The 64,823-nt window shown below is 49.3% G+C and overlaps 19 protein-coding genes across 19 annotated transcripts; 10 read left to right on the forward strand and 9 right to left on the reverse strand.

Moving 5' to 3' along the window:
* Positions 1-134: 134 nt before the first annotated feature.
* K444DRAFT_619901 (yeats-domain-containing protein) lies at positions 135-1,224 on the forward strand. The gene is made up of 2 exons (XM_024881603.1): positions 135-429; positions 481-1,224. The coding sequence occupies exons 1-2, from the start codon at positions 192-194 to the stop codon at positions 996-998; spliced, it is 756 nt and encodes a 251-aa protein (XP_024729430.1). The 5' UTR covers positions 135-191; the 3' UTR covers positions 999-1,224.
* Positions 1,225-1,284: 60 nt separating this feature from the next.
* K444DRAFT_668764 (HET-domain-containing protein) lies at positions 1,285-3,324 on the reverse strand. The gene has a single exon (XM_024887446.1). It carries the CDS (start codon positions 3,248-3,250, stop codon positions 1,424-1,426), a length of 1,827 nt encoding a protein of 608 aa, XP_024729431.1. The 5' UTR covers positions 3,251-3,324; the 3' UTR covers positions 1,285-1,423.
* A 1,315-nt stretch (positions 3,325-4,639) lies between these two features.
* Positions 4,640-5,304, forward strand: K444DRAFT_636124 (carbohydrate esterase family 1 protein; the record flags this gene model as incomplete). The annotated part of the gene is made up of 3 exons (XM_024883956.1): positions 4,640-4,642; positions 4,879-4,942; positions 4,997-5,304. 3 exons carry the CDS (start codon positions 4,640-4,642, stop codon positions 5,302-5,304), a joined length of 375 nt encoding a protein of 124 aa, XP_024729432.1.
* Positions 5,305-5,823: 519 nt separating this feature from the next.
* On the forward strand, positions 5,824-7,797 carry K444DRAFT_668765 (HET-domain-containing protein; the record flags this gene model as incomplete). The annotated part of the gene is made up of 2 exons (XM_024887447.1): positions 5,824-5,889; positions 6,094-7,797. The coding sequence occupies 2 exons, from the start codon at positions 5,824-5,826 to the stop codon at positions 7,795-7,797; spliced, it is 1,770 nt and encodes a 589-aa protein (XP_024729433.1).
* A 4,732-nt stretch (positions 7,798-12,529) lies between these two features.
* Positions 12,530-14,387, reverse strand: K444DRAFT_543249 (mitochondrial distribution and morphology protein 34; the record flags this gene model as incomplete). Its single annotated transcript, XM_024875953.1, has 2 exons — positions 12,530-13,960; positions 14,121-14,387. 2 exons carry the CDS (start codon positions 14,385-14,387, stop codon positions 12,530-12,532), a joined length of 1,698 nt encoding a protein of 565 aa, XP_024729434.1.
* Positions 14,388-15,019: 632 nt separating this feature from the next.
* Positions 15,020-16,583, forward strand: K444DRAFT_216639 (uncharacterized protein). The gene is made up of 4 exons (XM_024871125.1): positions 15,020-15,425; positions 15,534-15,655; positions 15,713-15,806; positions 15,861-16,583. Exons 1-4 carry the CDS (start codon positions 15,209-15,211, stop codon positions 16,478-16,480), a joined length of 1,053 nt encoding a protein of 350 aa, XP_024729435.1. The 5' UTR covers positions 15,020-15,208; the 3' UTR covers positions 16,481-16,583.
* Positions 16,584-19,148: 2,565 nt separating this feature from the next.
* Positions 19,149-19,568, reverse strand: K444DRAFT_619910 (uncharacterized protein). Its single transcript, XM_024881604.1, has one exon. The coding sequence runs from the start codon at positions 19,561-19,563 to the stop codon at positions 19,195-19,197; it is 369 nt and encodes a 122-aa protein (XP_024729436.1). The 5' UTR covers positions 19,564-19,568; the 3' UTR covers positions 19,149-19,194.
* A 2,249-nt stretch (positions 19,569-21,817) lies between these two features.
* Positions 21,818-23,859, reverse strand: K444DRAFT_647208 (nucleoside transporter-like protein family; the record flags this gene model as incomplete). The annotated part of the gene is made up of 3 exons (XM_024885301.1): positions 21,818-23,009; positions 23,061-23,297; positions 23,831-23,859. 3 exons carry the CDS (start codon positions 23,857-23,859, stop codon positions 21,818-21,820), a joined length of 1,458 nt encoding a protein of 485 aa, XP_024729437.1.
* Positions 23,860-24,025: 166 nt separating this feature from the next.
* Positions 24,026-25,833, forward strand: K444DRAFT_619913 (glycosyltransferase family 1 protein). Its single transcript, XM_024881605.1, has 2 exons — positions 24,026-24,050; positions 24,143-25,833. Exon 2 carries the CDS (start codon positions 24,314-24,316, stop codon positions 25,649-25,651), a length of 1,338 nt encoding a protein of 445 aa, XP_024729438.1. The 5' UTR covers positions 24,026-24,050; positions 24,143-24,313; the 3' UTR covers positions 25,652-25,833.
* Positions 25,834-26,832: 999 nt separating this feature from the next.
* Positions 26,833-28,986, forward strand: K444DRAFT_503125 (uncharacterized protein; the record flags this gene model as incomplete). The annotated part of the gene is made up of 1 exon (XM_024873366.1): positions 26,833-28,986. A coding segment is annotated over one exon (2,154 nt), but the record flags the coding sequence as incomplete, so codon positions are not given.
* A 419-nt stretch (positions 28,987-29,405) lies between these two features.
* On the reverse strand, positions 29,406-30,812 carry K444DRAFT_543262 (uncharacterized protein; the record flags this gene model as incomplete). The annotated part of the gene is made up of 2 exons (XM_024875954.1): positions 29,406-30,020; positions 30,081-30,812. 2 exons carry the CDS (start codon positions 30,810-30,812, stop codon positions 29,406-29,408), a joined length of 1,347 nt encoding a protein of 448 aa, XP_024729440.1.
* Positions 30,813-31,653: 841 nt separating this feature from the next.
* K444DRAFT_668773 (DUF1682-domain-containing protein) lies at positions 31,654-33,154 on the forward strand (the record flags this gene model as incomplete). Its single annotated transcript, XM_024887448.1, has 3 exons — positions 31,654-31,773; positions 31,820-32,732; positions 32,782-33,154. Exons 1-3 carry the CDS (start codon positions 31,701-31,703, stop codon positions 33,152-33,154), a joined length of 1,359 nt encoding a protein of 452 aa, XP_024729441.1. The 5' UTR covers positions 31,654-31,700.
* A 1,454-nt stretch (positions 33,155-34,608) lies between these two features.
* On the forward strand, positions 34,609-34,854 carry K444DRAFT_512334 (uncharacterized protein; the record flags this gene model as incomplete). Its single annotated transcript, XM_024873489.1, has 1 exon — positions 34,609-34,854. A coding segment is annotated over one exon (246 nt), but the record flags the coding sequence as incomplete, so codon positions are not given.
* A 3,400-nt stretch (positions 34,855-38,254) lies between these two features.
* On the forward strand, positions 38,255-39,130 carry K444DRAFT_572972 (HET-domain-containing protein; the record flags this gene model as incomplete). The annotated part of the gene is made up of 1 exon (XM_024877377.1): positions 38,255-39,130. A coding segment is annotated over one exon (876 nt), but the record flags the coding sequence as incomplete, so codon positions are not given.
* An 804-nt stretch (positions 39,131-39,934) lies between these two features.
* Positions 39,935-45,012, reverse strand: K444DRAFT_619918 (copper radical oxidase). Its single transcript, XM_024881606.1, has 10 exons — positions 44,663-45,012; positions 44,515-44,606; positions 44,342-44,469; positions 44,107-44,290; positions 43,908-44,047; positions 43,634-43,857; positions 43,099-43,405; positions 41,680-43,050; positions 41,078-41,628; positions 39,935-41,026 (listed from the first exon to the last, which is right to left on the reverse strand). Exons 1-10 carry the CDS (start codon positions 44,711-44,713, stop codon positions 40,319-40,321), a joined length of 3,756 nt encoding a protein of 1,251 aa, XP_024729444.1. The 5' UTR covers positions 44,714-45,012; the 3' UTR covers positions 39,935-40,318.
* Positions 45,013-48,097: 3,085 nt separating this feature from the next.
* K444DRAFT_636138 (uncharacterized protein) lies at positions 48,098-50,855 on the reverse strand (the record flags this gene model as incomplete). Its single annotated transcript, XM_024883957.1, has 8 exons — positions 48,098-48,780; positions 49,007-49,071; positions 49,144-49,294; positions 49,500-49,631; positions 49,690-50,122; positions 50,258-50,358; positions 50,677-50,738; positions 50,815-50,855. The coding sequence occupies 8 exons, from the start codon at positions 50,853-50,855 to the stop codon at positions 48,098-48,100; spliced, it is 1,668 nt and encodes a 555-aa protein (XP_024729445.1).
* Positions 50,856-52,866: 2,011 nt separating this feature from the next.
* On the reverse strand, positions 52,867-54,763 carry K444DRAFT_668778 (Serine/threonine-protein kinase Rio1). Its single transcript, XM_024887449.1, has 2 exons — positions 53,144-54,763; positions 52,867-53,097 (listed from the first exon to the last, which is right to left on the reverse strand). The coding sequence occupies exons 1-2, from the start codon at positions 54,719-54,721 to the stop codon at positions 52,990-52,992; spliced, it is 1,686 nt and encodes a 561-aa protein (XP_024729446.1). The 5' UTR covers positions 54,722-54,763; the 3' UTR covers positions 52,867-52,989.
* Positions 54,764-54,911: 148 nt separating this feature from the next.
* Positions 54,912-58,986, forward strand: K444DRAFT_572982 (putative chromosome segregation protein sudA). The gene is made up of 4 exons (XM_024877378.1): positions 54,912-55,113; positions 55,159-57,982; positions 58,031-58,466; positions 58,514-58,986. The coding sequence occupies exons 1-4, from the start codon at positions 55,076-55,078 to the stop codon at positions 58,843-58,845; spliced, it is 3,630 nt and encodes a 1,209-aa protein (XP_024729447.1). The 5' UTR covers positions 54,912-55,075; the 3' UTR covers positions 58,846-58,986.
* A 390-nt stretch (positions 58,987-59,376) lies between these two features.
* K444DRAFT_668780 (uncharacterized protein) lies at positions 59,377-62,911 on the reverse strand. The gene is made up of 3 exons (XM_024887450.1): positions 61,740-62,911; positions 61,004-61,682; positions 59,377-60,954 (listed from the first exon to the last, which is right to left on the reverse strand). Exons 1-3 carry the CDS (start codon positions 62,555-62,557, stop codon positions 59,656-59,658), a joined length of 2,796 nt encoding a protein of 931 aa, XP_024729448.1. The 5' UTR covers positions 62,558-62,911; the 3' UTR covers positions 59,377-59,655.
* Between the last annotated feature and the right edge of the window lie 1,912 nt (positions 62,912-64,823).

Genomic DNA, 64,823 nt, shown 5'->3' on the forward strand with positions numbered 1-64,823 from the left:
TTTTGAAGATGGTGGGATAATTTTTGGGAGGGTGTGCATTCAGTGTGGGTGTGCATTGACCTTGGATCTCGGTTAGCGGCCGCCACCAGCGAAACCTTAAATTCTGCCATCTTTTTGATGATCCGAACTTGATCAACAACATCTCTCCACGCCAGAGTTAGCTCCTCTACACGAGGCCGAACAGTGTCACCATGGCACCGCCGAATAACCAGAAGCGTGTAAAAGGCACGCAGGTGTACCGGCCATTCGTCTACGGCACAATAGCGAGGTTGTTCAACGATGAGACGAATCCCAAGCCACCTGGAACGCCCGCCGACCACACACACTCATGGACGGTATTCGTGAAGGGAGTCGACGATGCAGATATCACATACTGGTGCAAGAAAGTGCAATTCAAACTGCACGAGTCCATTCCCAACCCGCTTCGAAGTACGTTCCTTCTCCCATGCAGCCGTAGTCATGAGATCTAATAAACCTCAGTGATCGACGACGTCCCTCCCGGCGGAGCCTTCGAAGTCCACGAAACAGGCTGGGGCGAATTCGAAATAACAATCAAGCTCTACTATGTCCCCGAATCTCTCGAGAAACCACAAACCCTATACCATCACCTACGACTACATCCATACGGCGAGACGGAAGAAGAGAAGGAGAAGATGAAGCAGAGGGGCGAGGTCCCGGCTGTTGTGTACGAGGAGCAGTTGTTTAATGAGCCGTATGAGAATTTCTTCGAGATTTTGACGAGTCCCGCGCCGCCTGGGAAGGGTGGGAAGACGAAGGTCCTGAAGGGAGGGATGGTTTCGAGTGTGGGGGAGAGGACGGCGTTGATTCCGTTGACGAATAGGCCGGGATCGGAATTCAGCTTGGAGACGGAAAACTTGCTCCTTGTCGAAATCAGAAGGGCTGCCGCTGATGTTATGAAAATGATTGAGGAAACGAAGGAGGACGTGGTGAAGAAGGAAGCAGAGCTAGCCGCCCTCAGGGGCCCGATTCAAACTTGAAATCGCCGCTCTAAAGATTTGAGGACTGTGAGAACTTGTCATTGGCCATCGATTGCGACGTCGACTCTGTCGGCTACTGTAGTGGAAATTCATGTCACAACACGAAAACAGTCGTGGTTGATCACTGGGTGCCACATGAATTGATGGCCATCCAAAAGTTCTCGGTGGGAATGCAGGGCTCTATGGTGATAGTGTCTGTGAGGAAAGGGACTCGGGCTTGCCCCAAATAGAATGAACGTATCGTATAAGGGCTACCATACTTTGCCAAATCAAGTATAGAGTTACCCAAGCACTTTGTTACCTTTCGTTTCTATTGGCTTCTCTATGGAGTGTTTTTGATTCCGTTGCTTGTTTCAAATTGGGTTCACGGGCATTGTTGATGACTTAGTTTTTTGTCGTTTCTGTTCCATCCCCAGCCTTATGCTTCATCTCAAGCAAAATGTTTCCAACACATGACGCAGTTTCTTATCCCTCATCGCCTCTCCATCCATCAAGCCCCAAACAAAACACTCCCCGACTAGGAGGTAATGATCTCTCAGCTTCCTCAACACCAGCGGAACGTTACAACCTAAGATCACACATATCATATCCTCCTTCTCCATTGTCTCCGGGCCCATACCCATGTATCCCTTGCGCGAGATGAAGAAAGTTCTATTCACAGAGGCGGGTATTACTGCAGATTGAAAACGATATAAGTTTGCCACGAAAGATTTCTTCCATTCATCAATGTCATTTCCTTGAGCGCGCGCGATAAGAAGCTGGTCTTCCTCTGGGGACTCCCCGAATTGATGTACGAGTTCATATGCCTTTACTAATTCTGGAGATAGTCTGCGGGCATTAATATCGGCCCCATTCATATCAGCGGACACTGTTCTTATCCAGGCATGTAAAGGGTCACAGCCAGTTGGGTAATCTTTGAAATATTCCTTCCAAGCGTATAGGCCTTTAGCACCCGTCATGTGATGTGAGGAGTCAGCCAGTAGGTCATCACCGGGGACTTCGACGGTGGCGAGAACAGAATCCACATCTATGCCTCGAATTGCCAGCTCAGAATTTTCCTTAATCATTGTACCGAGTGGCCTAATCGAACAACAAGCCGAGTAGCTTCTGTAAGATAATGCGGATGGTTGTTTACTCTCTGGCTGACGCAAGTTCCAATCCTGGACCCAAGTGGGGCAGGAAGAAGATCCTCGACAAAGTCCAGCATCTACTAGTACTTCTAATGAACGGCTTGATTCAATGATGAGTTTCGTAAATTCTGTGTATACCTCTTCTACAGGCTTTTCATAATCGACGTGGACTCTGTCCCTGATTTTCGCGTCCAACAGCCCCAGAAGTGCGTAAACTCGATCCCGAGGCTCGGAGCAGTCGAAAAGTCTGCCCATGTTGACATGGTTGAGCACCGACCACCTCTTATGAGGTGGATAATGGCGGTTCTCACAAGCAAGGGTCCGGCTTCTTGCTCTGTTCAATCCACCATTGAAACCTTCGTCGTCTTTGAAAACTCCCGTGATGTAAGCTGGGGGATTTCTGAAAGTAAATTTGTCTGAAGCTCTGTGGATAGCCTGCGTGGCGAGTCGGAATTGATCGAAATGCAACGTATGAAAGTCCAGGACGAATGTGGCGCTTGTGGATAGAATTAATTCTTGGTGGGTCCAAAGTCGTTGGAACCAAGGATGTCCATAGATAATTTTCATTGCTTGCCAGCGAAGTTCGGGACAGTTCCCGCTCTTTGCGATGTCCAAGAACAGATCGATATGTATGTCTTCCACCAATAATTCCCCCAACAGTGAAACTGCCAATGATTCAGTCTCCCGTGAGTTGAGTTTCCTTTCCTCCTCGACATGACCGAGCCACACAATGACATCTTTCGCGGCGGGATAAATATAGTTCATCAGAGGAATCTGAGAGGATATCTCTTCCTTGTTTGACTGGTCGATACAGATAGCGTCTATCCAAACTGTTGTCTCCCCTAATTCTCGCAGACGCAAAAGAGCAGCATAGCAATTTCTCGTCACATCGTATCGTTTTGAGTCCAAAAGAATCGGGACCTTGATAGTTCCATCTCCCCAGACATATGAAAGTGCTTTGAATGGCGGCTTTTTCAGGAGATTCGCATGTTGAAGGGTGCATTCGATTCGAGAGGAGGGATCGCTGCAGGTTTGGATATCTAGCAGACGAAATGGCCGTGAATTTCGGGTGAATCTGTTTAGAGGCTTGTGGTAGAACTGTTCAACTTGTTCAATGGACATATTATACAGAGCGCAAGCAAACCAAAACAGAAATCCAAGGCCGGCGCTTCACCAAGAAATACTGACGGGAGAACGGGAAGGGACTCACATTTGAAAATCAGAGGAGGCGCGTTGCATATAAGTGACAGTCCGCAGGTTGCGCAGCAGGCTGCATGCGCCCCGGATATTGGTTCTCACGAGCCAACCGTTGCATCGCTGTTGACGCCTGCCACAGCCTGCGTGTCCGGGATCTCGTGCTCACTTTGCAGGGCGCGAGGCGCTGAATATATGTTGTGGAACCACAAGCAACAGGGGTTCGAGCAGGGGGGCAAGACAAAGATATCAACCCCGCGAACTCCCACGCTCTTCGCAGACTTCAAGATTTCAATAGAACCGGTTTCTCAAATTCTTGCTCATTCATGTACAGGGCAAAGTTGCGATGCTGTTTCATTGTTGGGAACAGAGGGTCACCATCGACCAAACTGTTGATTCACCCTGTGGGTCACCTGAATCCCCTCGCTAAAATTACAGCGCTTGGATCCCTGAAATGCCTGTAACCTTCTGCCCTGCCTGACTCATGTTGCAATGTTTTGGAGGTTGACGACTTGATTTCTCAGCTCACGCGGGGTAAGCACTCTATATATATATCTGGTATATAAACTACAGTGTACCAGCGTATACTCAGTTCCAATAATTCATAAGCGAGTTGCAAAGTGTGTGGCCGCCACCATCCTCCTACCTAAATCGGCACAAGAGCTTCCAAATGGAAAAGTACGAAAGCACCACGTGGCACCAGAATTAGCATTGAGGAGGCAGTTCCGAAATAGTAGCATTAAGCGGTTGATTCGCGTTTTCGGGCAGAACAAATTTTGAAAGCTCGATTAAGCGAGAATAGGGGTACAAGTGGATCTGAAATAGGAGGGCTTGGGATTCTATCACAGCGTATCCCGCATGCGGGACCCTCAAGCTTTCCCCGAGGTCAACGGAAGACATCCGAAATTTCATCTATAGGTTGGTCATTTCCTGGCAATCTTTTCAGATCCCTCATTTCAGGTGGAGCTAAACAATTGCAGAAGTGGACTTGGGTATAGGGTTCTGTTTGTCCACTTTGTGAACCGGCTAGAAACTTTTCGTCCACCCTTTCGGCCCTCCGAAATCCCGTTTTTGATTCCCGATCCCTAAACCAATCTGTAAGTTGAACAACTAAGACTTTGCTAAATAGGATCAATTCATGATTTGTCATGTTGCATATCACAACCGTGGAAAATATGGTTCACTAGCGGTTGTCCGGGCGCCAAATCTCCAGTTGGTATATTCCGGGCCTCAAGTCTTCTATTTGGTATATATACACAAGAGTCTCTCAAGGGCAGACCTGAAGGCTTTCACACATTCATTAATTTCTATACAACTATGGTATCCTCAGGCTTCTCTTGATGTATGTTTGCCATTTTAGCCCTCTTCAGTTCTGCAAATGGGAGACATTTGCCTCCAGCCGCTTTGATCTCTGTTTCCAACTTTGGAGCAAACCCAACAAATCTTCAAATAGAAATTTAAATTTCTACTAATCTAGCAACTAATCTTGCCATTATCTTAGCTGTAAGCAATGACTCTGATCTACTATGTTTGATGACTGACTATGTGTTTTTTAGTTGCACGGATGTATTGGCATTGGAGCAGGCTATTATCAATCAACGAATTACGCATCCCTCGCAGGTACCCATGGGTTTGTCGTCGTCTTCCCCTCAGCACATTATGACAACTGATCAGATGTGGGAACCAACAAGTCCCTAAAGCATGGAGGAGCTGGAGATAGCAATGGGCCTCCCAACATGGTCGAATACATGATTACAACCTACAGAGCGGATCCGAAGAAAATTTTCGTGACCGGATCTTCCTCCGGCGGGATAATGACCAACGTTTTATCCGCTGTCTGCCCCGACGTAACCGCCACTGTCTCCGCATACCCCCGCCTTGCTGCAGGCCGCTTGGCAGGATCACCAAGCTACAGCCCAGTTACAGCAAAGCCGGACTGTGCGAACAGCGAGAAATTACCAAAAGTCAAGAAGCTTGGGTGACACAAGTGAAGACTCTCTACCCTAACTATAATGGCACATATCCGCGAATTCAAGTGTGGCGTGACATTGCTAATGGCTTGGATTTCTACCCAAATCTTGGGGGAGAGATTAAAGAGTCGTCGAATTTGGAGGGGTTACCTAGACGGAAAATCTAGCTACACACCCTGCAGTCAAGATATATAAGACGACTCATGATAATGGAACGAAGTTCACTACTTATAGTGCGGTTGGAATTGGTCATACGGTACAGGCGCATAGGGATTTGGATTTAAAGTAGTTCGGTATTGTATGAGGCATATTTATAGGAGACTTATAGACGCGACTTGCCTCTTTGCAAGGTTGCGAAAGAGATTATTTCTCCCCAGTGCCATTGGCACGTTACTGTATAGTAGAATACGTAATTACAACCTGGCAGAAAAATTGAGAAAGAAAATATTGCAATGTGCACCAGGTCAGACATGGTATATTGCAGAGAAGTGTAGCATCAGAGATCGGACAGGACCAGGGAAGTTGACCGGCATGACCAAGAATTTAAGCCTGAAAGAGAGGCACATTTTCAATATCGTGGAAAGTGATGATCAGAGGGTAAGCTACGAGAACGTTGAAAGCCCGCTGACTAATCAGCAGACCAATTTTGCCTAAATGCAGAGAGAGATAGCCTGGAAGGCGACTTAAACAAGTTCAGCATAGGTACACAAGCAACAGCGTCGGTCTCTCCTTTGGGGCCTAGATCTGAAGTGTCTGTTGTACTCGAAATTTGAAATTCCACATTAAAAGATGTCCTCCCAGCCTCAAAAACGAGATCCAACACTTTACAACCCACTTTTAACCTCCTCTCGCCAGTTTCGGCTACTCATTCTCGAGCCTTGCATCAATCCTGGGGAGGTAATTAGATGCAATCTCATCAGTGAGTCCCTGGATTCAGATCTTCACTACGAAGCTGTCTCGTATACATGGGGTGAGCCAGTCAACGAGGCCGAAATAATCGTCAATTTCGTAGCACTTCCCGTGAGGAAGAATCTATGGGAAGCACTACGTCATCTGCGAGCAACTGAGCGACGAACACTATGGATCGATGCTGTCTGCATCAATCAACAAAATGTTCCAGAAAGAAACGCTCAAGTTAAAATGATGAGGCAGATATATGAAAGAGCTCAGAAAGTCGTGATCTGGCTCGGGATCCAAAGCGATGAGAGCAGTCTCGCATTCAATTTTATGAAGTTCATCAGTTCAGATCGCCGAAAGCGTTCTATGAAGTCTGAAAAACTTGACGGAACGACAAAATACGTAGGGCTTCAAGAAGAGCTTGAAGCTGTCAGAAAATTGTGTCAACGGCCATATTGGCAACGTCTTTGGATCGTTCAGGAGGTGGTCGTTTCTCAAGAAGCCGAACTATATTGCGGCAAGGACCACATGCCTTGGGATGACTTCAGCGTATTTCAGAAATGCTTGGAAGATGGTGACATTGAGCTGGATGGCGATGACAGGATACAAAAGAGCTCGGCTTTCAACCTGGATCAATACCGAGTGTATAATCGAACCGACTACTCCAATCTCATTGAACTCCTCGAGCCCTTCTCATCCTCGCTCTGTTTTGAAGTCCGCGACAAGATATACGGACTTGTTGGCTTGGCTAGGGATGCCACGGACTTTCGGATTGACTACTCCCGGTCGTTGTACGATATCTTTATAGATGTCATGGGGCTTCAAGACAAAGAAGATTGCGCATTACTTATGGCATGTAGTCAATTTATCCAGCGGTTGCTCAAAGAAGAAGTTGGGAAATCAGCCCACGAAAACAGTCATTCATTGGAAAGGCTTTTCGGTGCTTTGGGCTATGAAACGGGCATTGTCAAAATGATATCCGAGCTGGACTCGGAACCCACAATGTTCCAAACAATCTCTACGGAGGAAAAACTTTTCATGCCATTGTGCGAAGATTGGAGACGGGATATTGAATTGCTTTTGCAATGGGAAAGAAATGGACGGTTCGCCAAGAGAATGCACGTTGCTTCTGGCAAGCTATCCCATGCGGTAACAGGAGGGATGACATTCAAAGAGTACAAGCGACTCAGGATTTCAAAGTCACAAGGCAGGGATCGTACTCCAATGAAACCGGTTCCATGGGGACAGCTCAACCAACCCATATCTTCTCCCGATCTCGTATTTACGCCCTCGGAAGATAAGATATTGCAGTGCTTCATTGACAGCAGAGGATATGTCGGTGTCGCCTCATGTGGTATTCGTACTTCTGACACCATTTGTCAGTTCTCAGCTTCAGACGTCGTCGCAATCCTACGGTGGCAAGAGGTTCACTCTTGCTACTCACTTGTTGGGAGTGCTGTATTTCCAATAAGGCGGAACGAGGCTGATACACCGGTTTTGAAGGACCCCAATGAGACCTTTCAATTTAGCGTGCCAACAGCTGAGGAGTGTGTGAAGCCTATCAGTTTATGGCTCACTGCATACAATTTACAGAGGCTCACCCAATAAATGAAACTTAATGATTTATAATATATCGCTAAAGATATCGAAGGAAACTCTCGCGCATTAGCAAAAGGCTCCGTTAAGCCTATAATGACGTTGTCAGCTTGCACGCAATGAGGGATGCAGGTCGAGCTGTTCACCATGCCTACCTGTTTTAGTGCAAGGTAGCAAAAGGTTTGAAATTAAGTGAACTGAAATGCTCCTAAGTGTACTTTGTTGCGGAAATTCTGATATCTATCCGGCAGCAATTGTTGATTCCACACTTCGGAACGCCTTCTCGCATAGTGTGCTCGAATGGAAAGCTGCAAGAAATCAGACTGCGAAAGCCACCAAACTAGGAATTGACGTTGGAATCTTCCAATCCTTCTCGCGAAAGATCAAAAGGACCAATTCCCTTAGTAGATACTTATTTTTGCCCCTTCTGTATCTGTCAGTTGGTTTGTCGGGTACCTGGACAACGAGCCATCCCACTTTTACCCCTGATTTAGGCGAGATGGTCCCAAAATCCTACCATCCCTTTCTGAATCTTCTCCGACGAGAGAATCATCACCTCTCATCACGGCCGCCGCCAAGAGGCAGAATCGGCGGAATTTTTCGATACCACAACTGCAGGCAACAACACTATGATTGAATCATGGAGTTTAATTGTCTCCACCTAAAACATTCAAAGACATAGCGAAAAACTTGACATTGGATAGCTTCTACCCGTCTATTTAGCTCTAAAATTTACCAGATAGCATAATTTTGTGATACCTCTGATTATGAGGGCCTGCTTCAATAATGCCGGAACTAATTTTTAAGGCCGGACGTTTTGGTTGTATGGATGGAGGTTGATAGGCCTGAGCCTCTGGGTAACTCCAAATGATTCGAAACGAAACAGTAACGGAAATCGCGTTTTGATATCTCTCCAGTGAAAGTTGAAGCGAGGGAACAAAGGCAAAAGGTACGGCGCTCGTTGCCCAGAGTCAGTGTAGGTCATTCTGCTTTACCAAGTTTGGGGATCTTGAGGTTCTAATGGTGACATTCATGCTGTAAGCACTGGGGCACTCAGGAGTCTCGGCTCGGCCCCGATCTTTTGGCGAGCGAAGCCCCTATTCACGAGAACGGGAACGCCGATCGAAAACTCAAAAATAATCCACTGTACTGTACACTCCTGAACATGGAGGTTTCGATCTAGACTCAGTTAGAAGGCTGCTGACCACAAAACATGCAAGGCATAAATTTTGGAAGCGTTGCAGAAATGAAAGTTGTTGCAGCAGCGGAGTTGAGTGACTGGGTTGCAGTTACCAAACGAACAGCATAAACGGTTCACTATTCTATTGACTGGCTTATCCACATGCATCGCCGCAATATTATACAGTAATATTGCTCTGAAGTTCATTTCTAGCTGCCCTTCTCAGAACAACGCAGCAGTCATACCTAACACCACAACCAACATTCGCGGCTATGTAGCAGTATTGAAGTGACGTCACTATACGCCACTATACCAATATCTCAATTCCCACACGTCACGTAAACTGGAGCTTATTAGCGCTGCGCTACTATGTATATATATGCCCTCAAGTCCTTGACTTGAAGGGCGGGAGATGTTTGTGGAGGCGAGAAAGAAACAAGAGGAGCGAAAGGGAGGGGAAAAGATAATGTACGTATTGTACTGTGACTTTGAGAGCAAATCCCATAACCGAGACGATGTAGATTTATAAAGAGACCATTATGAGATAAGTTGATATCCGTATTGGATGAAGTGAAGAAAGTTTATCACCGGAGCGAGTTGGTTCCGTTGCTTCACTCGAGCGCTTCACAAGCCAGCGTAGTTAACTCAGAGTTCTCAAAGAAGAGAGAGATAAAAAGGAATATTTAAATCGTCTCCAAGATCCTTTCCAAAGTAGTATCAGCAATAATTAATCTTCCGGCGAACCCTGAAAATGACATGTGTCCGGGACAAATCCAGACAAACAACAACTTCCAGCTTCCGCTTCTTTCCCCAATTTCGGCCTTGTTCCCAGGACAGGGTCATCTCAAGCAAGCCATTGGGTATCGATAATATCGATGATAAGATCGTGGTCCCGCCTCCTTTCCCCATTCGGGACTGCCCCCTTTCGCTTCCTCGCCAATCCGGCACAGTGCAGCCACAGGGACCTCGACGAGTCACGCCGTCAGCAGCTATCAATGTATTTTTTTGACTTGATCTGGGATCTAACAATGCACTTTTGAGAGTTGGTAGAGGCAAAATTGAAACATGAAAGTAGAAACCTCGACTTCGAACTGGCACATGGCTAAGTTTCCGGAATGGCTTGGCAGACTTTCCGCCATCCTTCAGCTCGTTGTATGACTTCAGTAATCACCAGTGCTGGGCGCTGAGAGAAGCAGGAGTCGAGAGCTCATTGATTGCATTGCTTTGCCTTGCTAATTTTGCTCGCACTTTTTTTTGTTCTTTCTTCAACTTTCCCGTGACACTGACTCCCGGAAGTCAACTCACCTGCGGCTGACTTTCCCTACTCACGCCCCAGATAATGTCTCTTCCCAATCTGCACCCCCTGCGCACGGAGGATATCATACGCAGTCACATGATGGAAGAAGAAGTTTGGCAGCGCCCAATTAAGCGCGTAATCTGTTCTTCGTTAGCTGTTGTCCTCTTCTCCATCCCCACTCCCGCTCTATTCTCTCAAATCTGATGTTCAACATACTCTTAGCAGTGAACTTTATCTCTCCAGATCCAGTCTTGAGAATGGCTTCCGCGTCCTCGTCTTTGTTGACGTCTTCAGGCTGTTTCACGTTAACACGATTTCTCAGTACAAGGGGAGGGAGTCTCACCTTCACACTCTCCAACACCTTAATAGTCTTAGCAATCCGCTCAAGCAGCTCAGGGAAAGTCTTCTCGTTGTCCTCGAAAGGAACAGGCTCGATCTTGCCAACACGGACCGCGAACCCCTTGCTCGTATCCGAGACCCTCTGGACTATTCTCATGTCAGCTATACCCCCTCATTATCTATTCTCCCCCTCCTCGTTAATTGTCATATTTCACTTTCTCATACTTCCTCCATCATCTCTCACCACGACCTAAGCTAAGCAAAACAAAAAGAGAGGAAATGGAAAGAGGATATGTACTCTGGTACGCCAAAGGCTGCATATCCTCAATCAACCGCGCATCAACCAAGCTCTGCTCCGTCACCGCGTTGCTGGAATCAGCTGCGTGCGCGATGCCGTGTTCCAGGAGCTTGGACAGGATGTTGAGTTGGCGGATGAAGACGGGGACGGTTGTTTCGTAGAGGGTAGGCATTTTTGCTTTTGCTTTAGTGGAGGGGATGTTTGGGAGGGTGGTAGTGTGGGAGGGGGGTTGGGTTTAAGTGGAGTGAAGTGAAGGGAAGGGAAGTGAAGTTGAGGTGAGATGATGGTGAGATGGTGGGCGTGTTGACGAGGCTGTGAGGTTGGCGATGAAGGTTTGAGGTTGGGGAAAGCGAAGTCAGAAGTCGAAAGTGTAAGGTTGAAGTCAAGAACAGAAAAGAAAGTGCGAATGAAGCTCACTTTAAGCCCGACCTAGACTCACGAGAAGTTCCTCATTTATCCAAAACTTACCTCATGCACGCATGCCCCCCTCTCCCAAAGGGGAAAAACGAGGCTGTTAATTGTGAAACTCGAATTTGTAATCCGCCTCAAAAAATATCATGCTTGCTAAGCAGTTTGATCCTCACCGCCTCTTTCGAATTGCCAATTGCCCCGCTGCCCGGTCACGTTACTTGAAGGGAGGGGTTTGAGAAGGCAAGCATTGTTGAGGGAATCCCGAGTACGAACGACTTGCAATTAACCCATAGAGGTGTTTGAGTTGTGGCTTTGGAGGTGGGGTGATGATTGGATGGCAGCCTCTGTTGCAGGATGAGGAGAGAACCTAAAACCACGCACCGTAAGACGGGAGAAAGGTTTAGAGTTCCGAGCGGGAGTTTTTGGATGAGTTCCGTAATCAGATTTCAGGCGTGAGAGTTTGAAGCGAGGGGATTGGCGGACGAGTGTGCTTAAGGATTCTTGATTTGAGAGCAGCGTTACACCAGGGGAAGGCAACCTCGGCAGCCTTGAGATGGCAAAGCTTGACAAGGGAGGGATGGGACATTGAAAGAATATGATTTACAGTATGGTATGGAGAAGACAAATATAGCGCGGTAGTCATTGTGGTCTATGGACTTGAGAGCAGAGTTTGCTAGGTTTGGCTTGACATGGCTTCGTTGCAGCCTCGTTCGAGCTCGGTAATGGAGACACAGAATCTTGATGTGAAGTCAGGACAGTTGTGAAACTGAAGCGTGTCTTCATCTTGATTTGAGTGTGGTACAATACTATACAATGCTCTGGCCCCCACCCTTCTTTCCCCTGTCTATGCCCCTCCCTCTGACCCCTTCTCCCACCCAAAACATAAGAAATCTCGACAACAATGTGTCTTGTCTGTAGCCTCATCATCCCGAGGCACAATTCCCAATTATACAGGTATATCCAATCCCCATCCATTGCCCACACCACCGATGGCTAGACCAGCCAGCTCCCACCCATTCCCAGTTACAAATGGAGGACTTGTAAGGCAGTCGAAACACGCTAAACCGCAGCAAACGCAGTGCCATAAACGGCACAGAGGGGAGTCTTTCTTCTCAAAATTGCCCTTCGCCTGAACGCCATGCACCATCCCAACCCATTTTTTGAATAGAGAACAAAAGAAAGAAAGTTTGATCCGGAGAGATGTTGTGAAGGGTGTATTTTACATCGCAGCCTGATAAGCTGGAGGCGGAGAATCCTCCCTCTCGCCTTGAGATTGGCTCCAGAAGCCTTCTCTTGCACCCTTCACATTCATATCCTGTGCCTGACGCGCGATCTCGTTGGCCATTTTGAGGACCCAGGCTTGTGAGAGGATGCTACCTGCTGCGGTTGGGTCGGAGGAGAGGATAGGTGCTGGTGTGTATGTAGCTGGGACTTTCTCTGTTGGGTATGGAGAGGAATGGAAGGGGGGTCTATGTTCGCGGGAGAAGATCGGGACCGTGGGATCGGATTTCTCGATCGAGGGGGAGGGATCGAGGATCGATTGTTCGGGGAGGATATTTGAAAGTGCTGGTCGGGCTGCCAGACGTGCTTTCTGTGGCGAGGCAATATCGGCATTGCTTTCCCGGAAGCGAACTCTTTGCGGAGAGTGAGGAGGGTCGATGATGTTATCTTCTGGTTCCTCGGGAATGCGAGTTGGCATGATTGGTTCTGATGCTGGTGCATCAGAGGAGGTCTCGCTCTCGCCAGATTCGCTGACAAGATCGTCTGTTGTCTTTGGTTTGCGGAGATTGACAACTCTGGTCTTTTTCTTGCGCATATGTGATCTCGAATGCCTCCCTGCTCCAAGTCCAAGACCGCTAGTGGCAGAGTGCATGCTGACAAGTGAGGGCCGTGACGGCAGGTGACCATGTCCATCATCTGACCCTCTGCTGAATGTGTATGTTGTAGAAGTCCCCAGTGATGAATTGGATCTCAACAGGCTGGGTGTTGCTGGTGTAGAGCTCCCTGCTGAATCACTTCGTTCTGATGGCCCGGCCCATGCTCGGAAAACTGCGTCTCGGATGGAAGGTGTAAATAATGATAAAGTTCGGTGGGAATCTGTTAGAGCAGCTAGTCGAAGCAGGTTCTTCTGCGAAAATAATGAATGGATTTCCGATCCACCATCCAGTGATAACGAGGATATCTCGCTCGCATCCAAAACGTTCCCTCTCGAATCGACGGCATCTTGTGGTGGGCTAGAAAACGGATCCACTGCAACTTCCTCCTCTTCTTGTTTCACGGCTTGTGCCATCTCTTCTTCTTCCTTCGCTCTGTATTCTGGACACCATAACCGCAGTGAAAGTCTGTGTATAATCGCCGGTAACTCGTCCATCATCAACGTCCGTAATTGCATCTCAATCTCTTTTTGTAAATAATTGCGGACGAACGGTATCGAGTCAAAGGTCGATGAGACCTTGAGGGATTCGAGAGGATCATTTCGGAAAACCAGGGTCAACCCTTTTTGCCTCGAGAAGACCAATATTATAAAAGCAGACAGCTTGATCTCCGACAAGGTAATTTGTAATGGTATCGTCAAGCCAGAGGAGGCTGCTAGCGGCTGAGGTGAGGTAAAAGATGGCTTCGAAAATAAATATGTGTTCAAGGGGTTCGCCTATGTTTACATATATATTAGCCATCTGTTATAGCAAGTGGAGAAGTCGTTGCACGCGCATCCTTGCGCGACATAATTTGCAACTTCCAGCGCATTCCACATCAGGGGTGAAAACTTTGCAGAAGGGGATGTGTGGTGTTTGTGAGGCTGTGCGACATACTTGGACTCGAGTCTTCAGAGTCAAGAAGGCATCTCCAGAATAGCACATCTTAAAGATCCCCCTGAACCTATCCTCTGCCAAATCCCCAATCTCCAGTATCTCCAACTCGGGAGGCACACTCCCCAAGTTGAGCTCGTTGACTAGAATATCATCGACTATTATCGGAGGCTTCGGGGATTTATTGAGGGCGGTTGTGAGCAACTCCTGGGCCCGTTCGTAAAAGTCCGCATCTGCCGTTAACGGCGACCAGTTGAAATTGAATGCCATTAGATATTATTGTGAAATCGTGAGGGGGGGAGGATTGAAGGCGTGGAGGTCGTGATGTCGTGATGTCAATTGTATTCCTCGTCGCGTGAGGAATCTGCCGGCCGGGCCTGACCTGGTGATAAGGGCGCAGGATCAACTTTGCTGACGGCGACCGCAACGGCGTGCACTCGTATCAATGAAGATACAAGTCGTCGAGTATGGCGATGCGGGGAAGATGGGCTTATTATCGTGTCGCCCGGGCGATGATGGGTGCGGAGGAGAGGGTGCAGAGATGGAGTGATTGTTTAGGGCGAGCGGAAGGGCAGCGCAAAAGCTTCTTTCCAAGTTTGCGCGCAAACTCGTTTCCTTGTGATCCCGAGCGAGCAGCTTTTCCCTGCCGGGCCCGCTTAGCTCCGAACGCCGTCATCGCCTGAGGCGCGCATAAAATTTGTGCGTCGTGCATAATCTGCTCCGGTTCTTTCCTAAAATCAAAGTGAGTCGTGGGTCGTGAGTCGCTCGCTACGTCCACCACTCACAGACAGCGCAACCCAACCGCAACCGCAACCGCAACCACCCAGAGACATCGATATCGCCCTTCTCCTGTGGCGTCAGCCTTCTCCTCCCTCCCCTTTCTTTGCTCAGCCTCGCCGCCCCGTCTGACGTCTGACGTCTCACGTCAACACGTCAACACGTCAACACGTCAACACGTCAACACGTCAACACGTCAACACGTCAACACGTCAACACGTCAACACGTCAACACGTCAACACGTCAACACGCCAACACGTCAACACGTCAATACAACAACACTGCAGGTGGTAGACTTCAACCGCAGACAGCAATGGACGCTGAGCAGATTCCGCGCATCCCTCAGAGTGCTTGCTTACATTATCTAAATGAGGGAGCTGCGAACATCGTTTACACAATCGAAGTCACTGCCCCAACACCACCAGGGAGTATTCTTGAGGCATACGGCCCAGGCACACCGCCACCAGAAGTAATAGAGAGTTATCTCGATCAAGAATTTGACGATCCTAAGGATTTGGAGGCGGTTGAGAGTACGTATTGTTCCTGTCCTTTCGCTTCTCTGCAGCCCTCAGCATGCGACCCTTTTTCACCCTTGTCCGTGTCACACCCCCGTCAAATCACCGCTAATATCACTTCAGACAAATTGCTCCGTTTGAGGAAGGACCTCCCTACAACCCTTCCTGTTGCAAGATCTCAAGAAGCTTGGGTCCGAGTCATCGAGCCTTTGTTTTTGCCGGACCAAGTCGTCCGCCAATCCTTGGTATGCCTGGATCCGCATCTCATTGACCGCATGAAGGTGCGGCTCATACACTGGGAGAATCACCCAACAGAATATAAGAACCCCCGACCGTCCAGACGCAAAGGCGCCTATCTTGCAAACGATGAATTCGGACTTCTGATCACCGACATGAGCGCATGCACGTGACCATTTGTCAATCTGGATCTCTGCTAATTATCTCATGCAGGTTCTTCAGGGGAGATAGTGATTGAGTTCAAACCAAAATGGCTCGCTCAATCTCCGTCGGCCCCCAAAAATGCGGTCCGCTGCCGCCAATGTGCTCGATTCGCCCGTACCAACGCAGACCTCGCCCGCAAAGGCGACCCTTTGCAGAAATCCTGGTGTCCCCTCGATCTCAATATCCACGACGGTCTTCAACTTGCCAAAGCCATCTGGACACCAGAGACATTCGAGGAGATGTTTCCTCGCTTCTCATCATGGCTCTCGGGCAACACCCTCCTCCCTCGCCTTCGCCAGCTACAAATAGAGCTTGATCCGGTAGGTGTTCTGGAAAACGACAAGAATGATGAGCAATTCCGTGCAGCGATGACTCTCAGAGATTGCACTGTGTTTGTTCGGTTCCCTGAGAACGCCGAAGACGATCAATATGGAATTGAAGCGCGTATTGGTGATCTGGATTTGAAAAATCCGAATAAGGCGCAGTATTGGAAGGACACGGAGAATGCATTGATTGAAGAAGGGTGGTATACTGGGACGGAGAAGAAAGAGGATCGCCAACCATTGACTTGTCAGCTTTCGCCGAAACTTGAAGATGCCATGAGAGAAATGCTCTTGTCGAACAGCTGAGGAGCGAATTTCATCCTGGGATGTGCATCAGCGCGATGCATCATGTAATTTCGAGGTTGACTGACGTCCGCTCTCCTCCATTGGAGATACCCTATTATTGCTCAGCATTATTCGAACAGATATAAGCCTTCGTTTTCTTCTGCGAGGACGAGGCGAAAACGAGACTCCCAAGTGTACCGGGGAAAGTAACGGTTGTTTGGTCGATATGAAGTGTGTTGGAGTTCGAGCACATTGGTATAGAGGCAAGAAACCCTGTTCTGGCGAGCGTTCCATCATACTGATACGGTCCCAGAATGGCATCTTCTCAGACAAAATCTTTGGTCGGAGACTCATCTAAAATTGACTATCGAGGGGCTTTTCAGATTGCATTCATTCATACGCTACCGTATCATACCTCGGCTTTTCTTCTTTCTTATAGTTCTAGTGTTTGAGCAACTCGTAGCCCAGAAGATAGATCTTCCAAAATTGATGCCTTGAAGCCAAGCTGTCACTTTATTCGATCACTGTTCGAGAGCTCGGTGGTTCCGCCACCTATCAATTACTCTCAGTCGAGCGATCCATTCCCAACAAGACGGTTCTTGCATGTTCCACGATTCCAGAATGTTTATTTCCACGAACTGTGCCAGCAACCCGTTTGCACGACATTTCCCCACATGAAGTCTTCATGCGAAGCGCTCGCAGCTCGCGAGTTTCATATCCTCGCAACGCTTTCCACATCTCAGAATGCCATTCGAGCCTCGCCATCAACATGACGATCGAGAAACTTGAATGCGAGAATGCGACTAAACGGCTTCTCTTCACAAGTTCGTATTCAAGCTCGCAAGACCGAGTGCTCGTTGCTTACCGAAAAGGGGATGAAATCCTAGCCGAGATACTGAGCCGGGTCTGACATCTGCGGGCGTGAGAGTTTTTAGTGTACACTTCGTCCATTGTATTGCTCAAATGTTCAGATAGCAAGAATGGTGGTGCTGTCGCAAACATCGCAAAATTCCTTCATCGCGAAATGTTCGAACCGAGATGCAGTGCTCGGAAGCACAATTCTGTTGTACTGGAGGCCAAGCACAAGATATAAATCCTTCATCTTCCCTCCATTGAAGAAGCAGAATTATTCTACCTCACATCAAAACATCATTCGCAACCTCCATTTCCACCATCTTGTATTATCATCTTTATCCTCAACATTATCGGCCGTGCAATCCCAGGTCCAGCGGGCCGAGCGTCCGTGTTGTGGGGAAGGGGTTGAGTGGTGGGAATGCTGCTGGCGCTGGGACAGGAACTGCTGCTGCGGGAGCGGTGACGATGGGGAGTGCTAAGGCTGAGAAGGCGGGTGCCGCTGGTGGGGCGACGAAAGCGGCGGGGAAGAAGACTGATGTGAGGGTGTGAGGTGTTGATGAAAGTTTTGTTTAGCGGGTTAGGGTAGGAGGTGACGCCGAGGTCGAGAAATAGGAGTGGTAGGGAATTTGATGTTTCGTTGTATGCATAAATTTGAGGGTTTATCTACTTTTAATGTTTGTTTGAGTTTGCCTGCACGTATAGCGACCAGCTCGTGAGAACCCCAGGTCTCTCAATGTCCCAATAATATTGGGATATTCAACATACGGCTACTCTTTTGACTGTATGAGGTCTGAAATGGAAACTGGCTTTGATGGATACCCTGCTGTTGCGTTGAACACTTTATCATCAGTGTCCGTCAAGTCTGTAGCAATCTTTAGCAGCATTACCCCTTCCTCTTTACTACACGTGCCTTGATTCTTTATCCCTGACTGGAACACTAAAGTCCGGTTCTTAGCCTTGCACCAACTCCTTATTGTTCCACCTCAACTAGGATACTGACTTCTGCTTCATGCAATTCTTTCAATCTCAAGCTCCCAGCCCACTTGGTAGAATGGCCCCATCTCCTCCAAGATTCACTAACTCCCAATGTCCCCAACTCAGCACAAACGCTTAAACCTCACATTTACAAGACTAGAGAATCTCAATAATCCGGACCATTTGAGAAATCCCTTGATCCCCTCAATGCTCACAAGCTTCAAATGTGTATCGCTCTTATATAATGTAGCCATGTCAAATCTTATTGTCCCTCAAGATGTGGAAGAATGTTCTGATGTCAACTCCATAACGTCCATAGTAATTAACGGATAATGCATCCAAGCCAAATGTTATTGTTCTTTACATTATGAAACAATGATACGATGCTTTCAAGCCTCTCAACACTGTGATGTCTATGACACCTTTCGTACAATGAACCTGACTCACATCTCATTGTACCACACAACCTGGGACAATGCTCGTACTCCTGTACCCTCAATATCCAAGACCAGACTTATCTGGTACAATGAACCCAACCCAAATCGCATTGTACTACATACTCTGGGAGAACGAACCCGGACCAAACCTCATTATCCCAAACAGCTTGGACCAGTCGTCTAATGTCATCTGTTGCCTCTTTGAGGCCAAACGGCGCTAATACATCACCTTAGACAAAGATTAGACGAAAATCGACGAGTCTATTAGCTATGCATCGCTCTCTAAGAATTCGTCGTACCAGCCCGTCCTGGTCGAATATAATAAAGCCATGCAAATATTTCCACCCCCAGATATAATAAATCCCCTCCCCTCCCCTATAAACAATGCAAATCTGAAACGCATCGCAGGCAAATATATATCCCCCCACATCCAACCTCACTCCCTGCACGCCAATATCAGCCTCAACCTCACTCGTCTCTTCCCTTTCCCTTATCCACCTTCCCCTTCCCCTTCCCCTCACCCATCCGATCCTTCAACCCAGCCTTGTTCTTCTTACTGGGATCCTTCCAAGTATAAGCACGTTTGGGGACTCCTCTTGTCCGACGCGCTGCCCGTTTCGTCTGACCTCTCTCTCCGCTCCCACCCATTGTACCAAGTCCAGCCGTCGAATGTCCTACACCAGCACTTCCCATTGTACCAGGATCTCCCGTCGAATGAGAATCGTCCATTGTACCACCTTGATGCGTAGAATGAGATTCCATTGTACCAGCACTAGTGGAACTTCCCTCCCCTCCATTCCCAGCAGCTGCCGTTCCCCCACCAGGCCGCAAGCCCATCTCCTTGGCGCGCCTTAACCAGCTCATAAGTGGCGTATCCGTGGTGCCAGAGCAATTCATACCAGGCTCCTTGCGCTCTGCATTCTGCTTCCCTTTCCCCTTTCCGTTGCCCTGCTTGCGCTTCTTGCCTTGAGGTTGAGTAGGAGCAGGGCCAGAATGAGCAAAGTGCATCAGGGCATCGAAATCTGTGGTAGGTGTAACGAAGCCGCGGCGAAGAGGAGTGTATTTGGGGACGATATTGGGAACTTCATTGTCCGAAGCAGAGGCGGGAGAATGAGCCATTGTTGGTAAGGGGCGAATGTTCGTGGTTGGCTGGGACAATGAGGGGCGAACCGTCTGATATTGAGGCGAAGGGGAGGGTGAAAGACCGGACGACATTTGGGAATCGCTCTCGTCCACGTTAAAGAAGAGAGAGGGGGTGTTACTGCCTTTCGGCTCGGGTGTGCTGGATTCGGTCGATGTACCCTAGTTAAGGATTGTTAATGTCCAATGTTTAAAGGGGGTGTAAAGGAGGTAGGTGGAAAGTGAAAGAGATAGGCAGACAGGAAGAAGTTCGGTTTCCGCTGAACTTTCGATCAGTCTGATGTTTTGGGATGGGTGGAAGGTGCACATGGGACGGGGCCTTACCTCAGAATCAGAGCAAAAGACGAGATCAGACGGCAACGGTCGTCTGATAGGCTTCAAATCGTCTGAAGATTCGACAAGAGCCAATCTGGCGAAGGCTTGTGCACTAAGTGGCTTCTTTTTCATTGTTCCAGAAGCGCTGGTCGAATGAGTTGTGACATTGGGCTGAGAAGGATTCGTGCTGCGTGAAGAGCCGTTCATTGTGCTAGCTGGCTGCATACATTCGCGGCCGAACTTAGACGGAACCTGGAAAGGAGAGCATTAGCATGAAAGTGAAAAAGTAAAAGCGGCGTTGGATGTTAGAGAACCTCACCATCTTGCTGCTGTCTTCTGCAGCCATTGTCAATGTCCCAGGTAAGGCTAGTCGAATGAGCACTTTGTGCAGGATATCAATGTTCGTAAGAATGCTGCGACAATGAGGATACCTGAAGTCGATGTACCAGACGGATGACGAACAATGAGGATAGATGATACTGCTGAATTTCGTCTCGCCTTGCTGCCAATGTTCCAGCCTTGGTGGTACAATAAACGGGACTTGGGAAACTCACCTTTGTAAGGCCGGCATAAGCTGAAATTCAGCGGCTTCACTTTGCTCAATATACGAGGACTGTCTCGTACAATGAGGGGAACTTTATTAATTAAGAACGCTTCACCACGTGTTGACCTGTGCGCCTTGAATATCGGAACGAGGGACGAACAATGATGTTGAATGTTCGTGGAAGGTCACGAACAATGAGAATGAATAATAGAGGGGAATGTGGAGGTGAAGGGAATTTAAATGTTCGTGAAGAGTCACGAACAATGGGAATGAATGAGGGAGAGGGTGTAAGGGGTAAAGGGAATGAGGTGGTGGAGGCCAATGTCCCGCGTTGTTGTGGTGACATTGGAGGATTGTACGAGGGAGGAGAGGTACAATCTGGGATTGTATGGCCCATGCACCTGCCACTTTAATTGTCCCTAGTTAAGGTCGTACACTTAATGCACATGCGGCTTTGGCGGGGATGACCCTCGTATATTCAGCCATGTGACTCCCACATACAGACATACGGTGATATTCTTGCTATCTTGGGACAATCTATAGCAATGCGGCTTATCTCGCACATGTGGAATTGTACCAAGTTACGAAGTACAATAAAGAGGACGAACATGATATATTCATTGATCATGCCAACCACGGACATTGAAATAGCATCTGCACTTGTAGCATTGTCCTGAATGTACAACACCAGCTGGAACTTTGAAAGCATCATCGAGGTTGAATATCAAGCAACGCGAGGAACATTCAAAGGGGCACAGATTTGAATGTCAGCTTCAAGTTGAACATTGAAAGTAACACTTGACTGGATTACACCATGATGGTAAGTCCTCACATCATCAAAAAAGAACACAAGCATAAAGACAAAAAGCAGCAAGCAAAAGTCAAAGCAACCCATTAACTCCACGCCACAGCAAACGAGGCCCATCTTCCATAGCTACTCTAAATAGCCATGATCTCATCAATCGTCTCCAATGCATCCCATCATGTCCCAACAAATAAGTTCTATGGTCCGAAAAATCAAGAGCGCCAAGCAATGCAATGCAAAACGCCTAAAGAGATCCCAGACAACAGAACAATCTATCTTACATACACTCAAGCTACACCTGCAGCAGCAAAACTCAACAGAGAGCCAGCAGTCAATCCAGCTACAAGATTGACAGCCATGAATCCACCCGCTGCCTCGCGTTCTCCGTCTTCAATGTACTCGCCTGCGCCCATCATGCAGGAGCTGCTGAGCCAGCCGTTCGTGCCGCCGAAACCGAGCTGTACGACGAACAGGTAGAAGGCATCGCTGTTGATCTTCGCACCGCGGCCTTGGATGTTGCAGAGCAGATACAGGGGGAGGAAACCAATGCGGAGGATTGCCAGGATGAAGAGCACGACGGGTCGGTGGCGCATGGAGAAGGGAAGGAGGGTGACGAGTCGACCCATGAGATCACCCAGGTTCCAAACCAAGAAGCCAAGGGGGATGAAGGCCGCTGAGCGGAAGAGTCGAGGTGCGCGGTCCTCGGGGAGCACGGAGACGATCTTTTGCGTGAAGACGGGGAAGAACATTGTTACTGTGAAACAGAGGAAGACGGATGCTGCGAGCCAGTGGAGCTTCTTGTATAATGTCCACATGCTGACTACCTTTCGTTTCGCCTGCTCTGCCTCCTCAATGCTGGTGATTGAGGTCATCATCTGGCTCTCAAGAATGCGGTTATGCTTTCGAATGAGAGGAATGACGGCGAAGAGGCAAATGACGCTGATTGCAGTGGCGGTCAGGAAGTATATGAAAGCCGAGGTTGTATTCTCATGATTCATAACCGCATCTTCCTCCGTGGCATTCGCCCAACGATCTGGAGCCGGAACTGCTAAGACTGACAGAATCTGGGCAACAGACGGGAGTACACCAGCTACGGCTTGTCCTGTCATGATCGCCTGAATGTATTCCGGTCTGCCAAAGCTCGACGCGAAAGCAAAAGCACCATTCTGGCAGAGCCCAGTTGCGATAGACGTAGAGAACACCATGATCAAGGTGAATACCAAGTACCCAGTCGAAGATACCATTCGGAAGTATGAGGTCGAGACGGACAGAAGACTGAACACAATGATGTTTATGCCGAGGGAAGAGAGGATTCGCTTCGGGTAGGAAGCTTTCGATTGCAGCTGGGCGAGAATGAGCATCGAGCTGAGGTTTGTGACACAGCCGACTGAGATGATCGCGGACTGGAAGTGGGCGAGGATGTTCTCGTTGTCTCGGAATCGAGTTTGAAAGTAGGGCGCTGCTGCTAGGAACATGTTCCTGTGCGAAGGTCAGAGTTGGAATCTTTCCTCAAGGACTTCGGCCACCTACCAGGCCCAAAGCATAGCAATTCCCAACAGCAAGAAGATGCAGTACTCGAACCACGAGAATGGCTCCCCGTCGTCCTTCTTGTCCTGCTCAGTATCGCTGTCCTGACTCTCCCGATGATCCGGCATGAAGAGGACCGGTCGGTGGACATCCTCTTCGATCGTACTGGCATCGCTGAGAGGCTCGTAGTTCTGCTCGGCATCCTTGTTGAACATCGCGCGGACGCGGTCGAGGGTGGTTCTGGACTCCATGGTAGCGACAGGATGACCACGCATAGAAGTCGTGCTATCGTTGTTGCATTGATGGTAGAGAAAGGAAGAGTTACAGCAAGTAGAATAAGGGTTGAAGAGTTTTCATTAGAAGGCGTGGTGAATACAGCCTGCCTGATTCACCTGGATGACTTGACGTTGTTGATCCAAGCCGTGTCTCGGACGGATTAACTGCATTCCGTGACCACGTGATATTGCATTTGTTCCACTTCCGTCTGCCCTTGCAAATATCTTCAATGCATCGAATCGACTCCTCCTTGCCTCAAAACCCGCACCTGCAAGGATCATTATAGACTCACTAGCGGGCCGCTCTCTCTCATACAAATTGTGGTGGTGAAGAGTGACCGCGTAACATGACTGAAATTCGATGCGATGCAAGTATGTTATGCATTGTTCTACCCGCAACAAAAGTTCAGACACGATGAGTAGACATCAGAGAAAATTATTCCCTCTTTTTTGAGATACCCTTGATCAGAAAAGGGCAGGATGTGGTTGATATTCGACCTCCGCCATTGATTCGTCGCCCTGGCCATCGAGGCGCATAAAAATCGAGGGGTAAGAATCCTCGAAGGGAACAACCCTCGACAGGCCGAGCTGGCACCATCGAACCCGCATCTGGTTCTGTGAAGGGTCCATAATCGAGCGGATGCATCTCAGTGTTTGTTTACAGCGTGCGCAGAAATCTAGGGTCGATTCTACCAGCTTTAGGGACTGCGGAATCAGGGCAAGTCTTCCCTGGGGTTCGCCCAGAGCTTACGGAAGGCCTCCTTCGATACATGCCAAGAATAATCAGAAGGCTAACTCAGATGAGCATAGTTGTTCCAACCGAGTTCAGTGAGATTTTAGGATCGTCGGTAAGACGACGAACAACATCGACAGGAAACGCAAGACACAGGTCGCTCCAAGTACTCTCACGTACCCTTTTCGATCAGGTCAAATAAATAAGTCGCCCCGTTTTCAAGCTTGCTTTTGAACCACATTTCCGACATGGATTCGATGAAGGCTCATGTGGTAATGGGCGCTTTGCCTTTCGTCAGCCATTTTACTCCTATGAGAACCATTGCTCAACACCTCGTGGCTCTTGGATACCAAGTAACTTTTATCACTGCCGGACTTTTTCGACAAAGTATTGAAGGTATCGGAGCAACTTGCTTTGTACCAGCAGAGTGGGAAGATTTTGAGGAATCCTCAATGTCAAAGTCCGCTCAGAAAATACCATCGACCGGTCTAGTCCCAGGTGTGAATTTTATGGCCACAAGATGGTTTATGAATGCCATTCCACTTCAATTCAAGGCTGTGCAGGAGATACTCGCATCAAGCCTTGCCGAGAACCCAAGCAGGCCAGTGGTTCTGCTCCCAGAGTCGAGCTTTTTGGTCAGCCTTCCCATCCTTCTTGATGCCCCCGGATTCCGCCCAAAAGGGGTGATCAGTGTTGGAAATATCCCAATCTTGGATGTGAACCCTGACACACCTCCTCCCTCGTCTGGATTACGACCAGATTCATCTCCAGAAGGTCGGAAACGAAATGAAGACATGAACAGAGCCTACCTCGAAGCAACAGCCGTCCTACGCGCAGAACTTAACACGATCCTACGAGGGCTCGGGGCCAAAGAGACGGACCAATATCGACAAAATGCCGTGCTGAAACTTTCGACTCTCTTCCTGCAACTTTGCCCCCCGTCTCTTGAGTATCCTCGAAGGGACGCTCCAGAGACTCTTCGCTTCACTGGAGGACTTCCCAGACCCAGCAAGCAAAGTCATCCATCCGAACTTCCACACTGGTGGAGCAGCGTTGTCAACAAAGGAAAGACTCACATCGTGGCCGTCTCACAAGGAACCATAGCGACGAAGCCCGAGGCCCTTATCATCCCCACGCTTGAAGCACTAAAAGACGAGAACGACATCCTCGTCATCGCCGCCCTCGGAAAACGCGACGCAACTCTCCCAGCAGAATACACCGTCCCCAAGAACGCCCGTGTGGCAGACTGGATCCCGTTCGACTCCCTCCTTCCCCTCTGCGACGTCTTCATCACGAACGGCGGCTACGGAAGTTTCCAAAATGCAGTTGCAAACGGCATCCCACTGGTAATCGCACCCCCATTCTTTGCAGACAAGAGAGATATCGCAGCGCGTGTAGAATGGTCTGGCATTGGCATCAACCTTGGAACTGGAACGCCAACTCCTGAGGCGTTGAAGGATGCCGTGCTTGAGGTTTTTAGGGATGGGAAGTATAGGGAGAGGGTGGCGGAGGTTAAGAGGGAGATTGAGTGTTATGATCCTATGGCGATTATTGCGGGTGCTATTGATGAGGTTGCCAACTCATGAGATGGAGCGGATGGGACGCAAGAAATCGCAATCTTCTCTGTCTTTGATAATTACTCTACACGCCTTATTTACTTTGCGATCCGATCACGGCACACGCCCCTAATGTCGGCCGACTCGGGGAATTTTGGAAGCCACCGAATTGACTCGGGTCCGTATTCCAGGGGTTGTATCTCAAATCACTGCCCTCTTCACACTTGGTCTTTTTGGCCCCCCATCTCCTCAACTTCTTAACGTCCTTGCCATGAATACGAGTCGTGGGTTATTTTTGGAACAACTGATTTCCAAAACGATGCGGACCTTTTCTTCCACGCTTTTCATCTTGAATTTTTGAGAAAGGCTGCGTGTGCCAGTGCCACTGGTATCAGCCCTAAATTCCGAGATGCTGATCTTGCAAGTTCCGACGCAAACGCAACGCCTTTGCCCCTTCATCTCCACCTGCGGATGTCACCACAGGCTGCAGGAAAGGTGGGGCCCCCATGACTCCTTTGTGATGATTAATTTCATCTCTCGTCAGCCCCGAGTTACGGCCTATGACAGACCTTGCTTCCCTCTGGGACTTGACCGAGTTGCAAGGGCTTGTTTTGGGTGCAGGGGCGGCCCGCGGCCCGTTGTGGAAGCAATTGTGCGCCACAATAACTGGGACGAATCCGAAGAACCTATGAAAGGAGAGAGAAGTGATAACCCCGGACTATGCCACTGAAAACGGGTCGCGAAGCGGTGGGACAACACCTTGGCCCCCAATGTGATGGCAGGAGACTTCCAGATAAATACAAATCCGTGTCGCCCGTCTTTCTTCTCTGTTTCTTCGTGTTTTTTTTTTAACGTTTCTTCGAATACCCTGTTGCGCGTTCTTTGCTGTCTGAATAGCTTCACTTTTCGAAGCAACGATGGACAAATACGATATCCCCCGGAAGCCCGTTGCCACCGTTACAGACGGCACTGCCGTGCCTTCAAGCAGCGGCGGGGCGTCTGTGGTTCCCGGGGCCGAGTCCACCAAAGCAGGGAAGCAAGAATGGTGGAATAGGAAGATCGAGACTGCCCAAGATCGGATCAAGAAGGATCTAACAAAGGAGTTCAGTGGGAAGAAGGGCTTTGATGGGCACCGGTTCTACAGACCCCACAAGGAAGAACCAACTCCCTCGCCGTTCGACAGTGCTGCAATTCTGGAATCGGATGAGAAGGGAAGATATATCTACCGCAACCAGCTTGGCCAGACATATCATAAGTACGACGATGTCGCAACGTATCTCAGTCCAACAAACTTCATTCCAAGACGGCTATTGGTTCAAGCAACCACGGATGTCTTCCAGAACCAGATGAAAACAGGTGATTGGCGCCGGACCACGATCAAAGGATCAGTACCTTTCGTGCTGAAGGTAGCAGAATGGGCTCTACGGCCATCGAATCCGGATGAGAATGGGAAAACGCCAATCTTCGGAATCATCTTGACCTTCCTGAGGATTCTCCTCGTTGCGTTCCCGCTTCAGATCATGCTCGTGTTGCCGACTACTGCTTCCTGGGACAATGGAGAAATCAAGGACAACTATACGGATTTTCCGGGGTATCACTGGAAATGGCCGAAATACGCAATCAACCCACTCGACATGAAGCCTGATGAAGCCTCCTTGGAAATGCTTACCAAGAAGAGTATCTCATCCAGGAAACGACTTCTTCGCCCTCGACAGTTGATCATTTTGAAAGATGGCGAATGGGCACTTGATCCCAACCCCGCCAAAGACATCTCCTACCTCTTCATCAGCTACACAAATCTCCATTTCAACACCGACAACTCCGAAGAAGGACGACATATGGTCGAAAAGATGGCCGAATTCGCAACGCTCAAAGCTGGGAAGACGGCATACTGGCTCGACTACAGATGCCGCGCCCCAAAAGACCAACAAGAGCTCCTTGATGCCGATGTCTACCGCATGTGCGACGTGATCCGCGGTTCCTACCAAGTCGTCGTGATGCTCAAAGCCAACACGCCAGAACTGAAAATGGAATGGGGATCTCGTATGTGGACATTACCTGAAGCGCTCCTTGCCCCAGGCGACGGCGTCTACTTCTGCACTCCCACAAATCCTAGCTCAGACGACTACTCCGTTTACTCGATGCGCAAAGTCGAGATGACCGGCTCAGTCTGGGAAGACCCCGACACCGAAGGTGACGATGGTGGTCCTACCAGATTGCTCGCAGAGCACTTCACCGGCCTCCTCACCCTCTCCCGCCTCGAAATCCTCTCAAACAGCATCGCCGCTCTCGGAAACCGGTTCCCCGCAAAATACGTCCCCTACTCGAAATCCGACATCGCGTACGCACTCATGGGGCTTTTGAACTACCGAATTGAAAAGGCAGAGTCCGACACGCTGTTCCAATCCATCGCCCGCTTGTCACTCGCAAATGATTCAGACCATTTGATTGAGCGCATGATCTGTCTCTTCCCCGATCCACACAACACGTCCGCCTCAGCCTTCCAGAAACTCGCCGAGCCAGACCTCTTCCAAACGCATCTCTGGGATATCACACCAGAATGCCAAGTCGTCGGCGTCGCAGACGAAGACAACACCGTTATGATCGACAACTGTCGCGCCCTCTCCATCCGCTGGAAGAACTTCCCCCGCATGGCAGTAGTCCGACACTACGGCTTCAAGAAACTCCTCGCTGAGCTCTTCGTCGCCTCGGGAGCATGGTGGTTCCTATTCGGCTTCAACCTCACCATAACCTACGCGCCATTCTACGCCTTCCCATCCACACTCTCTGGCACCAAGCTCCTCCTCGCGCTGGAGATCCTCGTCGGAGGCTTCTTCGGCGTAGGCGTGCTGCTCAGTTTCTGTGGTCCGTTTTCGGTGCGGAGATTATATGGCGGCCAGGTGTTGCAGAGTAGTCCGAATTTGATCGGATTTGAAGGCGTGCTCCCGTTGAAGAAGTTGGAGCCGCTCATCTTTGGGAACAATAACGGGAGGTTGACGTATTCTCCCTCGTCCACGCCGTTCAGCTATCACTACCGCGACTCGCGCGAGCGCGTCGGGCTGGAGCCTGCTTGGATCACGAACTCCATCTCCAACCCTGCTCTCCTCACCGAAATTCGGGACAAGCTGCCGGAAGGACATAAGTTATTTACGTTGGTTGATACGGGGAGTCTATCGGTTTGCGTGTTCTCGGCGGAAAGACCGCCGACGGTGGCGCTGCTTGCGGGCAGAGAGGGAGGGATGTTGAGGGCAGTGCTGTGTAGTTGGCGTTTTGGCAATGATTGTTTGGTTAAGGAGAGTGTGGTGCGGATGCCGAGTGATGTTTTCGAGGCGGCAAGTGCTAAGAGCTGGCTCAAAGTGTGCTTGGGAAATTAATGTACTGCATGTTGTGGGTCATTTTGAATGGTGTTGTGAGAGATATTTTGGGACATCCAGGTCGTGAATTTGCAATTGTTCGAGGAACTGCGGAATATTTCGGTTGCTGTTGGGTCCATGTACCAGATTCTAATGGAACATCTTCTTAAGTGAAAGGGCGGCAGTCTTGGAGTATTCAAATCATTATCTACCCAATATACCAGGTTGTCGTGGTAAAATGAAACTGGAACAGTTGAATAATCAAGGGGTCATTGTCCGAGATAACTTAGAATTTTGAGTCAAGATCTGAATTGTGTTATTTCGAGTACGCCATTTCTATGCACCCCTTTTTAATGTACCGCCCATGCCATGAACAATCAGACTTCCTCCAACGCCTCGCTATGCTCAATCTCCTCACCCCTTATGTACATTCATGCCTCACTCAGAATAGTGGTATCAACCCCTCTCTCCTCCAACTGCTCCTGGCTGACCCACCCCTTCTCCCAAACAAAATCCAGCACACCACCCGCCGTCTCAAACGCCCCATTCTTCACCAAAGTCCTCGGATCCAACCTCGTCTTCAACTCCTTAGTCTGGTTCTTGAACTCCGTCAACTCCTTCTGATCGACGCCGTGCTCCTTGAACGATCGTTCGAGGTGGTGTAGCAGGTAGCGAATCCAGAGGACATTGGTGTAGGGGATGTATTCGGACCAGACATTGCCATTCTTGGATTGATCGGGCTCCAGCGTGTAAAACGCGGCCATCTTACGTTCGCCAGTGAGGAGGTGGGTGCGCATACGGCGGTAGTTATCGAATTGAATTTTATCGCCGCCGGTAGCTGTGCTTTTAAAGAGGCCAGGATCGGTTTCAAGATTGTTGAATACGATTTCGCCGCTTGAAAGCTTTGCACGAGATAAGCCGTAGTCGATGATTGTGATCTCGAGACCGGAGAAGCCGAACTTGAGGTTTCCGTGATTGTTGGGGTTGATGGAGGCGAAATTGCCTTTCTGGATGACGCAGATATTGCTGTTATGAAGATCGCGATGCTGTGGAGAATGAGCAACGGTTGAACGGAGTGGAAGAGAAGGGAACGAGTATAAACATACCTCGAACTCGTGGGTTGCTTCAGCTCGCGAGAGAGCAATGACAACGCCTAGCAGAACATCCCAGACTTGCTCAATCTGCTTCATTGGTTCATCATTCAGTTCCCTGCCAGCGTCGCCGAGTTCAATGACAAGGAAGGTAGATGTGGGTCCGAAGACATCGGGGTCGGGAAACATGGATTCTTCGTATTTTTCCTCCCAGGCATCCCAAGCTTGCTTGATTTGAGGAACTGGTTTGCCTCGGATGAGGTGAGCGTCCTTGTATAAGACGAAGCCAGGGAGTTCTGTAAGTTGATTCATGATGCGCAATTCAGAGACAACATCCTCAACGGCACAGGCTGTTCGACTCTCGAGTGATTCTGGATTTGTTGAGACCTTGATTTCCATTACTTTGAGGATTGAAGTGCCCCCAGAATTGGTAGCACGGTATACCTCTGCATAGGAGGCCTTGGCAATCTTCTCGAGGGTTGTGTCCGAGGTGGAAAGGACAGTCCCCCAAGATTTTGGGGAGAGATGGAGGAGGTTGAGGAGTGGGAGGAGTTCGGGCTCGGGCTTGGACGAGACTTTGGCTGTGTCCACTAGGACGAGAGCACCGAGATTGGTCGAAAGCTCTCCGAGGGGGTCGCGGAGGGTAGGAGGAGCTGGGACGGAAGCGGGGGCGGCGATGGGAGACCGGCCGAAAATGGCGGCGGAGGCGGTGGATCTTTTCGTCCCATACTTCCGGAGGGGAGGCATGGGAGGCGAAGGTGGTGGTGTGTCTCTATTATCCGTTAGAAATGCTTATAGCAATAGACAGCGGACGAAAAAGAAAGACAGAATTGTCAGGCAACGTTCAAGTGTGTCTTGAACATCCGACGTAAGAAAAGTGTGTTGTAGAATGAATAAGGCAAGTGCTGAGTGTGGGGACGAAAGGAGCATTGGATATCAGGAGAAGACTACATGCCCGACTTTCGTCTGAACTAGAGATGTGCCCGCATTGGACGAAACGGGAGGATATTGAGCGTTGGAGCCACTTGGAATAAACAGGACAATTATGTAACTTCACAAGTGACTTTGTGCCTTGCAAATTCACTCTAGGTTGCAGACTTCGCGCCGCTTTTGGAGTGAGAAAAAGGGGCGAAAATGGCGTGCAATGAGATCTGAAAGACCTAAAGATACCAGCTAGATCTGGTCGATTGACTGATGGAAGGGGCCAAAGGGAGATGGATGTGCCTGAGAGAAAAAGAGTCCATACCGGTCGAGGAGAGGCCTGAGGGAACTGTCGGTGCTGTGAACAGTCAGAGGAACTCACTCCCAGGCGATTCTGAGGTGGAGATAAACGTACCTGGACGTTTCAATGTCCTCGTCTTCCTGGCACAGTGAACAGCAAGAGCAAAGCCCCTTAAGGGCAGGAACGATGCTTGTCAACATCTCAATGTGGCCCGAGCGCGTTGTCTGGGAGACGAAAGTCGGAGTTGAAGGAAGGAACCACCGGTGCTGGCTCCTCGAGATCTCAGCTAGGCCCAAATCTGCTAGCCTTCGTGCTAGCGCCAATCAGTCAATTTGCCCTCCACCTCAATCTTCAGCAACTTAAGAACAATCACACAACTGTCAACTCCCACTTGACTTGTGCATCTCACCAAGATGGCGGCATTTCTCAATAACCTCTTTGGAGGTTCCAAGCCATCCGCGTCTCCAATCCCAGCTGGTGACTCTGGTAAGACTCTGCGCGCAAACCAAATGACACAACTGACCACCTCCAGACTTTGCGGATTTCGCTGGAGCTCCAGACCCAGAGCCCGCTTCTTTGACGTCCACCATATCCACTCCAAGCTTCACAGGGCTGGCCTCTTTCCCAACTGGCCGCGCAGTTCCTTACACAAAATGGTACAACATCCATGAACGCTACAGCCTGAGCGACTTCAAGCAGGAGGGTGTGATTCTCAGTTTGATTGTGGTCATTGTCATCATCCACATGTTTGGCACGAGCACGAACAGAAAGAAGGCCAAGCAATGGGTTGCTGCGCATGCGCCTGTTCTCCAGAAAGAGTTTGCGCTTGTTGGATTCGGTGGACGAAAGCCCCCTACCGCAGAGGAGGTCGAGAACGCGGGCCTCGCAAAGAGCATGGCCAACGATACCCTCGAGCTTCCCGTGGATCTGCTAAAAGAGAAATCTCCCCAAGAGTTCACGACCTACGCGACTGGCCGCCAGAACGTGGCTTTCCTCGATGTCAACCTCACCCTGATGAAGCGATACAGCCCTCTCAGCATGATCGCAGAGTACGGCATGAGCTTGTTCTTCGAAAGCATGCCAGCTCCAGTTGAACAGATGGAGGCGATTCTGTACCCCTTCGATGGCAGAGAGGCTCTTACCGTTCCTGGCCAAGCACCCGGCGCCCATGAGCTTCGCAAGGATGCCAAGAGTGGCTTTGATGGATTTGTCTGGGCTATTGTGAACAAGGAGACCATGAAACAGCTTCGTGATGACCGATACGATGTCTCTATTACTACTACTAAGGATACCCCGAAACTCCCCGTTTGGGCTACCGTTATGAGCGAGAGTGCCGAAATTACAGACTTCCTTCTTACCCCTGAGCTCATCAAGGCTGTTGAGGAAGCCGGCGAGTTGTTGAACCACCTGATTATCACTGACCAACCAATTGATCAGCCACTGAAGTAAGTCACGAAATGCTCAGAATCGATGTCAGACTGACTGAACATCCAGAATCGAGGAGACCATTCCAAAGAAGCGCATCTATCTCTCCATGAGAATCCCCTCCTCCGGCAACTACAGCAAGACCTTGCCAATCTTCGAGTATTTCGTTCGCTTGACAGATACTCTCGCCTCGAATGCCCACTTCCGTCCCGAAGTCCTTCGCAAAGTCCGAAGCACCCGTGAAGATACCGTCCGTAAGCTGCAAAAGGCTGATGAAGAAGAGAAGGCTGAGGAGCGAGGCTTGGAACGTGAGAAAGCAAAGAAGTTGAAGAGAGATCTCGAGTTGAAGGCTCTTGATGCCAAAGGACAGAAGAAGTACCTCGAGAAGGAAAAGGAGAAAGAGATGAGGAAGAACCAAAAGAAGATGACCTCGAAGGGTTAGAGAAGTGAATGACGGGGAAACGGCGGTAATTATTGGAAAGTGATCGATTTATTAATGGAAAATCGATATATTGGAGTTTGACAATCTGTAGAATGACTAGATACAGGAGAGTGAAGAGTAAAAAAAAAGGAGAGGAGGGAATCTAAAGTACAGTTCTTATATACCCACTAGTGGGTGGCGATTTCCTCCGGTATATTATAAATCAGATGACTCATATATATTAGTGAGCGTTCCCTGAGCTTCCATAGTGAGCGTTCCATAAGCTTCCATAGTAAACCATTATAAATGAGAGTGGCGAAGCTAAATTAGTAGTTGAACCTGGTACTGGAAGGATTAGTAAGCTAGCCAAGCTAGCTTACCAATTCAACAGTAATGTTGCTATGTACAGTGTACAGGATGGTGATTGGGCTCTTGACCGTGGGTCGTGGGTCAATTGAGTGTACAAAATCCAGCCCTTCTGTAAGGAGGTTGCTCATGTCCAAATCAAAGTTCGAGTGGATCTTCTTCGTCAAACCAGTTGTTGGAGCTTCAGGCTTGTTTCTCACTGCCTCAACTCCATAACTCCCGACAACGAAGCTTCGCACTTTTATATCAACCTCCCATATCTCGCGGCTAGTGCTGCGCCTGTCGGCAAAGGTCCATTCTGCATTCCATTTCTGGATCTCTCGCTTTCGTTCCCGTATTTCAGCCCTGGCACAAGGATGTTCAACCAGCCAATCATACCCAGTCAACACCAGCTTCTAACTGGCCGTGCGTTCGCTCTTCCAGCCTTCCTGTAGCCAAGGGCCAAATTGAAGGCCACATTGTCACAGAAAGTCGATGAAACCCACCTCAATCCTACTTCCTGCTCGCGCTTAAGGGGGAACCTCTGTATCGCAATGCTGATATCGACCGTCCGGACTTCGTCCGGAAGGAACCATCCCACGTAAACGCTCTTTTAACATCTCTTCCAGATTTCGAATCATAGTCGGAGAAGGCAGAATGGCATCCAATTATTCAGACCTCGAAGCGGTCCACTACTACCAATAGCCAGGTCTTGAACACAATCCCATGATTCAAAACCAAGTCCTACCCGGTAAAAACAGCGCACAATACAACGATGCACAATACGCGCCCAAGAACTACGGAGACCAGTACCAATACCAATACCAATACCCCGCCGCTCCTCCTCCACCTCCACAGAAGCTATGGGACCTCAAGCCGAAGACCTTCTGGGTAGTCTTTGGTATCATCTCGTCGTGGTGATAGGAGCAGCACAATCGCACAGATCCAAATCCTCCTCTGATTCGAATTCAAACTCGAACTCAACAACACCAATATCCACCACCACAAACCTCACACCCTCCTTAACAACAACCCCAGTAGTCGGCCACTCGGCCACCCTCCTTCGCGACTGCCCCTCCTCAAATAACACCCTCTACACCGTCTCCCCCTCTGCCTCCAACCCACAAACCTTCCGCAAAATCTGTGGCGTAGCTTTCGTCAAGGCTGCTTCCGTCCCCATCACCGAAAACGTCGTGCTCACCCAAACCACGACCCTCGACGACTGCATCGGCCTATGTGCTGCGTATAATGAGGCGAACAAGACCAGCATTGCGGGGGGTGCGGATTATGTTTGCAATGCTCTTTGTTGGCGGAATGGGTTTGTGAACGATGATTATCCGGGGACGTGTCTTGGGTTTACGACGGCGAATAGTACAGGGTTGGGGACGGGGTCGTTTCAGACGACGGGACAGTCGATTTGTGATGGATCGGGGTGGAGTGATCAGAGGCAGCTGGCACAGTGGAGGTGTGGCATAGATGAGAGGGAAATTAGAGGAAATGGGCCACTGGGTAGGCTATGAGCTGGGCTGGAGAATGGAGTTAGTTGGTTTCCGAGGTCTGTAAGTTTGGCAATGAAGTAATACATTTTCTTGTCTTTCGATTAAACTTCTTCTTCAGCCCAGAGTTAGAGTTCTCTTACATTGTGCCTCAAAGTTTGAATCTCGTCGTAAGCAAGTGCTTTGGTTCTTCCTAATCCTCCTCCAAATTCTTAAAATACAGAGGTTAATGCCCTCTCGATGCGAACACATCCAGGCAGATGTGTGTGCAAGTGCATCTCCAATTCGCAAACCTGCAGGACTGCGCACTCGCAGATGCTAGAAATATCCAAGCCAGAGGTTTAAAGGTTCCCGCAACAACCCAACGAGATCGAATTTCGTTCACTTTCCGGGCGAGAATAGCTGCATGGCGCATTTTCAGCGCAGTTTTACTCGCGCATCAACCGATGGTGTGGTGAACACGACGCTCTGCATTGCAGCTGTATCATCGTTTTTGGTTGACACCCGACAGAGCCTCGTCGAGGCATAATTTGGGAGAAGAAAATTGTAATAAACACTACAAAATCCCCAATTTTCGGGGCTGGTTTGGAGTGTGGAATATCAACGACATTACCGATCTCGTCTGAGAGGTCCTGGTATGTTCAAAGTTCACAAATAGTGTTGGTAGTTCAATGTTTCGGGTATTTGACAACAGACAGATGATTATGAATTTGAGTATGAGCAACCTCCAAATACCCCGAGATCACGGGAAGAGGCCCTGCAGTCCATCACCGAGCCTGTGCAAGACAGGAATGATACCGCCACCGAAACAGACTTGGCAGAGGATATTACGTTAAGCCAATCTCTACCAACCCTGGAGCCAGCACCCAATCCAGTGTGTCAAATGAATAGAGTAGAATAGAATAACGGCCGTTACTCTTATTTTATTCAAGCTAAAAACCCGTTACTCTTATTTTATTCAAGCTAAAAACCCGTTACTCTTATTTTATTCATATAATATTCAAGTTATTCATGAATAATCATGAATAACTTGAATAACGCACGTGATCTCTGCACGTGATTGAGCTAGCCTAATCGGGTAAGGCTTCGGGGGCGGCCGCACCTAGCGCCACTTCGCTACCCAATCAGGTGGTAGTGGCACTTGGTAAGCGAATCGAACCTTAGCGATAATCAGTTTATTTATTATAGAAAATTTGTATTTAAGTAGCCTTATCTAAGTATTAGCTTAGCTTATATAAAGCTGCTTAATAAATACCTTAGTTCTTTGTTTTAAATTTAAATATATGTCAATTTATTATAATTAATTGACTTCCACGTGACTTCCACGTGGTTATTCATGGTTATTCATGTTATTCATGAATAATTATTCTATTTTACTCAAATTATTTAAGATATTCGTTACTCTTATTTTATTCAAGTTATTCAGGAAGTATTCATGAATAACTTGAATAACTTGAATAATCCTTTGACACACTGACCCAATCCATTTTCTTTGTCTGGTTCCAGTGTTCCGCCGTATCTTAGCACTGGGACGCCTTACAGCGCTGGAATCCATTTCAGCGCTGCACCTTACACGAGTTTCCCAGAAATTAAACAGTCCTACGCATCACCGAAAACAGGTTGGCAAAATCACATCAGGACGAGAGATCCTGCTACAGACAGAGAAGAGTCTACCCCGCGTGAGTCTCAACTGTGGACGCATCGTTCCTGTAGTTCTTGCACTGTAGCTCTGAGAACCTCCCCCGTCATTTCGTAGAAGTTTTGTGCCTCTTCGCCGTAAGGCGTAAAAGGCCCCATCTGGAAGTTACTTTCTGCCATAGGAAGGAGCCAGAAAGGGACTCTGAATAATTCGAATACTGGCTTGAGTGTTGAAGTAATGAGGACAGCAACTATATTTGTTAAAATCCACGCACAGTAGTCCGATAGCAATATTTGGCATTCTAGACAAGTTAGGACTCGTTCGTACATTCTCTTAAATTCAAAGGATGAATACTCACGATTGACGAGAGATCTCTTCTGATCTATCCAAACACCGGTTTGTACGAAAGGTATTGACATGTCTACTGCAAAAATTCCTTCTCAGCAAAGGAGGACCACTTTGAGTTGTCTTTGTTGGAACTGAGTGTACGCTGGTACACTGTAGTTTATCCGTTACGCTGCCGCCAGCTTTACACTTCGTGCTCAATTATACGCGCAAAATTGCAGCAAATCAGAAGGCTCAAACCCGAATTTTGGCTCTCTGATTTGCTAGATTTCCTCGCTTAAAAGTGCACGGTCCAGTGTAAAGCTGGCGGCAGCGCAACGGATATACCAGATGTATATATAGAGTGCTTACCCCGCGTGAGCTGAAAAATCAAGTCGTCAACCTCCAAAACATTGCAACAGTCTTGCCCCGGTCGTGTGGACAGCTAGTCATAATATTATGTACAACAAATTTAACCGTTTTTGTGAGGGTTTGTCACAGGCCTGGTAAACTGTTGGGCGCATTTTCGGGCTCACTGAAGCCTACTCACTGAAGCCTACCGCCACCTATGTCATGCTGCACATTCAAGCCGGGCGACATCTGAAACATCGCCAAAAATGCCAGAACCGTCCTCATCGGACCAGGCTCTTGCCTGCACTGCCCCTCAAAGTGCAATCCGGCCGAAAGCTCTTTTCCAATCAGTCAACCAGTGGTGCTGAATTTCGGAAAGCCATGGTCGGACCAGTAGGTTCTGATGAATATGATAACTAATACAGTATAATGTTTGATAACATAAGGGAACCGCTGAGAGTCGACATCCACTCAATGAAAACAACTGAATACCGAGTGAAGGAAATCGAGGGATCATAGGTTCACGAATTCACGTGAGAGGAAGGGAAGCACAATCAGCGGCAATCCACTTCGCGGCTTCATTTATTTAGTTGAGCTAGGAAGAATTGAAAAGTTTTATATAACGTTGTTATTTAGAATGAAAGGTAATCCTAGAAACAATAGTGATTGCTGTTTAATTTCATTTCTTGGCCGATTAAGTAGAATAGAATTCCATCTTAGAACGGGGTTGAACTTTTGAAATGTCGCTGGTGAAATTCATGGGGGGTCTGGCGTCGCGTAGGCCGGCCAGTGCTTGCCACCACCATCGACGCCCTAGACGCGTGCTGCAGAGTTGTTGGTTAATAGCCAACCGACCCTGTAGAGCGCAGATATTGAGAAGGTGTCGCAAACACCTACTTACTCTACTTCAGGCTTTGCTATTTTGTACTACAAGCTCACTCAACCTTCCTTTAGCATCACATCAGAATGCGCTTGCTAAATACAGAAACGCTGCAGCTACAGCAATTCGATCAGGGGCCGTTCCCACGATACGCAATCTTGTCCCACCGCTGGGGAGATCAAGAAATCTCCTTCCAAGAACTTGAAGCTGGCCTGGGGAAGGATAAAGATGGCTACCAAAAGATCGCGACATTCTGTGCTCAGGCAAGGGACCGAGGCTTCGAATGGGCCTGGGTAGATACGTGTGGGATCGACAAGACCAGCAGCGCCGAGCTATCCGAAGCAATCAATTCCATGTACAAATGGTACGAGCAGAGCGCCGTGTGCTTTGTATATCTGCCAGATGTTACAGCCCAAGTTCAACCCGATGGGTCAACCTATTCTCTGGACGTCCATAACAGCTGCTGGTTCACGAGAGGGTGGACATTACAGGAATTGATTGCTCCCCCCTCTGTGGAGTTCTATACGTCGGATTGGATTCACATCGGGGACAAAAGCTCAAATGTCAATGAGCTCAGCCGTATCACAGGAGTTGATACAGGGGTCCTTCGTGGGGATCATCCGGTACGGGCCTGCAGTGTAGCAAGGATCATGTCATGGGCATCCAAAAGGATCACAACCAGGAAGGAAGACATTGCGTATTGCCTACTAGGACTTTTCGGTATTCACATGCCATTACTGTACGGAGAAGGGGATCGCGCCTTTATCCGACTGCAGGAAGAAATCTTGAAGCAATCTTCTGATCAGTCCCTCTTCGCCTGGAACCCCTTAAGCGACAATAACGCCCCCGTTTGCGGAATTCTCGCCCCATCTCCTGCCTGTTTCGCCGATTCCCGTGACATTGTGCCACTGCGTGAATTCTGGGACACCGAGTCCGCGTTGACCAATCGAGGAGTTCGCCTCAGAATGCCATTTAAGATTGATGTTGGGCTCCACCAGTTTCTGGGATTTCTCTATTGCGAGAGGAAATCCGAGTCCTCCTATAAACCCAAACTCTCCCATGTAGCCATTGAGTTCTTTAGCAAATCTGAACTACTCGGAGATCTCTTCCCTGTAATCCGCCAGTCAAGCCGCTTGAAATTTGGAAACTGGAAAGATCCCGGAGTTGAGCTCAAACAGGTTTACCTGGCCACCGAGACTTCTCTTTCGCACGCTACTCTCCACTTGGGAAAATACAGTTTATACAGGACCAAAGACGAGCTTTTCTTCCACGTTTATGTCCGCGATCCGCACAACCTGGCCAACCTGGAGGAGCATCTAGAGCTATATTCTCGATATCCTGGGAATAGATTGAAAAGCGTCCATTTCAAGGATCCGAGGGAGGTGCAACACCTTATGTATGTACATCCACGTGGAGGTGGCGGGAGAGTAGCCATACTACTGCCGATCACTTTGTCGCAGAAGGTTGCTTTGGTATTTGGCTATAAAACCACGCAAAAGGGCATATCGGACATAAGGCAGACTTGGAATATTATGGTCCGAATGCAGAAAGATCAGTCCTTGGAAGAGGTTTGGTCCTGTGTAGAGGAACCGGGGTTGACCACGAGTAGAGAGGCCTCCAAGATAACAGTTGACGCAGTGGCAATCTCGGTTGAGATTTCCCAGCTGCCTTGGTGGTCGGGAGACTCTAGAAATGTTTTCATAGATATCAGTCCGGTTCCCGGAAAGGGGATTTTGAAGGCGGTACGAGGATGGAGAGGGAGGCACGAGGAAGGGTAAGCAAGGCATAGGAAGCAAGTCCTGATTTTAATAGCACAATACTTGAACAGATGCTTAAATATGAGTCGAACAACCCTTCATTTGTTCGCTGGAGAGCAAGATCCAATTGACAGATCTCAGGTGTAGGAAAAAAGTGTCGTCACGTGAGCCGATTTCCAAATTTCTCAAGCGCTTCAAGCGAGCGAGAGAAAAGGGGTACCGAGACACCACGACAACAAGACTGGATGCAAAAAGATTGCATTCGTCTCTATATACGAAGAATTATATATTATTCAAAAAAACAAAAAATTGGCGTAACCCCCAGGAATCCGACATTTAACCCATATCTTTTCCCATCGCCATACGCCCCCTTCCCTCCTTCCCTTTTGTTCTCTACACGCCAGGTAGCGGTGCGAACGCCGGAATACCCGCCGGCCAGTTCCCAATACTCGCCGGATCCTTGCCAAGACGCACAAACTGTCCAACGGCTGGCGTGGGCCCGTCGAGCACGAAGAACATGAACCATCCCGGCGGCGCGACGTGGGCGGTAGGCGGTGCAGTCACGGTACAGGTTGTTGCGCTGGAGCAGGTTACTGCGGGGAAGATGGTGCGTTGACCCATTGCGTTGCCGTGCGTGCTCACCACGGAACCGAGCATGGAGATCTTGATATTGGCTGCGTTTCCAGATGGGACGTTGACGGTCACTGTGATGGTGTCACTGTACGCCCAATCCGTGCTTGAGAGCGTGAAGGTAGGACGTTGGGCGCCGGAGAGGAGGTAGGGAGGCGTGAAGACCTCGACGCGGTACTCCTCTGGCCATTCGCCAGCTGGCTGGTTATAATCGCCGGTTGGATCGGAGCCGGTTACCATGACGCGGCCGTCGAGCAAAACGATGGCTTCGGAGTGGTAGAGGCGGGCTACGGTCGTGTTGGCCATGATAGACATACGGCTGTTGAGCGGCTTGGTCGGGTCGTAGAGCACGGCGTTGTAGTTGGGGTCGCCGCCGAGACCGAAGCCTGCCACGCCGTGTTGGGCTCCGTTCATGATGACATAGGTTCCGTCTGGGAGACCAGCCATGCAAGGCATGACACGTCGGGATGGCTGGGTGATGTTAGTGAGGGGTGGGGTAGAGGGGGCGAGGAGGGGACGTACCATTCTCTCGATTGTCCATACGGGATTGGCGTCTTCGGGCTGGGTGGTGATGCAGTTGTCGATGGGGTACCCGCCGTTGGAAGTGGATCCACCGCAGATGAGGACACCGAGGTTAGCGGTGTATGGAGCGTATTGCGGGAGAAGAACCATGGCTCCCTCTAGTTGGTAGGTACGGCCGCCGGTGGGGTCATTGACTGCTGCAGGCATGTTGGGAAGCGTCTTCTTGGTAGCGAAGGTCGTCTCGTCTAGGATACGAGCCTCGTTGAAGTAGGCGACGAAAATTCCCGATGGGACGACGCAGACGAATGGGTAGAGATTGAAAGGAGCTGTGCGTTCGAGGAAGTCGAGGTAAACAGTGGTGTTGGAGTATCCGCTGACGGTGGTAGTATCGGGCACACCAGTGGCTGGGAGCAGCTCGAGAGTTGGCTGTTCGGCGTCATTGCTGCCAATCTCACCACCAATGATCATAACGGATCCATTTGCCATGACCATAGCTGATGGGTACCAACGTGGGACTTGGAGGGATAAGACACCAGGGTCTTCCATCCATTCTGGTTTGAAGTTAGCAAGAAAATTCTAGACTGGAACTTGGCTAGACTTACGATTCGTGCCGAACACTCCAGCGGATCCATCAGGAGCATACAGTCTAACACCAAAGTTGGACTGTCCAGCCCATCCTCCGACAGTAAGAATTCTTCCGGCTTTATCAGGAAGTGTGACACCAGCTGAGCAGAAGACATCGGTATCCATTCCGCTCATGGTCCTCCAAGCGAGGCTCCAGTTGTTGATCTCAGTGAGATCAAGCTCATAAGCTCCAGTGCCATTAGGCTCGCCGGATCCATACTTCTCGATGAACTGGGCTTTGCCATTGATACCTTGTGTGGTAATGAGAGGAACTACAACTCCTCCAATGAGCAGGGAGTATTCACCAACGGCTGTACCAGTAGGGAAATTGAAAGTGTACAATGGCGTTGGGCCTTCAAAAGCATAGTATGTCAACAAGTTGCCTGATCCGCAGAGATAGGAGCCATTGCCAGAACAGACGGAGTTGCATTGAGAATCTGCAACGATTTGAGGGATCTTGCTGCGAGTATAGAATTGGACAGCAGTAGGGCTGGTGGAGACACCTGGGTCGGAAGCAACGAGGATGTTCGCAACGTCACCACAGAAGCATTCCGAGCCGTACTCTAAGCCTGCAGCGTTGTATCCAAAGGCTTGGCATTGCTTGATACAAGCTTCTGGGGTGTTGCTGGCATTGTTCCAAACCATATATGGGAAGGTCGAGACGATTTGGTTCGCATCTTCAGCGGCGGGAATGTTATCTTGGAGACATCCTTTGTACACCCAGCCTGAGGGCAAGCCAGCAGTCTGGACCGCAGGTGGTTGGTAGACCTTCGGGGGTCCATTGGACGAGTAGACGGACAATCTGTTTCCTGCGCCACACATTTCAGCAGAATTCCCAGGGCATGGCGTGTTGCAGGAGGTCTGGTCTGCCGCGAGAGCTGCTCCGTTGTACAAGAAATTGTCACAGAAACATTGAACAGCATATTCCAAGCCTGCAATTGTGTATCCGAGGCTTGCGCAAGTTGCCTGGCAAGCTTCCGCGGTGTTAGCGTTGTTGTCAGGTTGCTGGAAGTTCAAGTCACGTCCGGTCAAGCCATCAACGTAGCAGCCTTGGTAAACCCAGCCCGTGGCTATAGTCGTAGCGGATGTTGAAGTCTTTGTTGTACTTGTTCCAGTGGTGCTAGTTCCGGTCGTGCCAGTTCCTGTAGTGCTCGTTCCAGTGGTTGAGGTCCCAGTAGTGCTGGTGCCAGTGTTGGATGACGAGCTTGACGTTGCTAAACTGGTGAGCTTATACATGTCCAATCTATTTCCAGCACCGCAGTACTCGTAAGCATTGCCAGGGCAAATGAAAGAACAATCAGTTACAGGGGCGAGAACAGATCCAGTGTTGATGGTATTGCCGCAGTAGCCTAACTCACGTCAGTAAAGATCAAAAGCAACAGCAACCGCCAACTCACATTCTCCTCCGTATTCAACGCCAAAGTAGGTGTATCCAGCGCAGTCAGTAGCGCACTCCTCGAGGGTCATGGCTGTGTAATCAAAGAAAGCACCAGGAGTCAGGGCACGCATGCCCGTTGCTTCGGTGTAGCATCCTTGGTACGTGTAGCCACCGACTGTGGTCTTGATACCGAGAGTAGGAGTAGCGGAAGGGAGGGTGCTTGTGGCGCTGGTGCTCGTGGCGCTGGTCGTTGTCACAACTGCTGTCGAGGTCGTCGAGGGTTTTGTGGAGGTCGACGTGGTCGTGGGAACTGCCGTCGTGGAAGACTTCGACGTGTTAGAGGTCACAGTTGACGAAGTTGAGGTTTTTGACGTAGAAGTACTAGTTTTTGACGTAGAAGTCGAAGTTTTGGAAGAAGAGACAGAAGAAGTACTAGTTTTTGACGTAGAAGTCGAGGGTTTTGTAGAAGAGGCTGATGAAGTACTAGTTTTTGACGTAGAAGTCGAGGGTTTTGCAGAAGAAACAGATGAAGTTGAACTTTTTGATGTGCTTACAGTGGTCGAGGTTGAAGTCTTAGAAGTAGCAGTTGTTGACGTTGTCGAGGCCTTGGTGGTGGTTGTGGTATAAGGAGGCAGGCTGACCTGGTTTTGGTAGTCATACACATCAAGTCTACTCGGACCACCGCAGTACTCAGAGTGGTTACCGTTGCACAGCATGGAGCATCCTGAGAGGCCATCTGGTGCAAGAGTTCCGCCATTTGAAATGGCGTTACCACAGTCTGCAAACGTCAACTCAGAAGAACCTAAAAAACCACGCAAGGAAACCTACAGCATTCGCCTGAGTACTCGACTCCTGCGAGGAGATAACCAGCGGTTTGGCAAGCTGATAGACAGAGATCAACAGTCATTGCGGCCGAGCCGCCAGTTGTGGTTGCACCATTTGGCAGCGCTCGTCCCGTGGTACCTTCGCTAAATTCCAGGCGTCAGCTCCAAACTCCTTCCCAATACACTCTTCAGATTCGACTAACGCATAGCATCCGGAAAACTGCCATCCTCCAATACCAGGATTTGTTTGCGGTCCTGAGGTTCCACTCCAGAAAAGATTCAATCGACTGGGACCTCCGCAGGCTTCAGTGGCGTTGCCAGTGCAGGTCATGCTGCAATCGGTTGCAGGGGCTGCTGCAGCTCCAGCTGCGAGACTGTTGCCGCAATCTAAAGGCGTCAGCCGAGGTCATACATCCCAATTCCTAGTGGTTAACATACAACACTCCTGGGAGTATTCCGTTCCGGCATAGATGAATCCAGCAGAGCTGCAGTAGTTAATGCACGATTCGTCCGTCATAGCAGCATCATCCGTGTAGCCTCCGCCACTCAAGGTCCGGCCGACATCCCTATATCTGTGAGCTGCGTACGACGAACTCTTCGACCAAACCTACGTATAGCAGCCTTGCGAAACCCATGACCCAGGAAGAGTCGAAGGCACCACTCCAGCTCTCCGTTCAATTGTCAAGGCATTAGTTGTCGTGAGCTACAAACGTTAGGAGCCACCTTTGGAATCGCAGGACCGCTCTGTGTCACACTGACAGATGAGATTAGATATATCGCGCTGAGCGCAGTCCCCAAACCTCGAACCATCGTTGAAAAAGGACGCGGGATTTCCCAGTAGTGCCAAGAGAAGGGCGTCAAGAGGATTACAAAATACTATTAAAGAGGAAAGATGAGTATGGTAGGCGTCAGCCAAGTGACATTCAGTGACATTCAGGACAGTAAACGACAGTGGGGAGAAACAACACAAACGACAGACGTGACGAGTTGGCCTGAGAAACAGTTATCAGATCGTGGAGGAGGGACAGTAATGAAGGAAAAAGGCATGTCCCTCAGAGCTAGGCCCGATCTTGGCAGGGGGCTTGTTGGGGATCCGGACGGGCCATTTTTTTTTGCTTCTGCAAAAGATCCTGGGAGCCTGAGCCAGGGGGATACCCGGCTCAAAAAGCTTAGCATTGTCGCCCCCCTTTTCTCTGGCGAATAGGGAGGTCGAGCCAGATGACGAAGCGAGGAAGTTGACAGGGGAAACGCCACCAATAACCGTGACTCTGCATGCTCAGCACGGGCGACAGGCACCGTAACTCGATTCGTCCAACAAGGTGGGTGCGGTAATAATTGTAATTGCGGGCGCCACGTAGTATCGGTCTCGCCCAGCACACCTGCGCGTGGTCGGTGATGAAGCTTACTCCGTACTAGAAGAGGTCTTCCGTGGTCATCATGTCCAACATCCTCGTAAGCTCAGTCATAAGAACGAGACACGCACAACACGTTCAACCTCTCACGGCCCTTCACCAATGAGCTTGAACCCGAGGACGCAGTCAACAACGGTCTTGCAGCACTTGCATGTCCGTTGAAGAGAGCCCGTGTTCAACTTGGACCAGGGGCCCTCGTAAGTAGATATCGACCTTGACAGGGAGGTGTTTGAAGGGCTTTCCCGGCCCAAGACTGCATCAGGGATCGTTAATCGCTGAGATAATAGATTCAACCCCACACAATAATGGGCCCAGTTCGCTCAATCGAGGAGGTTCAAAGGCCAGAGATGCTTGGCAGGGGAAGATGAAATAAGAGCCCGGCCCGTGGCTGACTGTCAGCGGCTCGGGTGCGCCGGCTGCTCCTTGCCCTGATCCAGGCACGTTTCCGTGACAGGCGGAGGGATGTGCGGACTCTCTCCCCGCTAACAGTGGGCCCCTCATTCCATTCCATGTGTTTCTTCATATAATTGCCTTCGTATCGCAGCAATCGTTCGATGCAACCTTCCTCGGGGGAGACCATGGCGCGATGTGAGGGATGTCGAGCCTTTGGTAGACGCTCAATTACTCCGTTAAGGAGACAACAATTTGGGCATGCAGAAACTGCAATTTCCACCGTCATGGCGACTCGGCTGAGCTTTTCTCTTGGGCCCTGATGGGTTGGGTGAGTGAGCCGTGACAGGGGATCCGAGCGAAACATGCCCAGTCATAGACCCCTACTCTCAGCCTCCAATCCCCTGAATTGCCCGCGAATCTGTACAGTACCATTAGCACGAGCTTCCCAGCGGCTGAGCGAATGCGAATCATGCGATGAACGCGTCTATGAATAGCTTTCGATAGCAGAGCGGGGAGAGAGGCCCGACATTGCGGCAAGCAGGTCTGGGACTCTGGTCCGTCCTTCGGCCCGCAGAACCAGTGCTCGCCACGCAGGAATGTGCTTCACTGTAAAAAGGCTGCTAGTGTAGTGATATTTCTCCGCCTTTGCAAAAGGCTATCGAATTGTGCGTCCAGACCCGGAAAGTTGGTCGTGGCCTGGCTGCCAGCGGCACGCTAGACCGAATTTTGGAAGAGGTCTCAGATATGAGATGAACTCCAGCAAATAATTTGCACCATGACCACCATGAGACCTTTGCCGCCTTGGCTGCAGTCAACTTCGTCATTCACCACTTCCACAGAAGAAAAGAAAAGAAGGATCTGATAGTGGAGAGGCAAAGCGGGCAAATCAAGACGCGTGTTGCAGGCAGCGGTCCACAGCCTTCAAACTTTCTCGATCGCCGATCTTTGCCTAATATTCTTCTGCTGCAGAAACCCCAGAAAACACATGTGCCCCACACCAGATCCGATAAGATCACTTTTCTCAATCTTCTGCCGCCCTTGTCTTATTGCCTTCCTTCTACGTACGGTGTAGACCACGAGTCCACGACGCACGCGACGCACCCGCGGCACCTCATCATCTCATAATTCTCATTTCTCTCAAGTAGTCAGTCCAAAACAGCGCCATCAATACTATCCCCCGCCTTGAATACTTACAGTGGGTCCTGGGATAACACCACTCCTGCACTGACCAACTCAAGGGTGTATGGCCAATAGCGATTCTGGAGAGCACCTGATATTTCCTAGTTGGGGGTTATAAACGAGGTTTCAGGGTGGCGTTACTAAAGGACCCACTGTAAGTATTCAAGGGGGGGATAGTAGATCTTTTTCCAAGCCAGAGTAGCTTCATCCAGGTTTCAGCCCACTGCATTGCACCCTCTGTTAACATTTTCTCCGAGCGGCAAAACAGACTATTCTCTCCAAGGACCACTTGTCCTCTTCCGGATTTCAGCTGCCCACATTCAATCTTTGAAACTTGACGTCCCCGCATCCGTCTGTATGATCTCATCTAGATATTGCTAAATTACAACGTGTCACAACATGTCATACAATAGTGCGCTACCTCCGTGGGTCAAGTTTATATCTTCGATGACCTCCACTATTCTCTATTTCCGGCACTAACACACGGCAACAGCCATCAACCCTCCATTGCGGGTTCAAGTCGCATAATGGTCGGTCCGCCTTCTCTACTCGCTTAGACCAACTATTAGACTTGCTTTCTTGCCTTGGTTGAGAAGCGGAATACATGCAGTCAGCAACATGAGAGAACTACTCCATCAACACAATCAAAGAACCACCGCACCCGACCAAGAACAACCCCGAGAGAGGAAACTCCATGGGGCTTCGATATGTAAATAAAGAACTCCGAGATACTGAAGAGAAATGAGAAATGTGGATTTAGCTAACCATTGCACTTGACATGATGCTTGATCAGGACAGTTGATCTCCAACGAGGAAGCACTGGATGTGCGAACCAGTTGGCTTCAAAATGTACTCGGCTTCTAAACGTTTAGGCGTGGCCATAAATTGAACATAATGCACATCATTTCTGATCATTGCTCATGAAGCCCCCTAACTTCCATTCAACTAGTCCCAGCACGTTGACACAATTCAAACGCTAAGCGACAGAAGCACGCCTCCTACAGCACAGTAGGCCTAACAAGAACTCATCTCCCATTTTCCCTCTCTCGTAAGATCTATTTGAACATTCTAAGCACCAACAGGTTTCCTCCTCACAGCCCCCGCTGTCGTCTCAACCGTGCTACTCGGCGGCCGCCCACTCGACTCACTGAACCTGTTCTCCCTTCCCCCCTTCTCGCCACCCTGCACCATCACACTCCCCTGAATCCCCTCACTCACTCTGCTCTCGCGCCTCGGTCCCGAACTCCTCTGTCCCCATACTAACCTCCGAGAATCTGCTTGAACTGCCCATTTGAGGACTGCCACTCTCAATCCGCGGCGTCGCTCCCATACTCCCATCCGGTAAAGTATGATGTTCCTCATCGTGTGAGGCATCAACCTCCTGCGGTGGCCGCGGTATATATGGCGTAAAAGCCAGCGGGTGACTAAACGCGCCGACTTCCACTGCGTTCGTATTCATGTCCTTTCTATCCTGATAACTCGGCAACTCCGCACTCGCCAGCTTTGGTTCAGGGGCTTTATTCTTGCAATGGCCGCGGAGAAGGAAAACGGCGAGGAGGGCGAGTAAGGCGAGGAACACGACGCCGCCGACGATCGCGGAGATGGAAGGTGGGGATGAGGGAGAGAGCGTGGTGGTTTGGAGGTTGTTGTTCGTGGTGCTGGTGGTGAGGTGCGCGAGGTTGCGGGTTGGCTTGTAGGCGGGGCGGGGAAGGGACGGTATGAAGATGTATTTGCATGCACTCGTTAACACCATGACTGACACTCCACCTCCACCTCCACCTCCCCTCTTGTTGGGATGTTCGCAGGGAGCGTAAGTGGGACACACTGGGGGAGATACAAATCCGGCCAAACACTCGGCTTCGAGACGGCTGGCGCCAGGGAAGTCGAAGATGCCTGTGTATTCCATTTGAAGAGACTGAAAATCTCGAGCATGTGTCTGAGGCTTGTCAAGAGAGGAAGAGAGCAGAAGAGCAGGAGGATGAATGGAACAGTTGCTGACGTTTCCTCTTGTGTCGGTGGTTGCATGCCACCGAATACTACTAGGTTCTCTCCTACTGCGTGGCAGGTATGGCTTGTTGCTATCAGTGGCCGGAAGTTGGAGCAAGGATGAGAGACAGACTGTAGACTCCTCCTGGGCGGGTGTGGACTTTTAACCATTGGAAGGTTGGCAGGGTGAGAAACCACCTGTGTTGTTAGTTATGGCAAGGAAGTTAAGGATGGCAACTTACATATCCTCATGCAATAACACTGTTGTACGTTTCTGATCCAGACTTAGCATCTCCATTTTGGAGGAACGAAGGATAACTTGCCAACACCAGCAACCATGAAGATTTGAACGAACTCTTGTATGCTGCTGTAATAAGAGTTGTGCAAACATCTGATCTCCTACTTAGAATCTGTGGTACACCTACATCGCCATCAGCATTACCTCATAGAAATGGAAGATCAACTCTCACCGAACCTCTGCTGGCAAAACCAATACTCAGTCCAAATATCATAGATATCAATAAAACTGATATTAATATTCGTGCTCCCCTCATTCGTCTTCAGAATCCCCACTCCATACGGCGTAGGAATCGTTGTCGTCTGGCCTCATATCAAGATCAGAACACCTTGGTCGCCGACTGGGACATGGATCATTGCGCCGTTCATCCCGGGCCCAATATTCGCCGGGACCGAGATATTCGAGAGAGTCGGTGGCGAGTCCTTGATATTCGTATCAAGCTGCAGCATGCCCTCCAAAACTGCTCCAAAGTCAGCCCAACATCCACATCCCCCCCCAAAATCCATGCAGCAACTTACACTTGAATTCCGAGGGAGCAGTATAATTAACATAATCAGCATCCGACCTCCTCTGCACATACCCCTCAAAGATAAAACTCTTATTCAAAATCGGCGCATCGCACGGGTTCGCCGCTCGAGGACGCTCGACCTTGTTTTCTGTGTTAACGGGGTTAAAAGCAGATTCTGCCCAAGTTTTGGAGTCGGTAGCGAATTCCAAGATGGCGGATTGAGGGACATTGGCGATGTAGCTGGTTTCTGCAAAGCTGTTGAATGAGAACCAGCCACCGAGTTGGTAGAGCTTTCGAGTTACCTGAGAGTACCAGAGAGTTCCTTCGACCAGGGCGTTGGGGACATCCGGAGGCTTGTCAAGGACGCTGTGTCGCCAGATATCTTGATTTGTGAAGTTGGCGGAGAGATCAATGATAAGAATCACATCGTCTGGGTGGACTGACTGGAGGTTCGGGAGGACACTTGCTCATTCCCAACTCGTATTGTCCAAATGGTTGCGTGTTGTATGTTGCGTTGCTATTAGGAACGTACTACTCGGTATCAATATCTCTCCCTAGCACATCGCGACAGTACTCACCGTATTTCTGCCATCAACGTAGATCTTGCCATCAGCGTAGACACCTGGTAAGGACGGATTAGCATTGCTTCTTTTTGCAGCTGCAACAGTCCCATCTGACCCTGTTCGTTGGAGATATCTCAATGGGTGCGGGCGTGCAGAACAAGTTCATCTTGGCTGTCCATTAATTTCAAAGTATGGGTTCCCTCTGGTTCGATCGTCCTAAACGGCGATGGAGTCATAGCTCTCTCATCATTGACTTTTCAAAGAAGAGACCACTGTAGGATGATTTGATGATCACTCTGCCACCTTGGTTCTAGTGCTATCTTTGCTTGTCGGTGTATATTTGGTGAATGCATCCCCAGTTCGTAATCATTGTCGAGAGGGAGAGATCTCCAATTGGGACCCAGGAAGAAGCTCAAGCGGGTAGGCGCCTGTACGTGTGAAAGAATCGAAGAACCCATAAACTTTGGGACGTAGCGGTTGAAAAATTGCTTGGTAGCTGGAAGGAAGCACAGATCTGCGTTGTCGGAGAGAAATATGATGGCGTCGGGAAGAGACTTACGATTCCAACATACAGCTCCAGAGCTAGTTCACCCGGGCTGGAAATGCTGTCCATGTCTTATCCCAACCGGTCGTGACTTCATGTAAATAGTAAGTCCGCATGCACCAGCACGGATGATGATGAAGCCAGCCCTTAAGAGCATCGCAACGATGATCTGCTGTTGTCAAGGAAGCTTGAGCTTCCATACCGTCGATAGGGAAGAACGACGACGACAAAATCGGTCACCATGTTGATAATTCCGGTTGCGAGCGGATTTTTTGTTTCGGAAATGCAGTTTGTTTATGGTGTCAAAGATAGAGTCCAGTACAGAGAGGGTTTTCTGTTGAAATTGTTAGTAGTGAAAACCTCGCCATGCATAATGGTGGTTCATATTCGCATTGAAAAATGAAGGAGAAATGGAAAATGAGACACTCCACTGCAATTAGGGCCATGACGATGAGAACGACAGTTGCCATCTCCCTCGATCCGGCTGATACGACTTGATATATTAGAACCAGCATTGAGCATTTCGTCACTGCCGTAGGCCCACTGAACAAGCATTGCGTTGTGAGAGTCAATTTCTGCCCCGTAATGAGCTTGACAATTTCTACGTCCCACACTTATCTGTTCCATCCCAGATGTAGCTCAGCATATAGACTGAAGGTCATAGATGTTGCGGTTGGAAGTTGTATATATATATGTTAGTTGAGCTCACGATCCACGTAGAGGAAATGAACCCAGGTCACAAGGATCAACCAGTCATCAGCCCTAAAATTCTTCAAAATCCGCAGTCTTGTGAACACTCGAAGGGCGATGACCAGACAGACCAAGGACAAGAAAATAAGGTTGAGAATGATATTTTCTGGGCCTCTCTGAACCGGATCAATATAATTAGGCTTCGGCCATGATCTAAGCACTCATAGCTACTGGTAGTAGCTGCAAGTTTGTAATATGTGAAGCTTCAATGGGAACTCATGAAGGAGAATAACTAAGGGGTTCTGGCACATGAATGGAATGTGGAGAAATTACCAACAAACTCCAGGCGATCGATACGCGATGACGTTAAAAAAAAAAAACGGTTGAAGACAGTCTAGGTACTATCCCACCATGTGACAACGATCAAAAAGGTCATTGGGGATCATGGCGCTGACGGCATGTATTCCCCGATAGCGCTCGTTAGGAGCTGGGCTATTGAACTTTGTTGGTCTCACCTCACGGGGCGAAGAGAGAGTGATCTCTGAAATTCTGTCACTAGAATGCTGCAACACATTACTCGCTCCACTCCTTGAGCGAAGGATCATACAATACAGAAGACAAAATTGGACGAAAAATGACGTCTGGAGGGGACGAGTACATATCTCAGCCTTTTACATGCAGGGTCGCCTGTGCTATCCCTGAAGTCCCTGAAAGGAAGCCGCCCGCGGCTGGCGTGATCCGTGCCATGCGTCCAGACTTTGGGATCAACATAGGGGTGGTCGCAGATGGATAATTTGGGATGACGGCTCTTCGCCCTGCCTCAAGTAGCTTTGGGGCTATCATTAGTCGACCAATGTCGAGGCGAGATATCTGCCATCTGACTTTTGACTTTGACCTCTGCACGTGGAGGTGTCGTTAGAAATTTTGATGTCTGATAAACTCAAAGTCAATTCATAAAGCTTGCGGTCAGAAAGTGGGTGCCGAGAGGTAGTTACTGGCACTGAAAAGAAATTTCTCGAAAGATGGCAGTACCAGATCCTCAAATAGGTACCTAAGTCGGGCAAGCTGAAGCGACAGTAGTCCACAAATGCGCCTCCACGCAAAAGAGCTCTGACTGATACGAAAGAGGTGGCCAAGGAAAGTCAAATTTGGAAAAAGGGGGAGCAAGCACGCGTCAGGGCTCTCTTTGTTCAGCATGTGGCTCCCTTTCTGAACCACCTGGCCAAGAAAGGGGCGTGTCAGCTTCTCGACATAGCTAAACTACACAGAGGTTTCGCAGCGGACTGCAAGACACTACTGTGCCATTCAACTACCTGAGAAGTGTTGGTCTTCATCATCCGGGTGCTTGCTGGGAAAAAGTTCGTTTCGAATATGAACAAGAATTGTGCAGAGAAATATTAATTTTCAACATATAGTGGCTTACCTGGTAGATCGCCAACTAACTGGGATGGCAGAGTCTAGTGTCAGATATTGTCGTGTGAAAGTCAGGCTCAATGTCTCCTTTTCATTGAGTTCAGTACTTGTGCTTTGCTGACGAACTCACGAGCTTCTTCTTCATGTGCTTCGGCATCTTTTCTTTCCTCTTCTCGCGTTTCTCCTCCTTGACAGCTTTTTTGTGCTCCTGTTCATTGTTAGCGTACCCCTAGCCACAAAACATATCCACATGCCTTTTTAGCTTCTTTGTCCTCGAATCTCTTTCCCCGTGGAGTTCCCTTCTCGAATCGAGACTCGTCGTCACTATCATTGCTCCCGCTGCCCCTTTCACTCGCATGAGAAGAACTGCCTCCCATCACATCTTCGACATCCGCTTCAATCCCTGACGACATTGGGATCTTATCGGCCAACAGATTTCGATACACCAAGTCGTCTTTCTGCCCCTTGCCGACCTTCTCTGCATCTCGCTCGATATCGTAGACCTGATCTAACGTCTGAGGAATGTATTGCTTTCGAAATACCTCGTTCTCGACTTCTTGCTCTGCGGCCGCTTCCTCACCCTCCTCAACGGCTGGCCTCTCAACAAATAACTTCTCCAAAGCCTCCGCAAGAGGAGGATCTTTCACTGATCCGTCGGGTGAAGTGACGAATCCAAACACCGTCTGCTCGGGAAGAACCTCCACATTCTTTCTTCTGAAGAAATCCGAAACGTTTTTGATGTCCATTCTCAAGAATTCCAAGGACCTAGGGTGATCATGCTCCACAGATTGCGAGACATCGATAATGAATAGCTTCTTCAGATGGTACAACACATTGTACTCACTCAGATCTGCGTGTACAAGTTTGCAGGTTTGATACATCCGTCGTATGAGTCCAAGCAGTTGTAGATAAAGCACCCTCCACTGCTCATCCACATCTTCTCCTTGTAATTCAACATCTCGTAATCTTGGAGCCGCCCAACCTTTCTTGTCGCCGAGGAAGCCCATGACAAGGACGTGTAGACGCAAGTAGACAGGCTCGGGGCATGGAATGCTTGCCATGTGTAATCGTTTCAAATTTCGGAACTCCTTCTCTGCCCACACTTTGACCATCGCACGGTTGTTTCCCTTATTGTAACCTGTCCTAAAGCGATATTCTCCTGTGACGTAACGATCTCGGTCCTTGAAGACAAGAATGCTGGTTTTATAGACCTTGATGGCTCGATGAATTGGCTGGCTCTCTTCTCCTCCCTCTGAGGTCGGTACTGACAGCGCGCCGTACACGTTTGCCTCCTTGCCCGTGCTTAAGCACCCATTTACCTCAGATACGATGCCTCGGTTGATCATCTGGAGCAGAATCATCCTCGTTCGAGGGTCGAGAACTTGCTCGCTGGTCGCCCGGTCTGATTTATCCTTTCCATGAGTCTTGTGTCCCTCTCCGCCGCCATCCAGCCTAATCTTGCCTGCATGCTTTGCAAGGCTAGAAATTTGGTCATCTACACTGGCCTGTGTGTTCGCAGTCGGCTTTTGAGGATTTATTCGAGGGGCTGTTGCACTTTGGTCGTTAAGTTTTCGTTGACGGTTGTATGATTTTGTAAGATCTCCTGAAGTCCCATCGAACTCCATGTCATCGAAATATTCCTCATCGTCATTCTCGAAGAGATCATCGTACGTTTCTCCCTCGTTGTCAGCTGCGTACCCGGTGGGGGTTTGTGGCGGGGCATCTTGAGAGGCGTTCGACGTCTGATAGCCTCGATTTGGAATGTAGGTGTGCGTAGGAGCATGTGCCTCAGCTAGAGCGGACATATCTAAAGGAGTAGACTCTTCGGCCATGGCTGAGATGTTGGTGTTGTGGTGGTGGTGTGAGGCGTGTTGTATGCGTGGACTTTCACTCTGTGCGGATCATCCAGAAGTTCAAAATTATTGTTCGGCAGAATCTTCACCGCCTTTTTCGCGCTAGCGCTCTTCGGGAATATCGCGACTTCTGAGCGCGTTTGCTCAACTTTACAAATTAACGCGTTTACGACGACATGACCTTTCCCCTCTTCGAAAAGAACGACCTGGAAGCATAGTTGCAACATCAAAGCCTCTGGGAATCCTAACTACAAAGTCTGCAGGACCGGTGACGCGCTCTGAATTGTCCTTTAACGTCTTGAGCTGCCCCTCCGGCGGCAACTGAAAGCAAAGATGTACATCAAACAGATCATCATCCAGGGCTTCAAGAGGTGATTCTCTTCGTCAGTATTCAGAGGATGACTGACATTTGGCAGTTACAAGGAGCAAACTGTCATCGAACCCTTCTCGCCAAAGACAAACGTGATTGTTGGTCGCAATGGTTCAGGAAAGAGTAACTTCTTCGCGGCGATTCGATTCGTACTCAGCGATGCCTATTCTCAGATGGGTCGCGAAGAGCGACAGGCTCTCTTGCACGAAGGTTCTGGGTCTGCCGTTATGTCTGCCTATGTTGAGATCATCTTTGACAACAGCGACGACCGATTCCCAACAGGAAAGGAGGAACTTATTCTGCGCCGAACAATTGGTCTGAAGAAGGATGAATACTCTCTCGATCGCAAGAATGCGACGAAGACGGATGTTATGAATCTGTTGGAGTCTGCTGGTTTTTCACGATCCAATCCATATTACATTGTCCCTCAGGGACGTGTTACAGCATTGACTAACATGAAGGACGCCGAGAGACTGAATCTGCTGAAAGAGGTTGCTGGAACCCAAGTGTATGAAGCTCGTCGAACGGAATCCTTGAAGATCATGACTGAGACGAATAACAAGCGCTCCAAGATTGACGAATTGCTCGATTACATCAAGGAGCGACTTTCCGAATTGGAGGAGGAAATGCAGGAACTGCGAGCATATCAGGAGAAGGACAGGGACCGCCGATGTCTTGAGTATGCATTCTATCACCGAGAGCAGAATGCCTTGGCTGCGGCTCTAGATGAGATCGAGGACGCGCGACTGAATGGAATCGAAGGCACCGATGACAGCCGGGAGGCATTCCTGGAGGGCGAGAAAGCAATCGAGGAACTAAATGTCGAGATTAAGCAACTTACTCGTCAAATGGACCTTCTCAAATTAGAGAGACGTCAGCTGGAAGAGGACAGACGAGAGACCTCAAAAGCTCAGGCGAAGGTTGAGTTAGCCGTGAAGACTCTGACGGACGGTCTTTCCGCTTCAGAGCAGGCACGAACCCGGCACCAGCAGGAGCTCAAGTCTGTGAAGCAAGATATTGTGTCGAAGGAAGTCGAGCTCGCAAAAATCCTCCCCGAATACACGAAGAGAAAAGCAAAAGAAGGCCAAGTCAAGCAAAATCTCGATGTTGCGGAAGCTAGCCGAACAAGACTTTACAACAAGCAAGGTCGCAGCTCACAATTCAAGAATAAAGCAGAACGCGACGCTTGGTTGAAGGGCGAGATTGCAGAACTCAATACTGCACTTGGAGAGCAGAAAGCAAATCGTATCAATGCAGATGAAGAGGTAAAGTCTGTACAATCCGAAATCCGAAATCTGGAAGGCGAAATTACAGGGTTACGAGAACGAATGGAGGGCTGGGGAGGAAACCGACAGGCACTGCAAGATGAAGTGACATCCGCAAAAGACAGCCTCGAAAAGCTGAATGACGAGCGGAAGTTACTTCGCAGAGAGGACGATAAGCTTGAATCGGTTATTGAAGACGCCCGCCAAGAGCGAGACAAGGCTGAGAGAGAGCTATCTCATACCATGGACGGTGCTACTTCCCGTGGTCTCGCAACGGTCAGACGTCTCAAGCAACGAAACAACATCTCCGGCGCTTATGGAACTCTTGCGGAGCTTCTTGAGGTCGATGAAAATTACCGAATGGCAGCCGAGCAAACCGCTGGCAACAGTCTTTTCCATTATGTTGTTGATAACGCCGATACTGCCACCCTCCTGGCTGACGCACTTTACAAGGAGAAAGGTGGACGAGTTACCTTCATGCCCCTTGCTCAACTCAGACCAACATCAGCCAAGCTGCCAAATGCATCGGACGCTGTACCAATCATACAAAAGCTTACATACAACAAGAAATATGATAAAGCGATGAAACAGGTTTTTGGAAAGACGATTGTCTGCCCTTCATTGCCTGTCGCTGCTCAGTACGCCCGAAGTCACGGTTGTAGTGCTATCACCCCAGAAGGTGACACTGCCAACAAGAAGGGTGCGATGACTGGAGGCTACATTGACCCTCGCAAATCAAGACTTGAGGCTGTTCGTGTTGTAAACAAATGGCGTGATGAGTACGACTCGTTGAAGGAACGCTCCACAGAAGTCAAGAAGGAGGTCGAGCAAAAGGAACAGGAGATCACCGCTGCCATGGGCGAGTTGCACAAGTTGGAGCAAAAGCTTAATCGTCTAGACGACAGCTTCGATCCGTTCACGAGAGAATTGCGGGGGAAGAGTTCGCATCTCGAAAAGCAAAGAGGCCAGCTTGAAGCCAATATTAAGCGACGGGAAGTGGTCGAGAAGCTGATCAAGGATTACGGTGACAATCTCACCAGCTTCGAAGCAGAACTAGCCACGGACTTCAAGAAATCATTGACTGCAAATGAAGAACGCCAACTGGAGCAACTCAATACCACCGTTCAGGACCTACAAAAGCAGTGGAATGATATCAGCAAGAGCCGACGAGAGCTTGAGGGCCGGAAGCAATTACTTGAAGTGGACCTGCGGGAGAACCTCCGAATGAAGCTTGATCAACTGAACAGCCAAGAGATCGACACAACTGCTGGCAGTGGCTCCGGTAACCTGAAGGAGTCCCAGCGTGAGCTCAAGCGCGTCCAAAAAGCTGCTGTTGCAGTTGAGGGCAAGTTGGAGGAGAACGAGACGCAAGTTGATGAAGCTGAGCAGCATATCGCTGGACTACAGAAGCAAGTGTCCCTCAAGGCGGAGCAACAACAAGAACTCGCGAGAGCTATTGAAAAGCACCAGAAGAAGATGGAGAAGAGTGTCGCAAAGAAGGCATTGCTGACTACGTCTGCTGCTGAGTGCGCGAAGAATATTCGTGATTTGGGTGTTCTTCCGGATGAAGCATTCGAGAAATACGCTAACATCGATTCCAAGACTGTAAGCAATATCCTGCCTTTGGTAACTATCTTGCTAACACCATCCCAGATTTCTGCGAAGCTGAAGAAGGTCAATGACTCTCTCAAGAAATACAAGCATGTCAACAAGAAGGCGTTTGAACAATACAACAACTTCACCACTCAACGAGACAGCTTGCTGAAGCGACGAAAGGAACTCGATGACTCTCAGACTTCGATTCAAGACCTTGTCGAGGTCCTAGATCAACGTAAGGATGAGGCAATCGAGCGAACTTTTAAGCAAGTATCCAAGGAGTTCGCTTCGATTTTCGAGCGTTTGGTCCCAGCTGGCCGTGGCCGATTGGTCATTCAACGCAAGACCGATCAGCGTGCTCGAGAGGAGGAAGACTCTGATGATGAACTTCGTGAGAGTGTAGAGAACTACACCGGTGTTGGCATCAGCGTGTCCTTCAACAGCAAGCACGATGAGCAACAACGAATCCAGCAATTAAGTGGTGGACAGAAGAGTACATCCCCTTCTCCTCAACGTTCCTCCTAAGTTAATAATTTCCAGGTTTGTGTGCCCTCGCCCTCGTCTTCGCCATCCAACAATGCGATCCCGCCCCCTTCTACCTCTTCGACGAAATAGACGCAAACCTCGACGCCCAATACCGCACAGCCGTTGCACAAATGCTCGAGGAGATCTCCGCTCAGCAGAGCAGCGAGAACGCCGAGAACGGCGCCGGCGCCATGAGCGGACAGTTCATCTGCACGACTTTCAGACCAGAGATGTTACTTGTGGCTGATAAGTGCTATGGTGTTACGTTCCACAACAAGACGTCGGGTATTGATGCTGTGAGTAGGGAGGAGGCGCTACGATTCGTGGATGGCGAGGCGCCGAAGTAAATGGCTTGTAGATTAGTTTGTATGTGTCATCTGAGGCAAGAAGGAACGAGATATTGATTTGGTTGGCGTTTTGGGCAATTGACTTTGCTTTGGCTGGATAGCTAGCTAACGCTACAGATAATGAATATTGACGATTCCTCGATGTACTTCTTTGCTTGGTACAGTGTGCTTGTGTGAATGTCCTTTTTGAACTTGAACACTGAGGCTGTAACGTTCCAAGATTTTTCGATTGAATGCTCAAACACGATGCCCCTCTGGATTAGGACATCCAAATGACCTGAATGTCCCATTGTTTTGTTAAGCATTGAAGCTCCTCAATGTTCCCCTCAATTTTGTACAATTAAAGGAACTCGTTGACCCACCTTATATCGAACACTGACTTCTCCCAAAGTCCGTACCTGAGGTTGTAAATTTGTTTGTCCCCATCGTTCCTCTTGCTTTCGTACATTGAACTCTACACAATGTCCTCACTAATCTGGAACAATGGATAACCCCTAGAATCTACCACCTTGATTTCAAAGCTCACAACATCACAAGTACAATGAATAAAGCCGAATTTAAGAAATCCATGCATTGTATTTTGCGGAATCTAAAATACACGATGGTGAAGTGCCCGCCCATTGTACCACACTGCCGTGGCCCAATCATCGGATAAAGCAATGCATTGAATCTTCTAGAGAAGCGCAGAACTGTGAAGACTCTGCTCCGGCCGTTGCACACATGCTTGTGAATGTCCCGCGAAACTTTGCGTAATGAGAATCAAATGAAGATTTGGTGTTCGTATAGAACAATGGGAAGGAGAAGGGAGAATCAGTTCCTCGGTCCCTTAATGGGAAACAATCGAACCTCCATCCTAACCGTGTCAAACTCAACCCACTGCAACTGGTCTTCATCCCGATCAATATCAGCCTCGAATACCTTCCTCTCCTCATTAGCCTTGTCCCTCAATTCCCTAAGCTGTGGTGCCAATAAATTTGTATGTTGTTCGACGTAGTCCATTCTCGCCCTCTTTGGCTGCAACAAGTCGATGAGGCGTTTACATGCGTCGTGGTTGGCCATTACGAGCTGCGAAAAGTGGCTGAGGATCTCCGGTTCATTGTGGTGGATGTGGACCTCGCCAGTCTCTTTGTCGACTTTCTTCTGACTAAGGAACTGCACTACAAAGTAGGTCTTCTCCTCGAGGCGGTTATCAACTTTTGCGGGATCGAAGTCGATGATCTCGCCCGAAGACATTGGACATGCCGTAACGAAGACATCTGCTTGATTCTTGTCTCCTCGATCATAGGCCACAGTTGCATAGTATAGATCGTCGTCATCAAGACCTTCACTAATTGACTTAGTTGGTCGTTGGCGGAGCTTTTGGACTTCGGCTGCGGCATAGTCATTCGCCTCCTTCCTTGACATGAACTGAGCCAGAATGGCCTCCTTGCAATCGCCTTTGACGGTCAGCTCTTTACCATTGAAAGTAAGCTCCTTCTTAACAATGTATAGCATGACGAGCTGGTCCTCGGAATAGTTTGGGTTATTGATGAGGCCTCGAGCAGCGGAGGAGATCTCGGGTTGTGGTTTCTTGCGGCGGTTGTGGCGTTCATTAGGACGAGTGCGATGTTCAAATGAAGCAGTCATATCTGGGAGAGGCGGAACAATCTGCGCATCGTGCTCATCAGGACTTAGTCCCTTGCCTGCATTTGCTTCCTCATCATCTGCTTTATCGTCATCTGGATCACTCTCGCCTGAAACAGACCGGCTGTCGTTTCCCGCGTGGTCCTTTTGGGAAGTCTTTGTTGGCTCGGGGTCAGGATCTTCCTCGGACTCGGAATCAGATTGGAAGTTGGCAACGGTCTTCTTTGCAGCGGCACGGGCAAACGAAGTATTCCTTTGCCGAGCCAGAGCCTCCATGCTTTCTTTCATGACAGCTTCATTTCTTCGTCGCACTTGCTCCTCCAGAGTAAGCTCTTCGTCACCGGCAGCAGATGTGTATGAAGCAGTAATTTCAGGAGAAGCCCGGCTTTGACGTTGCATAAGAGCTTCCAAAGCGAGATTGTCGGGTTCAAAGTCTTGGACGCTCTTCTTTATAGCCTCTCTCTGGCGTCGGCGCTGTCTTTCGGCCTTTTTACATCAGCAACAAGCCTCGAGAACTCAAAAGGACATTACATACCTCCCGCTTGGTCATATATGCCTCGACTTGAGTCTCCAAGTCCTCTTCTGAAATGTCCATCCCGAGCCTGTCTGCCTCATCAATAATCCGCTGCTTTTGTCTCTCGCGGGCTTTCTTGTCCCCGTTCTTTCTGCGCTGCTCCTTCTGCTGCTCAGTTCTTGCTGCCTTCTTGGCTTCATTCTCTTTGGACTGCTTCGCATACTGCTCTCTCTCAATTTTCTCACGCTCGAGTTGAGAGATGAATTTGACCTTGTGAGGTAGCGGCGGTGGAGCCGACATATTGCTAGCAAAGGACGAGTTGGCGGAAGAGATGAAAGAAGGTAGAATTAGTTGTGAGACAGCGCTTTCGGCAATAGATGCAGATTCTGAACGAGGAGACACAACAGATTGGACTTTGGATTTTGGAAGGGGACGATCTTTCTTGGGAGCTTCGGAGGGTCCGGATCTCTCTTTCACAGGCTCAGGTCTTGGCGAAGGAGCACGTTGCACAGCCCTTGCGGCTTCTTGTCTCTTCCAACGCTCGTTGAGTCGAGACTCCCTGGCCAGTTTTTCACGTCGGAACTCGGCTTCCTCTCGTTCAGCACGGTAGGCGCTGATTGCAGCCTTGGGACCTAATTGAGCAAAGACCTGTGCGGCACTGCTGGGTCCGGCCGACTTGTCTCTGCTCCAATTGTCGGTCCTATTGGTGGTTAGATGATTGTTCGTAGCTTTGCAGTACATTGAAGGATGAACGAACTCAGCAGGTTCAGGCTCAGTCTCTGGAAGAAACAAAGAGTCTTCTTCGATGACAATATCTCCATCGTTATCACCTCCGGCGGCTTTCTCTCGATTTCCGGGCATAGAAACCTTCGCCGCGCTCAAAGAGCCAGCCTGCTTTTTGGCTTCTTCTTGCTTAGCCTTGCGCTTTGCAAGTTCTTCGGCCTCGGCTTGGACTTTTTCGGCCTTCTCTTTCGTTTCTCTCCCGAGCCGTTCGCGCCGCTGTGCCTCTTCAGCTACTTTCTTGCGATCAACCTCGATCTTCTCAGCAGCTTTTCTTCGCAACTCATCCCGCTCACGCTCTTCGAGAGCTTCTCGTCTCTTTCTCTCTGTATCTCGTCTAACCTTTGCTCTCTCCTCTTCCACTTCCTTGTCAAGCCTCTCCTTTTCTTCCTTCTCAGCCTCGACTCGCACTTTCTCCAAAGCAGCAAACTCTTCGGCCTCTTCTCTGGCTTGAATTTCTGCAGCCTTAGCAATCAGCTTTCGTTGGGACTCGGCGCGCATCTCGTCTTCCTTTCTCGCCTTCTCTTCTTCTGTAATGCCAACAACTGCACCAAATAAATCAAGATCCATTGCTTCATCTGCTCCTTGAATCTCCTTACTGACAATGAGATCAGCTGCACGCTTCTGCATGACTACTACCGAGTCCAGAGGTTGTTCAATATCTGCATTTCTCTTTTGTTTCTTCGGAGCCCTGGGAGTCTTTGGTGTTGACTTCCTTGGGCGGCTTGCAGACTTTGGAGTGGCACCTGACTTCTTTGCAGGCGGCTTCTTGGCTGGAGTAATGCGTTCTTTCATGGGAGCAGAGCGAACTGCTGGGAGAGGGGGAGCTGCTGCACTGTTATCTGGGGTAGAGAGGAGACTGATGACTTCTGACGATCGCTGAGATGCTCCAAGGAGAGGAACTTGTGGGGTTGCGGGTTTTGCCTTCGTTGTTTTTGGGCGGTCGTGGCTGAAAATGCTCGCTCGGGGCAATACACTTGCAACTTTGTACGAGCCTTCTTCGAAGTTGTTGCGAGGCACGTTCCCTTGACGTTGCTGTCTCCTCAAAATTTCATCCAACGGAGTGCTTTCGGAAGCATCATGTTCGAGAGTATCCTCCGCAGAAGGCGGCTGATATGGTGTCTTCTCTCCTCGGGACCGAGACTGCGGACCTTCACGAGCAATGCTCGTAGAAGCTACGCTCCTGCTGCGACCTCTCTGTGTTGTCGATGGACGTTGAGGAGATCCATTTGGAGACTTCGTTCTCTGTTGCGGAGGTGTGAACGGAATTTCAGATAATTGTCTGCGATCAATCTGATTCCCAGGAACTTGCTTTGATCCAGCCGGGACAACATTATACCCCTGGACGCGAACTCCAATAGGGAATCCCCAGGCATTCTTTCCAGACATGTTTGCGTTGGGCCACAGGGGACTGCCGAGCTGTGGTTGTTGCTTTCTGGTCGTCGGGCTCTCACGATTTTCCGGTTGAGACCTAGCATCGCCCTCAATTTGCGACTTCAGTTGATTTTGTACACCAGCCGTCATTCTCCGTCTGAAATGTTCCTGCTCATTATGTTCCGCAATATCACGGTGACTAACTTGGCGATGATGCTGAGACTGAGCTCGGAGATGCTCCCTGTTTTCTTCATAAATTACCACTTGTTGCAAAGGGTGCGGGCTAGACACGTATTGTTGGGGTGAGCGTTGCTGGGAGGTCCTGAATTGGCTTTCGGGAGACGAATGATGAGAAATCGTTTGTCTCTGAGTTTCGAGATGTGGAGTAAGGTATTGTATTGGGCGGTCATGAAGAATTCTGGTGTGAGGAATCTGTTCGTAAGGAGATTGAGAAAACCGACGGTACACTTCTTCTAGATAAATTTGTCCTTCATCGGCATGGCGATGTTCGTAACTTTGAGGTGGTTCTTCGAAGAAAAGCTCCCTTGTATGACCAGGAATTGGCCTCGATGGTTGCATCATTTCCGGAGAACTGTAAACTTGTTGACGCTTGGTCGGAACCTCGTACATCACAGATGGACTTCCCAGTCTCTTCAGCGTCGATCTGGTGGGAGGACATTCTTCTTGGATCCAAGAACCGCCACTCGAAATGGTAATGGGAGTTCCATGCTGACTTCGCATGAATTGTCGTCGTGGGGTAGAGTATTCTTGTTTCGGAACATAAGTCTGGTGGGACTGCCTAATCATCTCTTCCGGTCGAAGAGAAGGTGAGTCGAGATTATTTGCCACCACTTCGGGAATACCACCGAAGCTCCACGATGATCCACCCAACACCCTTTCCGTCATCGATGGACCCTCTCGATACGTGGCTGTGGAACCTCCATCTCGTTGCCAGTCAGAAAGTCGCCTACCATCGCTGTGTCGATACATTGTCCCCAAAGATTAATTTAATAGGGCTTCTTTGTGACAAACAACTTTGGAGCGAAACAGAACCAGGTCACTGTCAACTATTGATCGTAAGTGAGAAACCGACCAGAGTGCACGACCATTTAGGACATTCAATTGCTGGAATCTTGAAATCTTGTTGTACTCAATTTTTGGGTTCAATAAGCGCCTGACACAAGGGCGAGTATGTCGGACTTCAGTTGGGTCACAACTCCCGAACGTGTCCTCATAAGCTGGGCGTCGATTGATAAAAAGATCAAACTAACAGTCTCTTGGCATCAATTGCGGGAAACACCAAGCCTCGTTGTACTCAATCTTCTGGTTCAACGACTGTGTCCAACCCGTGTAGTTGAGGATTTGAAAACTCGAGGGTGTTGCAATATTGATGGAGGGAGGCTGGACATCGACTAAGTAAGTAGGGACTTCGGATACTGTAGGCGAGAAGCCAAGTCCCACGTAATGCGAAAGTCCAAACTTATTTCAAGATTGGCTGGTGGAGGTAGTGTAAGTCGAACTTGTGAGGAACGGATGGGGAAGCGGAGCAGCAGGAGTTTCGAAGATCTTGTCGACAACGATTTGTGGCTTTTTGGGATTGGTGGGGAACGATAACACAAGTTGGGACTTCAAGTGGCCCGGAGCTAGCAATGAAGTTGAAGGAGTGTTGAGGAGCCGGAGTTGTTGT

This window comes from Hyaloscypha bicolor, assembly GCF_002865645.1.
Source record: "Hyaloscypha bicolor E unplaced genomic scaffold K444scaffold_172, whole genome shotgun sequence".
In the NCBI taxonomy this organism is placed as follows: Eukaryota; Fungi; Ascomycota; class Leotiomycetes; order Helotiales; family Hyaloscyphaceae; genus Hyaloscypha; species Hyaloscypha bicolor.

Excerpts from the sequence above, each read along its gene's own strand:
- K444DRAFT_668778 (XM_024887449.1), bottom strand. The coding sequence starts at position 54,721 with ATGGCCGAAGAGTCTACTCCTTTAGATATGTCCGCTCTAGCTGAGGCA. Across the intron at positions 53,098-53,143 it reads AGGACAAAGAAGCTAAAAAG|GAGCACAAAAAAGCTGTCAA; the intron begins GCATGTGGATAT and ends AACAATGAACAG.
- K444DRAFT_619910 (XM_024881604.1), bottom strand. The coding sequence starts at position 19,563 with ATGGGCTTGCGGCCTGGTGGGGGAACGGCAGCTGCTGGGAATGGAGGG.
- K444DRAFT_572982 (XM_024877378.1), top strand. The coding sequence starts at position 55,076 with ATGTACATCAAACAGATCATCATCCAGGGCTTCAAGAG. Across the intron at positions 57,983-58,030 it reads CTAACATCGATTCCAAGACT|ATTTCTGCGAAGCTGAAGAA; the intron begins GTAAGCAATATC and ends ACACCATCCCAG. Across the intron at positions 58,467-58,513 it reads ATTAAGTGGTGGACAGAAGA|GTTTGTGTGCCCTCGCCCTC; the intron begins GTACATCCCCTT and ends AATAATTTCCAG.
- K444DRAFT_619913 (XM_024881605.1), top strand. The coding sequence starts at position 24,314 with ATGGATTCGATGAAGGCTCATGTGGTAATGGGCGCTTTGCCTTTCGTC.
- K444DRAFT_619918 (XM_024881606.1), bottom strand. The coding sequence starts at position 44,713 with ATGGTTCGAGGTTTGGGGACTGCGCTCAGCGCGATATATCTAATCTCA. Across the intron at positions 44,607-44,662 it reads CGATATATCTAATCTCATCT|CTCACGACAACTAATGCCTT; the intron begins GTCAGTGTGACA and ends TAACGTTTGTAG. Across the intron at positions 43,051-43,098 it reads CGTTGAATACGGAGGAGAAT|GCTACTGCGGCAATACCATC; the intron begins GTGAGTTGGCGG and ends GACGTGAGTTAG.
- K444DRAFT_216639 (XM_024871125.1), top strand. The coding sequence starts at position 15,209 with ATGGACGCTGAGCAGATTCCGCGCATCCCTCAGAGTGCTTGCTTACAT. Across the intron at positions 15,426-15,533 it reads GGATTTGGAGGCGGTTGAGA|ACAAATTGCTCCGTTTGAGG; the intron begins GTACGTATTGTT and ends ATATCACTTCAG. Across the intron at positions 15,656-15,712 it reads AAGTCGTCCGCCAATCCTTG|AATCACCCAACAGAATATAA; the intron begins GTATGCCTGGAT and ends ATACACTGGGAG.
- K444DRAFT_668764 (XM_024887446.1), bottom strand. The coding sequence starts at position 3,250 with ATGTCCATTGAACAAGTTGAACAGTTCTACCACAAGCCTCTAAACAGA.
- K444DRAFT_668780 (XM_024887450.1), bottom strand. The coding sequence starts at position 62,557 with ATGAAAGAACGCATTACTCCAGCCAAGAAGCCGCCTGCAAAGAAGTCA. Across the intron at positions 61,683-61,739 it reads ACTGAGCCTGAACCTGCTGA|GACCGACAATTGGAGCAGAG; the intron begins GTTCGTTCATCC and ends AACCACCAATAG. Across the intron at positions 60,955-61,003 it reads CATATATGACCAAGCGGGAG|GCCGAAAGACAGCGCCGACG; the intron begins GTATGTAATGTC and ends TGATGTAAAAAG.
- K444DRAFT_619901 (XM_024881603.1), top strand. The coding sequence starts at position 192 with ATGGCACCGCCGAATAACCAGAAGCGTGTAAAAGGCACGCAGGTGTAC. Across the intron at positions 430-480 it reads CATTCCCAACCCGCTTCGAA|TGATCGACGACGTCCCTCCC; the intron begins GTACGTTCCTTC and ends AATAAACCTCAG.